The sequence below is a fragment of the Dermochelys coriacea genome, chromosome 25 (assembly GCF_009764565.3).
Source record: "Dermochelys coriacea isolate rDerCor1 chromosome 25, rDerCor1.pri.v4, whole genome shotgun sequence".
In the NCBI taxonomy this organism is placed as follows: domain Eukaryota; kingdom Metazoa; phylum Chordata; order Testudines; family Dermochelyidae; genus Dermochelys; species Dermochelys coriacea.
This window is the reverse complement of record NC_050092.1, coordinates 9,944,973-10,014,351: the sequence shown is the minus strand read 5'-3', so window position 1 is coordinate 10,014,351 and position 69,379 is coordinate 9,944,973. Positions and strand designations below refer to the sequence as shown.

General features: G+C 47.8%; 2 protein-coding genes across 3 annotated transcripts; both read left to right on the top strand.

The window, feature by feature from the left end:
• The first annotated feature begins 29,354 nt into the window (after positions 1-29,354).
• On the top strand, positions 29,355-50,159 carry GNA11 (G protein subunit alpha 11). The gene is made up of 7 exons (XM_038383843.2): positions 29,355-29,561; positions 37,063-37,247; positions 39,180-39,334; positions 40,705-40,833; positions 42,508-42,637; positions 43,475-43,628; positions 45,960-50,159. The coding sequence occupies exons 1-7, from the start codon at positions 29,426-29,428 to the stop codon at positions 46,148-46,150; spliced, it is 1,080 nt and encodes a 359-aa protein (XP_038239771.1). The 5' UTR covers positions 29,355-29,425; the 3' UTR covers positions 46,151-50,159.
• A 6,642-nt stretch (positions 50,160-56,801) lies between these two features.
• On the top strand, positions 56,802-64,309 carry GNA15 (G protein subunit alpha 15). Of its 2 annotated transcripts, none has more exons than XM_043502494.1 (8): positions 56,802-57,107; positions 57,711-57,873; positions 59,298-59,482; positions 60,369-60,523; positions 61,437-61,565; positions 62,048-62,177; positions 62,456-62,609; positions 63,290-64,309. In XM_043502494.1, the coding sequence occupies exons 2-8, from the start codon at positions 57,726-57,728 to the stop codon at positions 63,529-63,531; spliced, it is 1,143 nt and encodes a 380-aa protein (XP_043358429.1). In that variant the 5' UTR covers positions 56,802-57,107; positions 57,711-57,725; the 3' UTR covers positions 63,532-64,309. The 2 variants fall into 2 exon arrangements, with proteins under 2 accessions (XP_043358429.1, XP_043358428.1); XM_043502493.1 differs by having other exon boundaries at positions 56,804-57,395; positions 57,630-57,873.
• The last annotated feature ends 5,070 nt before the right edge of the window (positions 64,310-69,379 follow it).

Below are 69,379 nucleotides of genomic sequence, written 5' to 3'. Positions count from 1 at the left end.
AGGTCCATCCAGCCCAGTATCCTGTCTGCTGACAGTGGCTAGTGCCAGGTTTCCCAGAGGGAGTGAATCTAACAGGTAATGATCAAGTGAGCTCTCTCCTGCCAGCCATCTCCACCCTCTGGCAAACAGAGGCTAGGGACACCATTCCTTACCCTGGCTAATAGCCATTAATGGACTTAACCTCCATGAAACTGTCCAGTTCTCTTTTAATAGTCCTAGCCTTCACAACCTCCTCAAGCTCGGTACAGGAGTAACTGGATGAAATTCTAAGGCCTGAGTTATACAGGTCAGACTAGATGATCTAATGGTTCCATCTGGCCTTAAAATCCATATGTTGCCCAAAATGAATCAGGAGCAGAGCTAGGCCTTGAATGCAGGAGACCTACCTTTCAGTCTTTACCACTTAACCAACAGACCACAGGGAGCTGGTGTGGAGTTATGTACAAGTAGCAAGGGACAGTTTAGCGGGGACTTCTTGCTCTGTATTGGATTGAGGAGGTGAACCTCTTTGGGGCACAGTCTGTCATTTATGATATGTGCGTATGGGCACCTAGTGCAATGGGGGACCCAACCTGCTTGGCCTCTAGGTACTACAATATCAATTTTAAATCATAATTAAGAAGGCTGCAAGTCCCATGCCTTTCCGGGACCTCCAGGACTTCTGCAGCCGCTGGTGACACTGGCCTGGGGGCTGCCCAAGCAGCTCACGCAGCCCCCAGGCCCGCCACACTGGCTGCTGCTGTGGCAGTCTTGGGCCACTGCGCCCCCACCCACCCAAACACTTCCCCCAGCAACAGCAGCAGTCTCGGGCTGCACACCGGCCTCTCCCTGCCTAGTACCAGCAGCAGTCCCGGGCTGCTCCCTGCCCCAGTGGTGCCCCCGAAGCCCCCCTGCAGAGCACCCAAGATTTAGTCAGGGGTATATAGTACATGGACAAGTCATGAGCCGTGAATTTTTGTTTACTGCCCGTGACCTGTCCATAACTTTTACTAAAAATACCCATGACTAAATCTGAGCCTTAATTATCCATACTTACTAATAAGTCAGGACGTGAATTTTTTAAATAAAGTGAACCTGAATTTTTATTTAATTTTTTCCTGTGGATTTAGGGTGGTAAAAAGCACCAGGCTGACAGCTCTTGACCTTAATGTCCCCTTTGCTTTGCATTTTTTTGTTTTGTTTTTTTAATTATCATCATCTGTAGCCCAGGTAGAGCATGAACAGCAGCACAAGCCCTAACAGTGATTCTCGTCCAGGGGCAGCAAAGCCTCTATGTGGATTTAATTCAGGGTAAGCCTCTCCTTTTTTCACTTTCACATCCCCTTTCGGTCAGACATGGAGCTGCAGGCACGCCCTGCCTCAGTTTCCTTCTCTGAGGCGGGTCCCCTCCCTTCCCCACACAGGTCGGTGAGGTGACTCAGCCAAAGTCATTAAACAAATTTAACCCCTTCTTCCAGGGTAATGAGTCCAAACGAAAGCTTCTTCCACCCCTCTTGGGCTACTCTTTCGCCCACTGTCTGGGCTCAGCTCTCAGCACTGTACGGGGCACCTTTAAGTCTTGCCCTGCTTTGTTCCAGAGCATCGACTCCAAGACTGCTTTTCCTGGCGTCCCCCTTGTAGTCTACCACTCCCTGGAGGTCCTGCTTCCTTCAGGAGCAACTTCAGAGCCTTCCATAGCAGCTCAGCTGAGCCCAGCCTGCTCCCTGTAGCTAAATTCCAGTCTCCCCGTTCGCTCAGTCCTTTTTATGAGGCCAGGTGATCATCAGGCTACCACCTGACCTGATTAGTCCCAGCCCCCTCAGGCTGGGAGGCAGCTAATTATGGCACAGGAAGGTCTGGCCCCATTTCCCCTCAAAGGGGCTGGTCACCCTGTGACAAGCTCACATGTTAGAATCACAATTCTTCTTTTTTTTTAATTGTGTGACTGTTGACACGCATAGGGCGGTGGGGAAGAAGGGGGCACACATTGCTGCAAGTTTAGAATAAAAAAAAAGATTCTTCTCTCATTATTTATCTTACAGTAGTGCTCAGGGGAACCTAACCAAGATCAGGGTTACAACTGATCTGTACAAGCCGCTGTCCACATGCATAGTAAGAGATAGGCCCTGCCACACAATCTAAATAGGCAAGACTGACAAAGAAAGGATTATTATCCCCATTGTAGATGGGGGAACTGAGACAAAGAGAGGCTAAGTGACTTGCTCAAGGCCACACAAGTACAGCTTGGAACAGGCTCTGCCCGCATTTTTTCATACCAGTGATTGGCTTATCCCCATCATCACTGGTGGGGATCACACATTGGTCAATACTCCGGATATTTTACTATTTGCATCTGGGCCATCTACTGTTATTCACAGAGAAAAGCCATCCGACTGCACCAAGCTGGGGCCCCATTTTGTTCCTCCTTCCATAGGGGAGCTCCTTCCATCACTGCTTACTGGCATCATTATTTTGGGAGTGGGAGAGGTACTAGGTGTGTGTGCAGGGAGGCTGCTGTCTAGATTTTTCTTTCCATGTGGGACATTGTGTGTGTGTGGAGAAATGTCTTTGAAATGAGACCTTAAGAACTATGGTGGTTTTATGCAGAAGCTCTTCCATCACTTTCTAAAACAGCTGTGTGTAGCCCTCTGTATCCCTGGTTATGTTTTTTATTGGTTGAACTCTCTACCCCGGGGTGGCTGCATTTTAGTGAACCTATGTGAGTATTAGCTGTGAAATGCTTTGGTATCCTCTGAGATGAATATCTATCTAATCAAGCTGTCTAGCACCCTTTATTCTTTTGATTTTCTTTATTTCATCCCTTTTCCCGTGTATTCTTGTTCACTTGTAAGTGGCTTTTTTGTGTCTGTTTTAATTGTTTAACTATTAATGGTGTCTTGTCTGCACGAGATAGGGTGCTTAGGCAGGACAATAATTGTTGCTAAGTAAAAACCTAAAAAAAGCAGATAAATGTGGTTAACATCTGGGCTGATATCCTGGCTTCATTGAAATTAATGGGAGTTTTGCCATCAGCTTCAACATGACCGAGATTTCACTTTTGGTTTACTTACTACATTAAAAATAACAGTACAAAGATGAAATCACAAAAAAAGATAATGCTAAGGAACTATTCCAACCCCTCCCGAAGTCACTGGAAAGATTCCCATGGACTTCAGTGCAACTACGCCACTTTGTACCAGCTGTGGTGGATCTGACCTAGAACATGCAGAGAGTAAAGGTGAAAACTGCCCTCTGTGATTCCCAGACTGCCAAGCCTGACTCTTCAATAGCTTATGAGATGCAGCCCCTACAGGCAAGCATGGGTTAAGGAGAGAGTTGTAACCTTGACTGGATTTCCTGGCTGTTGCGGGTTTAAGTCGGCTCTTTAACCTTGACTGATCAAAGTAATGTTGTGTCTTTGACTCCAGTATAACCTGAGCCCACTGGTTTCATTCACTCACTCTATGTTTCAAGCTATTTATTTGCAGCAGCTTTCTGTGGCTCGGTTCAAATGGGAAATGAAACATTATTTGGCTGGCTTTTAGGTTTGTTACAAAATATTATCTATAGGGTGGGGGCTTTTCTTGCTTTCGCCAGTAAATGCAATACTTTATGGTATAATCTTGGCAAGGCTAAATTCAGGAGGACACAACTGCCTTGAGCTGTATGACGCTTTAATTAGTTGGGTTACAAGCAGGCCAAGGTGCATGTATTTAAGGAAGGGTGAATTATAATATTGGCTTTAAAGGCTGGGCGAGCAGTTCTGGAGAGGGAAATTCTCTGTTTACCAGCGCCATTGGCAATGCCAGCCTGCATTTCTTGCACATCTGCCAGCTAACAAGCCTTGATCCTCACATGCAGTGGACCATTTGCAGGAAAGCAGGTCTCCATGGCTTATTCAGTTTCTCATTCAGGAACAGGCAGGGGGCTTTAAGCATATGCTTAAGGGCTTTCCTGCCATAATCCTTGGCCTCTCCTCTGGGAGAACCAACAAGGGATTTATTAATTTATTGTTATTATATTTTACGATAGTGCTGAGAAGCCCCAATAGAGGAATAGGGTCCCATTATGCTAGGCACTATACATACACAATTACTGCCAATGCCAAACACAATTAGCGCCACACATGGTGGTTTTGGGATCTGGAATCCTATCCATTAGGGACTAGACTGAGAATGACCAAACTTGCTGATTGGAAGGCCAGAAAGGAGTATTATGACCATCTACTTCGGCCTCCTACCTAGCACAGGCCAGCGAGCGTCGCACAAATGATCCCTGCATCTTGGGGTCAGAACCACAGCAGATCTTTTAGGGAGTGTTTACACTGCAATTGCAAGGTGCCACTGCAGAATGTGTAGACAGACTCGAGCTAGCTTTAGTCTAGATTAAAGCTAGTTTGGGTGTATTTACACGAGCGGCCATCACAACCTGCGAGTGCAGTGTAGACATACCCTTTGGAATGTTCATTTGGCACAAGCCATCAAAGTGTGTTGTCCAAGTGGCCCTGCGTTGTATTTATCCCAGTGACCTCCCAGTGCCGTGTCCCATTCCCAGTCCAGCCCCAGATGAAAAGACATGGCAGTGAGGCCAACCCTTCTCCCTCTTTGCTCCTAAAAGGAACATTCTAACAAAGCTGCCAAAAATAAATCTGTTTAATGAAGAGCCTTTGTAAATTATTCAGATATTATATCCCACTCGGGTGCTGGCTCGCAGAGACAGGCTATAACGAGCCGTTCTTCTCGGAAGCGCCAGTTGCAAAGTGAATGTCACACAGTCTCTGCAAGATCTTTGTTAGCTTGGAAATCCTCAAGAACGTGAGCGCCCTCTTCGTTACCTTGAACTGAAATGAAAAGGCAGGGAAAGGGGTTAGGTAGAGAAATGCTGGCTCTCTGCACACACACTGCCTTCCGATGTGTCTCACCTCTGAGCGGAAGAGAGCTCTGCTAGGGGTGACCAGGGCCAGCGCTTAATTTGTAATGAAAGAGGTGCCAGGGCTCAAGCAATTTTTTACTTTCATAACTGACGTGGCAAGCCCAGAGGTGCCGGGGCTCTGAACTGCCAGGCCAGGGTGCCGGGGCTCTGAACTGCCAAGCCTAGAGGTGCCGGGGCTCAGCCTTGGCAAGCCGTGGCACATATTAAGCACTGACCAAGGCCAGTCTCTGTAGCCCATTCAGTCCTGGGCCTCTCTGCTGGCGGTTTGTGTGGTGTGGGCTCTTGCCCATTGGGAACCATGCTGAGGCCCTTCAAATTCATTTTGGGTCGGCCACCAAGCAACCATCAGCTGGGACTGACTGCTAGTCCCTGCCCTGGATTCAAAGCACTGATCTGGCTTTGAAAGGGTCCCTAATCCATTGCTACCCCCAACCAGCTCTGCCTTCTCTTTACTGACTTACCTCACCAGCTGGTTGTAAATCCCCATTGTGGGCCCAGCAGCGCTCCCTGTACCACACCGACTCCAGTGGATATTTCACAGGCCAGCACCCGTCTCCTCTCCCACCCACTCAGCTTTCCCAACGCATCTTCAACCAGCTGCGAGAGCCTGGAGGGAAGCTTACATCTCCCCCAAAGCTCTGCAGCTGGACTCCAGTCCAGGCACCAAGCTCCACAGAGCTGCTGCTGCTGGGGGCTTCCAGACACCAGCCGCTTTGGCTGGTACACCCTGACCTTGGTCTTCCTCACACAGCAGAAAACAGCTTGTGCAAAGTTTCCTGTGGGCTTTAATGGGGCACCGCATGGTTCAAAATGCTTTGAAGCTGCAAGGGTTATATTCCGGTGGCCTGCTTCAATCTCCCAGGAACATCTTTCTTTCTTTCTTTCTTCTTTCTTTTCTTTTCTTTCTTTCTTTCTTTTTCTTTCTTTCCCTGCTGATCTAATCGTTGGCTCCTGGAGGTCAGTCATTTCTATCACTGGCAGCAGACTTCGCCCCGGGGGGTCGGGGCAACACTTGGTGCAAAGGGATCGATTTAGCAGGATGGGGCTGGGATGAGTTTGATTCGTTTATACTCACAGCCCGGATGGGGGTGACACATTTACAGCCTGGATTCAGAGGGCGGCATTTGCCCTGTCCCTTCCTCCCCGGGTTCTGGAAAGCAGGGAGGTCCCTCCCCCCATCCCTTCTCCAGTGCTAGGGTTCAGCAAACAGACTCATTCATAATTCCCCTCCTTCTGGGCCTCAAACATGTGCTCAGTCTCAGGGCAGGCTCCCGGCTACCTGAGGTTACGTCCATACTGCAGGTGCGGCGTGGCTGGACATACCGGAGCTAGCTTTAATCGAGCCAAGTCGGGTATCGAAGCAAGGAGGCCGCAGCTCTGCGAACTGTACAAGCCCGGCTGGTGTGGCTGCAGCGTCACTGCTCTGGTACGTCTCCAGGAGCGCAATGACACCGCACGCTGACAGTATATTTGACGTACCCTCAGAATGCCCCTCCCCGTCCAACCTTGCCAGAGTCACATGCCCCCTACCTGGCTGCCCCCACCCACCCAGGAGGGTATTTTGGAACTGACACACGTTTGCCATCGGCCACCCACAATCATCCCTGACCGAAGTTTCTATCTCAGAGGTTTCCTAATTCACAACAGCGGCATGCCCCAGCGGGTCAGGGCAGGAGGGCTGTGACTCAGAACTGCTCAATTCTAACCCCAGCTCTGACTCCCTGTCCTGGAGCTGGGTGTTTGCCCTCTCAGTTTCCACATCCCATAAGTTACCATAATGCAGCACCGCTCATCCCCGACTGGGCTTCGCTCATTACATACACGCAAGCACCACCGTAACGCAGCTGCTTCTGGGGAGGTGCTCTACAGGCAGCACATGACGCAAAGGGGGCCACGGGGGCAGGGAGCAGATTTGGGGCTAAGTCACCAGGGCAGATCTGCATGCACTAAAAGTGCCAATGGAAGTCCAAGCTGTGTGTAGGGTTTGAAGGTCTTCTTGGAAAAAGCAGCGCAGAGCAAATGCATGGAGCTGGCTTTATTTCCCTGGGCCAGGGCTGAAACAGCACCAGCGGGATTTAAGCCCACGGCTGGAGGGATTCTAGAGCCGATGCACAAATGGATGAGCCAGTCAAGGCAAGCGCAGCGGGGAATGAATGCAATATGGAGACAGCCCCCTAATAGCATCACCAGAGCAGCATTTTCACCTGCCTGGGGCTGCCTGACTGTGCCCTGGTGGGGGGGTAGCTGCAGCAACTCTCAAAACGCAGGAGCTGGTTTGCGTTTCTTCCTCAGTATTTGCATTTGGCAGGGCTCTGCTAGGCGATTTCTAGTCACTCCCAGAGGAGCCAGAGACAAGTCCAGCCCTGTCTTACCAGCTCTTTTGGTGTCGCCAAAAGCCCCAGAGCCTGGAATCGCATGACTAGGTGAGAATCTCAGCTTTAAAAAAAAAACAAAAAAAAAACATTCCTAGCCCTGGTGATAGGGGAGAAAAGCTTGGAAATGTGCCCCGAATGCCCTGCAAGGACAACGACCAAGAACCCCATATTGATTCTATTTTTAAAAAATCTCATGCTTTGTAAGTCAATCTTATGATTTTGGGGGGCCTGAGTTACACCTGGTCATGGCAACACTGCACACCAGTCCTCCAGTTAACTCCCTCATGCCTGTGCAGCTGGTGGCACTGCACTGGTTCCCAATCCCATCCCTGTTCTCCTCCTTTGGGCGAGAGAGGTGTCAGCCCCTGTCCCCCAGTGCCCCCAATGGGGATAAATAACCCTTTTGATCTGTTTAGACTGTTAGCACTTCAGGGCAATGTCTCTCATTGTTTAGATGTACAGCACCTAGCACGGTGGGGCCCCAACTCCACTCAGGGTCTCCAGGTGCTGTCATATGACTATTAACAACAAGATGAAGCTATTTACTTCTACTGTAGAAGAGGCCAGGTCACAGGAGTTCTAGGCCTAATGGTGCCACTGATTCATTGGGAGCCTTTGGTCAAGTCACTTAGGCCCAGATCCTCAAAGGCACCGAGACGCCTGGATCCGTCTGAAATCAACACCTTCGAGGATCTGGGTTTTAACCTCTTTGTGCCTCACTCCAGCCGCCGTAAAACAGGTCCCGGGGCTGTTGTGAGGTCCAATCTGCTCACGTGTGCAAGGCAGTGTGAGAGCCTTGGGCAGATGGGGGTGGGGAAGGGACGGGTGTCTATTGCGCTGTGGTGTCGTCCCATTAGGATTCCATCTCAGCTGGCCCCTTCCAGTGAAATCACCTGCTCCCTCCCTTACAGAGAGGCCAAGAAGGCTGGCTCGCTTTGAGTGAGAGGCAACTCTGCCACCTTCTCCTTCTCCCTCATCACTGGGATTATTGGCTTTTTATATTAAGCCTTCTCCAGATGGGATAACGGAATCCGCAATAAGGGTAGCAGAGGCTTGTCAGGCCAGTACTGATTTATAAGCAGCCTGTCTATTGTCTCTCTCTCACTTGCACACGCAGGCTGATTTCTTCCCCTCCCCCCAGCCACAATTTTTATTAAAAACAAAACCTTTCCCCAGTATTGCACCCCCGCAAATTAACGCCTGACAGGATGCAAATCTACTCAAAGAGAGAAGTAGAGATGGGCTTCCCACAAAATTCCCTCTGCAGGTACGATGTTCGTTGTCGTTTCCTGGCCTAAACTGCTTCACAGTGTTGCTGTGAGCAGTTGCGCAGCCGCTGCGTTTCACCCCAGCAGTGGCTGCGTGTTAGTGACGAGGGCAGGGCTTCATGTGTATGCAAAGTTGGTAAAATACTTTGCGGTAAAAGGTGCTTTAGAAATGTAAGTTTATTTGTATTGATTGTTGAATGGACTGTTACAAACTGCAAAGGCTGAAAGCCTTTTGTATGGCACCTTTTACCAATAGGGGACAGCCTGTTTTATATCTATCTATCTCTGTCTGTCTAGCTAGCTACCAGTCTCTCCAATCTCTTTTGCTGAACCCATCCCCCTGGTATCTGGGCACCATGTTCACAATATCAAAAGCATCAATACGCGAAGAAGTTCACAAGAGCATCCTACCTGATTTGATGCCGTGGTTACAACAACAATGAAATAATAAAGTAGAGCCTACGATCTCCAAGGGTTTTGAGCACCTTACTTCCTTTGATTTCAATGAGAGTTAAGCGCCTAAATACCTTTGAGGAGGTGGGCCTACATAGCTCACAACGGCATCAAGGCTCCCATTATACTAGTGGGAGTATGAATAAACAACACAAGACCGCTGCCTGCCCCAGAGTGCTCACAATCTGGGATTTAGACACTAGACAGCAGGTGAACGGAGCAGGAGCAGAGAGAGGACAAGGTACCAATATACAGACAGGTGCGTAGACATAGATTGTCTCCACAGCTGCAGCTGCCTGCCAGCCCAGACAGTGCCAGATGGAAGTGATTTGGATGCACTCCACTTAGGAAAGGCAGCGTGGTCTAGTGCATAGAGGACTGCCCCAGGAGATCTGGATTCTACCCGGCATCCTGCTGCTGGCTGCAGGTGTGACACTTTCCTCTCTTTGTAGTTCTGTATCCCCTTTGTCTTATCTAGTTAGATTGGAAGCTCCTTGGGGCAGGGACTCTCTCTCTCTCTCTCAGTTTGTACAGTGCTTAGAGCAATCTCAGCTGGAGCTGCCAGGCACTAGTGTAACCCAGATAATAATCACAGCATAGGGGCGCGTTTTAAGGAGGTGTTGGTATTTATGAGGCCCATTAACTCTCCCAAGTGCTTTGTAAACATTAGCTAATCAATCCTCCCCCTCAGAACCTCCCTAGGAGGCAGGTAAGTGTTATCAGCCCCTTTAGGGGATAGGAAACTGAGACACAAAGCAACTTGGTGCAGGTAACACAGTGAGTTGGCGGAAAAGCCAGGAATGGAACCCAGGAGTCCTGATTCCCTCACCTCTGCGCTGCCCACTAGACCCCAATCCTCTCCCAGAGCTGGGAATAAAACCTAGGTATGCTGTTGCCACTGCCCTGCTCATAACCAATAGCCCACACTTCCCTCCCAGAACTGGCAACGATATTCAGGAGTCCTGACTCCTCAGCTCTGCTCAAACCAGCATTTTAAATGAGAGCTGCACCCTGTTTGCTCAGCATGGCAGTGAGGCCACTCCCCCACTCGGTACAGAGTGCAGTTCACTTCTGGCTTAAAGTGACACTTGTTTCCTTTCCTGCCCACCCCGGCCGGGTCCACCTGGCTGAATGGGGCCATCTGGGACTGAAGCCGAGCTGCAAACCAGCCCCTGGGTCTCGCAGCCCCTGCCCGTTTGTTCACCCAGAGTCAGCAGGGGGGCGAAGAGGGACAGCGCAGCCTGCAGGAGCCTGCTCCACATGAGCAGATGCGTCTGTCATCCTTGCCACACCAGCAGGCTAGTCCTGTTACTGCATCCCGCCTTTCAGGAGCTGGGGCTGTAATGCTGGTCAGGGTGCAGGCCTTGCAGCCATGTGGGTTTTCTAATCGAGGCAGGGTATTTGGCACTGGCATGCGCCCCCACGGGGGAGGTGTCGGCCTTGGCAGCCTTTCTCCATCCAGAGTACAGGAGTGCCTGGAAGGGCCAGCAGGGTCCCGCTGGGCTGGACGCTGACCAGACACACAGGGCGAGAGGATCCTTATCCCAGAGAGCTCACAAGAGGCAGGGAAGGGATCAGAGGCACCGAGAAAGAAAGACAAGAGCAGAACCCCGCCGGGCTCCTGCTGTGCAGCCCAAGGCCCCATGGGCGATGGGTGAATGAGCTGCTGGGGGAGGCCAGCCCCCAGCCCCTCTCCCTCTGCCTGAGGCCCCACTCGTCCCCTTCCACACACACACACACACACCCTCACCGGAGCCCAGAGCACACACACCTCTCGGCCGTGGAAGAGCGCTGGGAAGGGGCCTGGAAGCAGGCATGGGGGGGGGCACGCCAGGCTGTTTGGGGAGGCACAGCCTTCCCTGGCCTATGCTACCTGCTACCCGGGCAGGGCACTATCTGCTAGGCCAGTAGTTCCCAAACCTTCTGCTAAGGGGACCAACCAACTGCAGTTGGTTTTTGTTTTACAGCCCACCCATGGTCCAAATTCGGGGTGTGTGTGTGGGGGAATTGTAGACCAGCGCCCTCCGCTGCCACCACCTCCTCCCTGCTGTGCCCGGGGGGGCACCAAACATGTGGAGCAGCACCCTCCGCCCTGGCACTGCAATGCTCATCCCGGCCTGGCGTGGAGGGGAGGACCCAGAGAGGGCAACCCCACCCTGCACTCAACTCCCAAGGGCAACTCCTGTCTCTCGGGACGGAGTCAGTCTGGGCCTTGTGACCAAGCACATGGGTCCATAGCACCACTCAGGTTTGGCCTGGCCACCCCTGTGCACCAGATCACAACATCCAGAGCAGGGAGCCTGGCCCAGCCCCACCCAAGACAGGAGCTGCTGCTGTGGGGGCGAGTGTGGGGTAGGCTTACTCTCCAACCCTTCCTCTCAACTCTCCTGAGGCCGAGACCCATCCAGAACCTTCCCTTGACCCATTTGGGAAACCCTGTGCTAGGCCATAAGACACGGCCATTCATTGCTCCCCTCTGCCTACGCACATAGCGGGAAATCCTGCTCACATGGGATCCTTGTTGGCAGGCTCTGGTGTGCGCTGCATGGATTACGATGGGTTACTTCTGGAGCGTATTTGTGGGCGTCTCTACATGTTGTATAACGCATATGTGTTTATGTTACTTCTGTCTCTCTGCCTGGGTGTACTGCCATGGGCATGGTTACACTGTGCGACCCGTGTGCGTGCACATATACAGTACGGGAGTAGAGATGCATGCACACGCTCTTTTACATACGTGTAGCTATTGTGCATTTGTTCTCTGTCTGTGTGCACATGTATCTTTCCGTGTGCGCGTTTGTAAACAGCAGACAGGTCGGTGTATGTTTCCAGTGTGTGCGTGGTGGGGTGTATATTGGATAGACATACACACCCAGGGCCAAATGCTCCACTGCCCTACATCTTGGGTATTTATGCCCAAGCCAACTGTGTAAAAGAGATGGCAAAATTAGAATGGCAACTCTTTGCCCCTGGCATAAAGACTGCACATAAGCTGGCGGGTGGGGAGAATCTGTGGATGTGCATGCCGAAGTGCACCTGTCTGTTTGTGTACGTGCAAGAGTGTGCACAGTACACACTCGCAGGGCCCAGATTTTCCTTTTGCTCAAGCATCCAGCCAGCCCTCTTCTGCACATGCCTCCCAGCCACTGTATTACTGGGATTCAGTGGGGATGTCTATGGTAATAATTAGAGTGGGGAGGTTCAGAACCTACAGCTGCTGGGACACAATGCAGCAGAATAGGCTGGTTTCATCCCTTGTTAAGGGGCCACAGGGAAGTGTCCTTGACAGCAAGGGATGGATCTGGAGAGCGTTTTAAGTGCTTCACTTTTGCTGGAGGAGGAGGGGAGAGGATTGTCACAAAAGGCGAATTCTCTGCAGTAGCAGCAGCCCAGGAGAGGGCTGAGGAGAAGAAGAGAGACAAGGGGCCCTGTGTTAGGCTGTCCTGGAGCATGAGCTGTGATGGGACCATCTCGCTGCAGCTTATGAGACAGAGGGGTTCCTCCTTTGGCACTGTAATTGGGTTACAGCCTCTGAGTTTGTTTTCCAATCAAGCCAGGAAAATATCATTCCAAAATGGAGGTTTTTTGACAAATGACGCTGGAAAGCAGAATCCTAGGTGTCATTCGACTGCTGTGGAACACTTCTGTTAGTGATCTAACACACGTGTGTGCACATACATACACGCATGAACTCACAATGCCACACTTGGTGATTATGAACTTGTGTACACTCTGTGAGCAATCATATACACACAGCCACGCTCTGTTAGCAGTCACACACACATGCACGTATACCCACACTCTCTGCTAGCTATCTTCCATGCACAAACCCACCTAACGGCCAGGGGTTCTGAAGAAACTTAACCTATAAATAGCTTAGTCCAATATTGTCTAATATCTAGATTCTTACACCTTTCTCTAAAGCATCTGAACCTGGCTGCTGTCAGAGACTAAGATGAATTGTTGATTTGATGCAGTGGGTGGCAGTTCCTGTGCTCCTTCTCTCTCTCTCTCTCTCTCACACACACACACACACACACAACCCCCTAAGGCACTAAGACTCCACCAAAGGGAACTGATTACAATAACAGAGAGCATAAAAAAATGCCTTGAGAAGCAATCTGGACACATTCCAGGCCAGAGAGTAAATGCAAAGCCATTCTCTCTCTCTCTCTCTCTCTATTTTTTGGCACTCGTCTAGCTCATGCACAAGCAACAGGATTAGGAGGCTGCATTCAAACACAAGTTGAAACGTCACATGTTCCACCAGCACGCAGCTGGGCCATTTCAAACTGTAGTTTCTGCTGCGTCCATTGGGAGGCAGTGTCTTCTCAGATCAGAACAGAGCAAGCCAGAAAGCAGCTGCTGTTTGCACTACTGTGCGTACAGTTCACAATACATACCCTGGTTGGTTTGCTTTGCCCCTTACCTACAGTTCACCTGCTGGATTTATGTACCATCCTAACCCTAAAAATCCCAGCAGTTAGCTACAAGGGGCCAGATTCTTACGTGTTGTAAATCAGTGTAGCTTCATTGACTTCAAGCTGAGGATCTGCCCAGTATGGAGCAATGGAAGGATGTATGTCTAATGGTTAGTGCAGGGATGTAGCAGTCAGGAGTGGCCAGGGGTGTGCAGCAGGTCTCTGTGGTTTTGCTTCACTGTTCTCCATGTGAGCATTTCCTTGGGGTCAATGGGGGAGAGAGGACTGTGCCCCTTGATGGCACTTTGTGACAATGCTGAGCAAAGTCACTAATTGTGCATGATATTGATACAAAATTGGGCCCAGGTTTGCACAAGACCAGGCCAGGATCACTCCAAAGGTTCAGAATTTTTTCCTGGGGCTTGAGTTCCTTACAAAATCCAGAGCAAAGTGTGATCTGGGAGAGAGTGCAAGACTATGGGGTTCTGTTGCCCGGCTCTACAGCTGACTCACTGCATGCCCAGCAGGAAGTCACTCTGGCCCAAATTTTGAAGAGTGGCTAATAATTTGGAGCGACTCAGATATAGGGTGCCCAACCTGTGATTCCTTGGGCCTACATTTTGGACAGGCTGAGCACCTGCACGGCCCTCTGTGCCCTGATTTCAGGTGGAGTGACCCTGCCAATCAATCAGCATCTCAGATGGGGCACGCAAAGGCTAAGGCATCCCCAAATGGTAACATTTTGAAAATTTGGACCTGGGGAAGTGCTGAGTCCTGGCAATTCCCCCAGAAACCAACAGGAGTTGCAGGAGCTCCACACATCTTCAGAGCAGGTGCTCACTGCCTCAGTTTCCCCACTGGAAAAGTGGGATGGATAATCCTGTAACAAACCCATGGCTACTCAGGACTCTGCATGTGTCCATCCATCCATCTTAGGTATCCATATGCCCAATTCCATAGTAACTGAGCCCCTCAAACATTTAACCTACTGTCACTGTTTTGTATTCCATAGCCGAGGGCAGCAGTGCCACATGCACACTAGCCAGTTCATCACAGTGCTTTCCTATTGTACAGACCTGTGGCAAAGCTTAATTAATGACTCATTAGTAAAATGCTCTCAGATCTGCAGGAAGAGGAGGAGGAAGCTGCTAGGGGCACTGGGCATTATTAGCATTTTGTTATAAACAAAACACCTTGTTGGTTGCAATAGAAACAAACAACCTGATTCCCCCCCCCCGCCTTCTGTCCTCTCACAAAGGAAATTAGAAATTGCACAGCACGCGGGGGATGTGCAGCCTTCACCTGGGAACACAAGGTATAAAATCAGCAGGAAAGAGCCTTCACCAGAGAGCTGTTCACAGCTGGCACAGGCCCTCTCTGCAGATCAGCCCCTCCTCTCCCCTCTTTCCTTTCCTGCTTTCCCTTTATCACTGACTTGGAATAATTGGGACCCATTAGTCTTTGTGTCAGCATTTCCCTTCCCACTCTGCTTTGCACTGTACAGTGTTTGCTCTGCAGACTGATTAGAGGGTAATTATCACCTTGTTACCGGCTAAGGTGCAAGGAACATTTCTCACTCCTAGCAGAAAGCCCAGAGAGATTTTACAGCCCAGACACCCTGATGAACTGGACAAAAAAAAGGCAGAGGTTTCCCTGTGGCTGCCCATGCCTCGCCCAGCCAGTGGGCCCCAAACAAAGCCCCTTCCCTAGACATCAGTAGCATCTTTGAGGTGCTTCCCAGGAAATAGAGGATCAAGAGATAAGACCGGTGGGAAGGCTCAATCAGTTGGAACCTTTGACCGCATATATGCTGCCTGCCATGATTAATTCCCAGAAGCAGCCACTTAAACCGCTCTGCACATTAAACAGAGACAATCCAGACAGGCCTGATCTTGGAATCAACTCGGGGTGGGGGGAGGCATGTGCTCTCATAATGAGTGAAGGAGGAGGCAGGACTCCTGGGCTCCATTCCCAGCTCTGCTGCTCATTTAGGATTTGTAGGGTGGCGCCTGGCAGACCGAGGCAGGGATCAGTGCGTGGCCCTGTACAAACACTGAACAAAAATATGGGCCTTGCCCCAAACAGCTTACAGCCTCAGCATAAGAGGAGAGACAGCAGGTGGATACAGACAGATGGAGGAGCACAAAGGAAATCAGAAGACATGCCAGTAGCCTCCCCATTGTTACAGCTTTAGTAACCCCCATGGTAAAGGAGAGCTTTAAGGAGGGATTTGCAAGAGGATAAGGGGTTAGTCTGGCATGTGTTTACAGGAGCTCCCCTGCTGATCACAGTGTGGGAGAACACTGGAGGGCGACTGACAATGTCATAAGGAGGGGGGAATGGAGGCTGACATCCCAGGCTGAGCAGAGGCAGGAGTTGGCCTTGCTGAATGAGCAATAACTGGTAGGGTGGGGATTGGCCAAAAAGAGCCTTGACAGTGATGACACAAGCTTATTTCTCACATGATAGAGAATAGGGAGGCATCGGAGGGAGGAATGACCTTGGGCAAGTCATTTCCCCTGCCTGTGCTTCCATTACTCCATCTGTAAAATGGGAGTTATGACTCACAGGTTGTCAGCAGGACCATTATGAGCAGCCAGCCTGAATTCCTCTATTACACAGGCCAGAGATTTCACCCAGTAACTCCTGCATGGAGCTTATGGGTGGATCTAGAGAACTAATGAGACCTACCACGCAGGATGACTATGAGGCTAATGTTTACAAAGTTCTCTGAGATCCATAGGTGAAAAGCAAAGCATTAAGTCCACAATCCTCTCACAGCACCTGGTTAGTTTAGCAGCACTATTCATCAAGGAGGAATGAACATTTCTTCCTGACCTCAGCTAATGCTTTTCTTAAGCCTTGAAGCATGAGGATGGATTGATTATGCCTTGAGATTTTTATTTCCAATCCTAGTGAAAATTCCTTTATTTTGAAATCTACATGCAATGTGAGTGCAGTCTAATTATGTGCTTTGGGATCCTTTGGGATGAAAGGAACGACATAAATGTAAGACTGTTATTATTTATAATACTCCAAAAACAGACACAAAGCGTAGGGTTTAAAATTTTAATCCAACAATTGATGTCGCGTTCTATCTGTCTCAGTGTATTTGATCTGCATACTTGCCTCTATTTTCAGAGAGCTGGAGCTTTCTTGTTACATTTTGCTACGGTGCAGTAACTGAGAAACCTTTAAAAAAATGATTCCAAAACATTTATTGTCGTTTGACACCTACGGTAACGCTGCATCGTAACAAATAGATACTTTGTGCCTCCAGAGCTGAGATTTCAAGCTCTTTGCAAATATTAATTAAGCCCCATGATGCTGCTGGGTGGCGTTTATTTTACAGATTGGGAAACTGAGGCACAGAGCAGGGAGGTGGCCTGCCCACCATTACATAGTCAGTCAGGCCTGGTCTACACACAGTTTTTGTGCTGGTAGAACTATATCAGTTATAAAGGTGTCCTAGACCAATATAGCTGATGCCCTTTCCCATAAAGGAATAGCTATACTAGCATATGGCACCTTTATGCTGGTATGACTGCGGCCCACGCGAGGAGGGTTGCATCACTTTAACTATCCCGGTATAGATTTAAGGCCAGAAGGGACCATTACATCATCTCGTGTGACTTCCTGGATGACACAAGTTATGGAATTTCTCTCAGTACTGAGCCCAATTTCTGGCCATTGGTTCTTCTGCTTTTCTCTGATAGATTAATAAATCCTTTAGTCCCTGAATTTTCGCCCCTTGAAGGTATTTATGCACCACAATCCTGTCCCATTCGGTACAACTTGTACGTGTGGCCAAGCGCTCAGTGGCGGAGTTGGGAATAGAACCCAGGAGTCTGGATCCTCGGGCCCCTACCCTCCCTGCCATCTGGTAGCAAACCCTGCAAGGTGGCACCAGGCTTTAATTTATATGGCTGCGGCAGTTACTGCTGCCTGTGTGTCAATGCTCGCATGGCCGCGAGGGACCGAAAAAATGCTTGCCTGCCTGTGTGCGCTAAATATTGCTGCAAATTGATTGGTGCATGCATTTGAAATTGACGGCTCTTTAGTCTGCTGCTATAAATGGCTGCTCAGGAAGGGCTGAGGGTTGAACTTGAGCGCAACACATGCCCTTTAAAAGCTGTAATTGTCGCCTATATATAGTCCCCCTTGGTATAGAACACCGTGTCGGGGATGGTGCCTCCTGAGCCCACAGAAATGCACAGAATGCTGGCCAAGGACAGGAGAAAAAAACAGCTCAGAGGGGAGGCAGAATGGAAGGGAAAAGGGCAGGACAGTGGAGGCGACAGAGGAGAGAAGTGAACGGCTGGCAGGGAAGGTCAATCCAGATCAAAGCGGCCACAGTGCAGCTCTGGAATGCACCAGGCACTGAGCCATCAAATTATCCCCCATGCAGGGCATCGGGATCCCTGGATTCTGCTCCCAGATCTGCCACTGACTCGCTGTGTTGCGTTGGGCAAATCATTTCACCTCTCGGTGCGGCTTCGCACTCGGAGTAGAAGGTGGGGACCTGGTTGCTCAGGCTCAGGCAGGCTCCTGAGAAAGCTCTGGCCCCTGCTCAGATGAGCTTTACCCTTATTCCAGAAAGTCCCATGATGCCTGAGTAGAGCTGTCAACCAAGATCTTCAGCCCAGAACTCTAAGGCTCCTTTAGATACCCTGAGTCCAGGCCACTGAAGATAAGGACCGAGACTTCGAACTTAACTCCTCTACTTGACCTCGAGCGGCCTCTGCTGTAACCGCTAGCGAGAGAACACATCTTCCCTCGACGGCTGGCTGAAATTTTCTGAATGAGGTGATTTGGGTAAAAATGAATTAATAAATCAACTTTTCTCAAGAATGAAAGTTTCCCACAAAAAACATCACTGATGTTGGTGGAAGTTTTCCTTTTTTTTTTTCTCAAAAAAGCTCCCAAAAAACAACCACCACCCCACCCCTTCCAAAAGCAACACCAACCCGACAAAAACTTTTGAAGCAGTTGTCCATCTTTTCCATAAACAAATATGAGTTTTTTAAAAGATGTCTCCTTTCAAACACATTCCCACAAATACAAGATTTCATTTTTCCATTGCTTTTTCAGCCCCCTGGTTTCCCCTCTCCATCATGCAATTCGGGTTAGTACCTTCTGCTAAAGAGACCTGAGAGAGTGTCTTTGGCTTAAACAGAAATATTCCATGTCTGTAGCTGGGTTGAGGGAGCTCAGCTCGGGATGGGGCAGGAGCAGCTTTCAGGCTGTCAACATCCACTTTGCATTAATGTCCCTCCATGGGCCTTGCGTTTCTGCTGTGCTACGGGTGGGATGAACGGACGTCCCTGAGGCTGCTGAAATGTCTCAGCGTGGCTCTACGCCGGAGGCTGCTTCCATTGATCCCAAGCCCTGTCTCCTCCTGCTCTCTGGTTAAGGCCTGATCACAGCCCACAGTAGCGTTTATAACGATTCCCCTGGAAGACTTGGCGTGACGGAGATGCTCAGACCCAGGAGCTGCAAAAAAGCTGGGGCTGAAGCATCAGAAACACTCGGGAGGGGCTTTTCAAAATGTGTTATTTTAAATGGAAATGGGTGAGCAGCGTGGTGCCTGGATCAAGGAGAAGAGAGATTTGCCCCTAGAATGACACTCTTGCATCCTGGCACAAAGCGCAGCAGACAGCTCAGCTGCTGTGCGGAATTCAAAAGGTATCTTACCTCCGAGAGCCGCCGTGTGCTTTTGATGCGCTGTCCCGGCTCCCTGCTACCAGGTGAGTCAGTCACAGCCTAATCAGTGATTAGGCTGATGACAGCGGCAGGGGCCTGGGGGCACAGCCCTTGGTACGTGTTCTGTGCAGCCCCGTAACAGGGGCCCAACGGCATGTTACCCCAGGGATTTTGCTGGCAAAGGCTGACAGCCTTTGGTCTCAGAGTTCGAAGTCATGTCACCAGCACGTGTTCCCTGTCATTGCATGTTGCAAAGGGTGCAGGCCAATGCAGTTCCCTGGGCCCAAGCGTAACACTGGGATTATCCTGATGTTACTCTCTGCCCTCCAGAGACATTCACCTCCAGTCAGGTCTCTCTCCTGCTGGCAATAGCTCACCTTAACTGATCACTGTCGTTACAGTGTGCATGATAACACCCATCGTTTCATGTTCTCTGTGTATATAAAATCGTCCTACTGTATTTTCCATTGCATGCATCCGATGAAGTGGGCTGTAGCCCACGAAAGCTTATGCTCAAATAAATTTATTAGTCTCTAAGGTGACACAAGGACTCCTGTTCTTTTTGCGGATACAGAGTAACATGACTGCTACTCTGAATCCAGTCATGATGTGAGGAGACATCCCCCAAGAATGGCCCGCGAACTACAGGAACTTAGGCCTAGATCCTTAAAGGTATTTAGGCGACTCTCACTGAAATCAAAACACCTTTGAGGATCTGGCCCTTAGGAACGGCCAGACTGGATCAGACCCAAGGTCCCTCTCATCCAGTATCTGGTCTCTGGCAGTGGCCAGCACCAGCTGCTTCAGAAGAAGGTGCAAGAACCATGTAGTGGGTAGTTATAGAAAAACCTCAGGATAAAATCTACCATGCAAAGAGGGGCCAATTTCTTGTTAGCTCTGTGACAGCTACATACCCTGAAGGGAGCAGGCCCTGGGGTCCCAGACAGGATGTTCACGTCCCCTCAGAAGGGAGGCAGAGTGCAGAACTGAGGCTAAACCAGGCAGTAGTTCCCTGTTCACTCTCAAACCCTCTGCAGCCTTTGCCATGGGGCCCTGGAGAATAGCCTGGCTCCCCGTATGCCTTACTTCTTTTTTTAAGCCCTGCTCTAAGCCGACTTGTATTTTTAGGAGCAACACAGTGCTGGAATCAAGCTGCCACTTTTGCACCTGAGGCTCCCATGAGCCATGTCTGGCTAATAGTCGCATCAGCTAACCATTCCCACCTCCCCCCGCTGATAGCCCCAGCAGGACAAGGCACAAGATGCAGAGAGCATTGCCTAGTGATCAGAGCACTCAGGACTCCTGGGTTCTCTTCCCAGCTAGCTCCCAGCCCTGCCACTGACTTCCATCTCTCGGTGCCTCAGTTTATCCTCTGGATGCAGGGCTAAGGATACTGATCTGCCTGGGAGGCTTGGTGGGTGTGCGCCAGCTGGAAGGACAGCAGGTCAGCAGCCTTGTGCGATGAGAGGCTGGGGCAGCAGAAAGGCCATTTTATTTCCCTTCCTAGAACGAGTTTCTCCCTGTGATGGACCCAAGGAGCCGGTGCTCGGTGTCAGCCAGACGCACTACAACACTGCCCTCTGCTGAAAACCAGCCAGCACAGCAACTTTAGAGGTGCAGCAGGGAGCTGAGGGAAACAGAAGAATTCTCTATGGGGAGCCCCAAGCCCTGGGCCTGTCTTTCCTCTCCCTCTCCTTCAGCTCCATCAAGCCCTTAGCAGCCTTCAGTACAGGATCCAGAACATGACCCCACTTTACTTTCCTAGCCCCCCCCCCCCGTTTATTATCCACCCCCTACCAGCCCACCCCCAAGAGCACTGCTTCACCCAAATGGTCCCCCTTCCTTCAGCCTGCATTCAAAGACTGGCTGAGTGGCACCTAAAGTGCCCTCCCGCGTCCCTACAATGCTCCACCTGATCATGGTTTGCAGCAGTGTTACCTGGATGCTTTGGAGACCTGGGGCCAGCCAGAGGCAGGAGGGTGCTGGACTGAGAGTCAGGAGACCTTGTTCAAGTCCCAACTCTGCCGCTGACCGGCTGACGGACTTCAAGCAAGTCCCTTCCCCTGTCTGGGTACATCTACATGGCAGCAAGTCTCATCCTCACCACCCTGCTCCCCAAGTTTCAGAGCCCAAGCTCCCAGCCCGAACGGGAACAGCCACATGACTATTTTTAGCCCTGCAAGCCCAAGTCTGCAGACCCAGGCTCTGAGACTCCCTGTGGCAGGGTTGTTTTGGGGCTTTTTTTCCCCTGTAAATATACAGTCTGTGCCTCTTCCCCACCCTTTGTCTACTTAGACTGTAAGCGCTTCAGGGCAGAGACAGTCTCTTATTCCGTGTTTGTACAGAGCGATCCCGGTCTTGAACAGGACCTTCAGGCATTGCTGTAAAACAGTGAGCACAGAGTTCTTTTCTAGGCTGTCTGGAAGAAGGGATTTCACTTAAACGAAGACACTTAAAACAGGCATTCAAGTTAGCTGCTGTAGTTCTGCCAGAAGGCTGAATTTTCCCCTGATAGGTTGCTCCTGGCAAAAGCTTTGTGATCATAACATACCAGCTGTCTCTATTTTCTATTCCCCCTCCCTCTCTCACTTTGCAGGCCAACTCTCCTTTTATTCCTTATTCCCTCCTCCCTCCCTCTCCTTTCCTGCTCGTTCTGGCCTTTCTGAGTGTTCCTTGTGGTCTCCTTTCCAACTTTCAGTCGGTTTCCCTGTCACATCTAGCCAAAAGGGTGCTTCTGCTTATCAGACAAGACGTTAAATGAAGGTCCGGGCTACTTGTGGCTTTTAATGATCCCGTGGTGCTTTTTGGTAAGAGTTAACTCTGGTATCCTGGCCGCATCCGAACTCGGATAATTATACTCTACCTCAGTTCCAGTTCCCAGTTAGACACACTGAGGAGTGAAAACACAAACTGTAGTTCAAAATAGCTAGACGGGATTATAATTTCAACTTGCTCTTCCATTTTACTGAACAGATGTGTGGTTTAAAAGATAGTTTTAAAAAAGATATCGAGCATTCCTCAGTTATAGAGCATTTTTCATCCGTAGATCTCAAAGCAAGTTACGCATAAGGCATAGCTTTAATGTGCTCATTTTACAACGGCTCAGGGAAGTATTTGTCCAAGCTACAAGTCAGTGATCAAGCTATGGATAGAACCCAAGAGTCCTGACTCCCAGCCCTGCCCGGATTCAACAGACCACTTAAGCAGCTGCTTAACTTTAAGAACATGCTTAAATTCCACGGATTTAAGCCGTGATTAAGTGGTTTGCGGAATTAGGATTTCTGTGCCCGAACCACTAGATCACATTCACTCTCTGTTTAAGGAGAAAAATGTTTCCAGTCCAGTTGAAAGCAGCTGTAATGCATTGAGAGTCTGACTTTGGCTTTAAACGGTGAGACGTTCTCCATGCCAGTCTCAGGCAGACAGCTGCAACAAGATATAAACAGCAAATTTCTAAAATATGGTGTTATTTATTGTTTTCTGAGAGGCCAAAAATGAGCTCGGCTCCTCCCCCGAAGGAGCAGGAGACCCAGTAGCTCTTCAGAGCCGGGACTACAAATCTCAACTGCTCGGACACACGAAGCAAGGCTCAAAAATGGAGGAGGGTTGAGAAAGGTGACAGTAGCCAGACTGCCCAGTTAGCCAGAAAGGCATGTCAATATCTTGATGGTCCCAGTGAAAGTGTGAGCGAGGCTCTCTTACAAGGGCTTGGCAACTGCAAATCACTGGCTGTCTTTCAGTCCGGGGCATGGACATTCACTTTCTGCGAGGGAAGACAGATGCTGTGCTGGGCCTCCATGCTAATTAGCTACTAAGGATATGGGCTGTGATGACAACTGCTATTGCTCTGAATTTGCCCGCACATTCGAGATCATGTTTATATGCAGCACATTTGCAGGGGGCGCCTTTCACACAGCACACTTGAGAAAGAGTCACCCCACAAACAAAACGCTGGGAAATCATACTTGGGGCAAGCAGAACAGCTTTGAGGGGCCCCACTGCATGAGCTAACAGAAGGTGGTATTTTTAGAGAGCATCCAGCAGGAGGCAGAAAGGCTGAAGTGAAGGAGGTGCATGGTGGGTAGCTCTTGCTGATAGTGGCCGTTAGGGCCAACAGGGGCAAGACAGGACCTTGAGATGGGAGAGAGAGAAAAAGTCAGATAAATTAAAGAGACCGGGAAGACGATTAGAAAAGGAGCCAGAAGGAAGATAAATTCTAGAGTGAAGAGAGGAAAGTGAAGCAGGAAGGGCTAGAAAGTAGTTGTAGAGGATGAGGTGAGGGGGACATAGAAAACAGAGAAGACAAATAAATTAAAAGACAGCAGCACTATTGTTATTTGTATTATATTGCTTAGATGCCCCAGATTGGGGTGCCATAGTGCTTGGTGTTGTATCATACCCCAAAACAGCTTACGATCAAACCAGACTAGACAGACCAAGGGTGGGAGGGGAAACTGAGGCAAGGAGGGGGACACTGACTTGCTCAAGGTCAGCCAGCAGATCAGGGAACAAAATCCAGGTCTTCAGGCTCCTTGTTCAGTGCCTTATTGACAAGACCATGCTGCATTAGGACAGCGATAGCAAAAGAGAAAGTGGGAGGAATGTAATTGCTTGAAGAATGTGTGCTTCTATTGTTCTAACAGTTTATAGTAGAGCAGGAACCATTAAAGCAGATGCCTATCAGTGAGAGACAAGCAAAGGGCCCCAAGAGGACATAGGACAAGAGTAAATTTGATTCCCCCCATCTTTTCTTGGGGGGAATGGGTTGGGGTGGTGGAAGTTCCTTTTGTGTTCGCTATCTCCTGAACTTCGGATTTCGGACCTGTGCATAGGAGATAATAATTTTAATCAGTCTTAGAACTTACATTGCACTTTGCAACTTCAAAGCAAAGAAACATTAACTACATAGCCAAGTCTCCCAACACCCCTGGGAGAAAAAAATATTTCCCCGTCCCCAATTTTACAGCGGGGGGGGGGAATGTAATGAGATTAAGTGACTTGCCCAAGGTCACAGAGGGAGGCAGGAGTAGAACTTGGACCTTCCTGCCTCCTTGTTACACCTTCAGCCCACGCTAAGTTCACACAGTGAACTCTGCATTGACTCCCAAAAGCCAGCTCCAGAACCTTTTAGCCACCCCCTGCCTGTGACCAGGGAGTCCCAGGGCATTTCTGCCCCGTGGAAGTACTCCTGGCGGCAAAACCAGAACTATGCACCAGACACTGCTTTCACCTTAACTCAGCCCACAGCACACAACAGAGACTCTAGCATTGTAGCTACGGCGGCAGAACTGCATTGCATAGACGCAGCCGTTCTTCCATTTTCCAAAATGGCAGTTTTCCCTTTCTGTAGGAACAGCACCTCTCCTAACGACGGTTGCTATAGCGACGGAAGCATTCTTCCACTGACATAGCTGCGTCTACACTGGGGGGGGGGAGGTAGGGTGGCGCAGCCATGTCAGTCAAGGGGAGAGGGGTGGATTTTTCACACCCATGATCAACATAGCTACGTCAACCTAATTTTTAAGCGTAGACCAAGGCGTATTCTTCGCCTCTCTGGCCCGAGGAGGTTTGTGATGATCTCCCTGTGAGCGGGAAAGAGGGAACGTCGGGGACTGAGGGAATGTCTACACTGCAGATAGGAGTGAGCCTCATGCTGGCTAGCATGCTAAAAACAACAGCGTGGACATTGTGGCCTTGGGTAAGCCACCCAGGTCCAAGCCTGCCCGACACGCTGGGTCTACCAGAGCAACCGCTAATGGCGCAACATCCACATGGCTAGTTTTACCGTGGTAGCTTGAGTGGCGCTAGCATGAGTCTGTCTGCTGGGCTGAATGGTTCAGTCCCAGCTGCAATGTGGATGTACCAAGAAAAGCCGTGGCTGCCAGGACCAACGAGGGACCGTTGGAAACTGGGAGTTATGGGGATGGCCGCTGGAAGCTGAGTCATGGTAATCAGAATGGGACAGATATTGGAGGGACGGTTGGAATGAGATGCATGGGTATGACGGTTTGAACCAGGGACTAACAACAGTTGGAACTGGGCATTTATAGAAGTGACAGCTAGGACTGGAGAGTAACAATCGATCACTAGGGGGTAACAACTGGAGCCAGGCAGTCTGGGGCTTGGCCGTGGGAACTGGGCAGATTTCAGAGCTAGGAAGATGTTAGAGGCTAGGCCTTCGGGTAGTAATGGCTAGAACCAGGCAGTTAAGGGAATGATAATCAGCAGTGGGAAGATACCAGAATTGGACCCTTTGTGGGAGCAACAGTTGGAAAAGGGTATTTATTGTGCCTGGTTACACCAGAGAGCGACAGGAGCAGGATTTTACCCTGGGAACCGCACTCTGAATGTAAGCAAGTAGGGGAAGGACAATTAGATAATCAGTATCTAGGGGGGAAAAAAACAAAAAACCAGCAGAACCCACCTTGGAGGAAAGAAGCAAAGAACAGGCAGGAAAGAAAAATGAATAGGAAGCTGGATAAAGTTCAGGAGAAGAGAATGAAAGTAAGGCAAAGAAATGACTATGGAAGGAGCAACAGAAACAACCAAAAGATACCTGGAGGAATGAAAGCAGAGGAAGAAAAACAGAGCAAGGAACCCCCACCCCCAAAAAGATGAGCGGGCATCTATTTCTGCCTCACCACATGGGATGCGTGACAGGCTTGAATTGTCTAATTCATTAGTTATGGGGAGAGGAAAATAGGATTAAGCAGGAATAGTCCTCTTATTAAAGTATTTATACAAATCAATGGGGCTTGTGGGTTCCAGATGAAGTGGAATAAATGCCAAATCCTAGTTACAACAGGAGAGTGTAGCTTTTAACAGTGTGTATGGATCTTGTCAGGTCCTGGTCTCTCTCGTTCCTAATTAATATGTGTGGTAGGTGGGAGCTAGTGCCCAGAGAGTATCACAGCATCTATCACACTGGGGCGCATTGTATGAGTGAAAGAGAAAAGGAAGATTTCAAGGTGAGGTGGAAAAGAAAGGAAGTGGCTTGGAAGGAAAGGGGAGCAGGTTCAAGAATGATGGAGCAGTACTAAAAGCGTGACTCGTGTGAAGAGTCCCCTGCCAGGAAGAGACAAAGAGGAGGTCAAGAATAGAGAAGAGATCAGACTAGACAGGAAGGGTCTTGAGAAAACCACAATGGGAAAATAGGGAGACTTAGAAGGGAAGGCGATTAGAGCCCAAGATCTAGGAGAGCTCCAAGATTTCTAGCCCTGGGGGGGAAGTCAAGGTTCAGGAGAGCAACAGCAAAATGAGAGATGTGGAATCAAGATGACTTTTAACCAGAACATGCACTACCGTTTCAGATGCATTTATCAGTAACATGACCTAATCATAAGGTGACAATCAAGACTGGCAGAGAGGGATCAGAGACTGATAAAGAGGAGTAGAGTTGAGGGTCACCAGCACAGTAGTGATGTTCAAGGTTGAAAGCTACCTATGAGATGTCTCTGTGGGACTGAGATGTCTCTGTGGGACAGAGAAAAGTACCAAGGACAAAGCTGTAAGGGCTCTTTAACAGGAAGAAGAGGGCATGGGGGGAAGATATCGACCCCTGAAGGAAGCATGCTGGAGGCACTGCTTCCTTGGCTGGGGCACTCCAAAAGTGCAGTGACTGTCTGAATTGGATGCTGCCCTGAGATCAAGTGGGAATAGCAGAGAGAAGGATCTGTAAACACAAGCAGGATATAGCTCAAATCTCTCCCTTAACCTCTGTCTACCACTTGTGTAAGTTTGTGCAATGAGACAAACTCATGCATCTCTCACCCTCATAAAGTTTGTGGCATGCTGGCACATCTCGATGCAATGACAATGCCCTGAAACACTATCAGATCATGATCCAACTTTGTAACATCAGTCCCAGGAGTTACAGAGGGTACATCTGTATTGTAAAATAATTAAAGTAATAATGACAACCAAAAAACCTTTCAGCAGAGAGTCTCTGAGCCCAGCTCTACAGACTTGGGCTTTCAGGGCTTCTGCTAAGGCACTAAAAAAAGCCATGTAGATGTTCCCACACTGGCTCTGAGGCCCATCATCCCACCGGGTTTCGGAGCCCAAGTGGGAACATCTATACAGCTATTTTTAGTGCCATAGCACGAGCCAGAGTCTGTAGACCAGGACTCTGAGACTCGCTGCCAGGGGCTTATTTTTTTTCAGTGTAGACGTACCCTTAGAGACTTATTAACATCTTCCAAACAAGACTTGCAGGACAAGGCATCATCCATTAAAATTGGGACAATCTTGCAGGGAGGGAAGGAAAATGGAATGGGTAATAGTGACCCTCTCTCCTGACGGATGACAGTCTCTACATTCAAGGAGATAGTTTGGGGAACGGTATTCCCCAAGTCTCATGCTTGCTTATGGTAATGCCACCGCAGTCTTTTTTCATATGCCCCAAATATGTAAGTGACCTCCACCCCACCCACTTGAGTTGAATAATTTATGGAGGAGGAATGAACTACATTCCTGTAGGAGGACCTATATAGCTAGGTATATCTATTGTAGGAGGATCTATATATCTAGGTTTTTATGCACTTGTATGTAATTACATTGTAAATCACTTAGCTTTGTGTGAAGCAGCAGGTAAACCTCTGGTGCTACCAGGACACATTTTATCTCTGGTGGGGACGGTTAGCCAGGGAGTGGGTGGATCACTCTATCAGAGCCAAGGAAGTCTCCACAACCCTCCCTGCCCTTAGGCACACATTTGCCACCCAACTCCCATCCCTCCATGACAAGCCATATTTCTTAGGTCGATCAGCCTGGGACTATCGACCGGGATGGACTGAAGCAGGTCTCTGAAACACACCCAACAAATGCCTCTCTCGCAGGAAGGGCAGGCTCTGAAGTCAACCTACAAACGCATCCGCCACACGGAAGTCTAAAGGCGTGAGGCCTGGCCGTCCAGCTAACTGCTGCTATTGCTTCCCTCCCGTGGGGAAAGCCATGCAGCCTTTCCATAGGAGTTCAAAATAAAGGAGCGCTCCCCTTCCTCTGCCTGGCTGCGGTCAGCTCCCACACAGCTTCCCCATTTTCCTTGGCTACCGCAAGAAGCGCTTCCCCCTATGTGTTTGTCTACATTAACTCTTTCCTTCCCACAAGTGTCTGATGGTATGTCTGGGCTAGGCGCTTAGCCATCCCTCCTGCTTTCCCCCGCCCCATGCCCCAGCTGGTGGAAGCAAGTCCCAGCTCCCCCCACCCCTATAAACCAGCTGGTGGAAGCAAGTCCCAGCTCCCCCCTCCATGTGCCCCATCTGGTGGAAGCAAGTCCTAGCTCTCCGCCCCCCCCCCCCGCATGCCCCAGCTGGTGGAAGCAAGTCCCAGCTCCCCCCCACCCCTATAAACCAGCTGGTGGAAGCAAGTCCCAGCTCCCCCCTCCATGTGCCCCATCTGGTGGAAGCAAGTCCTAGCTCTCCGCCCCCCCCCCCGCATGCCCCAGCTGGTGGAAGCAAGTCCCAGCTCCCCCCACCCCTATAATCCAGCTAGTGGAAGCAAGTCCTAGCTCCGCCCCCCATGCCTATAATCCCCTATAATCCAGCTGGTGGAAGCAAGTCCCAGATCTCCCCCCCCCCGCATGCCCCAGCTGGTGGAAGCAAGTCCTAGCTCCCCCCCACCCATGCCCCAGCTGGTGGAATCAAGTCCTAGCTCCCCCCCATGCCTATAATCCATCTGGTGGAAGCAAGTCCCAACTCCCCCCACCCCTATAATCTAGCTGGTGGAAGCAAGTCCTAGCTCCCCCCCCCATGCCTATAATCCAGCTGGTGGAAACCCCCACCTTCCCTGCTCCCTCTTTGTCCTCCTCCACCCCACAGCCCAGTTTGGCCAGCACCCCCCAGCGGCTCAGCCTCCTCCCACTCATTCCCTCACCTAGCCTCCCCCTTCCCCACAGTCCTCCACCATCCCACAATGCCCAGCGACCCCACGCCCCGGCTCCCGAACGCGCGTCCAGGTCCCCCTCCCGCTCCCTTCCTGCTCGGCCAACCAAACTTGCACGCTGCTCCCTCTGCGGGCCCCGCCCCCGGGCCGTTACTAGCCCCGCCCCTCCCGGCTAAGAAGCGCTTCCCATTGGTGGCGGCCGCAGTCAGTCAGGCCTTGTTTTCAGAGGCAGCGGGGTAGGCTGTGCGCGCTTGTCGCTCGCTCGGCGGGGCTGAGGGGGAAGGAGGGAGCGGGCGGGCGGCGCAGCGGAGCGCGCCGAGGGGTGGGAGCGGTGCTAGGCCGGGCCGGGGGGGGGGTCCTGGGCTGAGGAGGCCGGGCCGGGCCGGGCCGGGGGGGTCCCGGCGGCGGAGCCATGACTCTGGAGTCCATGATGGCCTGTTGCCTGAGCGACGAGGTGAAGGAGTCGAAGCGCATCAACGCCGAGATCGAGAAGCAGCTGCGGAGGGACAAGCGCGACGCGCGCCGGGAGCTCAAGCTGCTGCTGCTGGGTGAGGAGCCCCCCGCCCTGCGCCGGGCCCCCCCGCCCCGCCCTGGATCCTTTCCGTGCCCCCTTCCCCGCCCAGGATCCCCCCCACCGCCTTGAATCCTTTCCGTACTTCCCCTCTCCCCCCTCTGCCCTGGATCCCTGCCGTGCCCCTCTCCGCCCTGGATCCTTTCCGTACTCCCCCCCCCACCCCCATCCCTCTGCCCTGGATCCTTTCCGTGCTCTTCCCTCCCCTGCCCTGGATCCCCTCCGTGCCCCCCCCCCCGATCCCTCCCTCCCCTGCCCTGGATCCTTTCTGTGCCCCCCCCCGCCCTGGATCTCTTCCCCATCCTGCGGTCCCCCCCTTCACCCACCCAGCCCTGGATCCTTTCCGTGCCCCCCCCTGCCCTGGATCCTTTCCGTGCCCCCCCCCTGCCCTGGATCCTTCCCCCCCCCCCTGCCCTGGATCCTTCCCCCCCCCCTGCCCTGGATCCTTTTCCCCCCCCTGCCCTGGATCCTTTTCGTGCCCCCCCCTGCCCTGGATCCTTTTCGTGCCCCCCCCTGCCCTGGATCCTTTTCGTGCCCCCCCCTGCCCTGGATCCTTTTCGTGCCCCCCCCCTGCCCTGGATCCTTTTCGTGCCCCCCCCTGCCCTGGATCCTTTTCGTGCCCCCCCCCTGCCCTGGATTCTTTCCGTGCCCCCCCCCTGCCCTGGATTCTTTCCGTGCCCCCCCCCTGCCCTGGATTCTTTCCGTGCCCCCCCCCCTGCCCTGGATTCTTTCCGTGCCCCCCCCCTGCCCTGGATCCTTTCCGTGCCCCCCCCCGCCCTGGATCTCTCTCCCCTCTGCCCTGGATCCCCTCCGTGCCCCCCCCCGATCCCTCCCTCCCCTGCCCTGGATCCTTTCTGTGCCCCCCCCCGCCCTGGATCTCTTTCCCCATCCTGCGGTCCCCCCCTTCACCCACCCAGCCCTGGATCCTTTCTCCCTTTGCCCCCTGCCTTGGATTCTTCCCCCTCCCCGCCCTGGATCCTTTCCGTGCCCCCCCCCCCACCCTGGATCTCTCTCCCCTCTGCCCTGGATCCTTTCCGTGCCCCCCTCGCCCTGGATTCCTCCTCTTTCACCCACCCTGCTTGGATCCTTTCTGTGCCCCTCTCTGCTCTGGATCCCCCCTCGCCCACCCTGCCCTGGATCTCTTCATTTTCTGGGTGCCCTTCCCCCCCCGCACTCTCCCTGGTCCCCAGAGCACCTGCCCTGCTCTGGATCCCCTTTTGTTCTCCCCCAGAGCACCTGCCCTGCTCTGGATCCCCTTTTGTTCTCCCCCAGAGCACCTGCCCTGCTCTGGATCCCCTCCTCTTCTTCCCCTGCCCTCTGACCCCAGCACCCGCCCTGCTCTGGATCCCATCCTTTTCTCTCCCCCGCCCCCCTCCGGTCCCCTGGATCTCCTCCCCCTTCGTCCCATCATTCCCACCCTGAATCTGGCTTTCACTCCCCTGTATCAGTTGCCTTCTTCCCCAGTGATTATTGCTGTCAGTGCATCCCTTGTGGCTATATGGGCCCTCCTCTGCATATGGTAAAATAGGGACTCTTCACGCCAATCACATGGTTAAAAACTATGTCCCTTTTAAGCTCTACATGTATTTGTTGTTGACAATAATCGTGTTTATTACAGTAGTGCCTGTGGCCCAACAAAGAATGGGGTCCTATTGTGCTAGGCACGATACTAACTTCTCGGCGGTAGCCATCCTTCCTTCCCACATCTTAGAACCCACATGTTAACCTTTAGTGTCTCTCTGGAGGCACATCTATGCTGGTCAGACCCCCAACTCCGCACATCTTTTTGTACTTATCAGAGCTGACAACTGTCAGGCACTTTGCTGTTGTCCAGGAAATAACTTGTGAGGAAAAACAATATGGGAAATTTTAAAAAGAAGGGCATGATAACTTCTAAACAATCTTCCTTATTCATTCCAGATTTGGAGTAATTTTAATATTGAAGCTGGGGGCTGACTGGTTTATTTGTTTTCTTTCATAGTGGATTTTGTGTTAAAATTGCTTTTGACATAAGCAGAAACTTCAAAATTGAAATTACTCTTAGTCTTAAAAAAAATCCTTTTGGAGAACTCTTTTATAGGGGAGCTGGACCTACTGCCTTACTTGTGTTTGAGAATTTTCATTACTAAAACTGATGTAATTATATATGGTTGGCAGACTTCTGGGTCTTTCATTAACATCTCTTCATGAAGGAATCCTCTCCACCTAGTCTGGTGGTGTGTCTGGTCTTCTCCCTCCTTTGTTAAATGCGGGGAACTTATCCAGCTATAGCCCCCAAGGTCCCTGGGTACCATTCTTTCCCTCCCATTCTCTCTAGCAGGGCACAGAGATCTCTAAACCAACCTGGAGGGAGGGCTAGGAGAAATAAAGATAAGGCACAGTAAATCTGAAGTCAAGTGGAGTAATGAGAATGGAGCAGGATTAGCACAGGAAAGGAAAATAGTCAGGAGTTGCTCTAGGGGTGGGGCTCCACTGCACTAGTATAAGGACATACCTGTTCAGATACCACACTGGTGGGGTGAGTGTGTCGTCTAAGTATGTAAACAACATGTTGTCTGTGTTCATATCTCCATCAGCATACTAAGGTGTATCATAGTACTTGTGAGGTTCCTCGTGGATAAGGAATCAGTTCTACGTGGTTTTCGGAGAGTTGCCATCATAAGTTTTCAAAAAGTAATAGATTACAGACTTTAATGTTAGCAGGAAATGTGATGCTAGGATGCAGGTAGCCCATAAGCTACTCTTAACCCATGTAAACACTAAGTTATTGCTGCTCTTTTATACATTCTGTCATGGGCCTTGTTCATCTATTGTATCTGTGATTTCAAATCAAAATGGGAAGCAGGTCTGATTAAATAAGACTGTTAATTTGATATGTGTACTGAACTGGCATGCCAGTCAGGGATGTTTGAAGATGTAAGGTGGTCCAGTTCCAAATCCACATGGGGGTATGTCTGCATCAGCTTTCACAAGCTAAGCGAGGCTGGGTCTGGCCAAGAATGACTGAATAGGCATATCTAGGTTGATGCATAGTGGTGTTACTGATTGAGTAAATGATGCACCTTCTTCCTAGCCATTAATAGCACAGTATCCTAGCAGCATGTTAAAAGCATGTTGGAGGTGCTGCTGTCCAAGTGAAATGTAAAACCAGGTTTCTGATCACTTGTCAATTTTCTTAAGGCTGAGTCTATATTAGGGAACTTTCCTTCCCCCAAATCTAATTGGCTTTAAAAACCGTTAATGTGAACCAGTTTTAAAACTGGTTGTACCATGGTTAGAGTAAGCTCCAGGAGGTCTGAACCATTCCTTGACTCAACTAGTTTGAAAACTGATTCATTAAAAATTTAAAACAAAAAACAAAAAAAAACAACCTCGAGCTGCCTGGACCCTGGTCTACAACTGCCTCCAACCTGTTTTTAAAATCAGTTCAGCTAAACTTTTAAAAAAAAACTAGTTAGGATTTGTGGGGAGACATCCATAGTTAGCCCTAATAACTGCATTCTGCCTCCTTATATTCCATGTTCACTTTCAATAGGATATGGTACTCTTCACTGCCTCTCCTAAACTGTTACATAATATTGTGCACTTTTAAGCAGCAGTCACGTTAGCCCAGTAAAGGGGGTAGTTCTAGCGGTGAGTGAAGTTAATTTCCTGTATGTGGTTCATAGTCCTGTGTGTGGTTCAGAATCCTTTGGTGTGTATGCAAAAAGAAAAGGAGTACTTGTGGCACCGTAGAGACTAACAAATTTATTTGAGCATAAGCTTTTGTGAGCTACAGCTCACTTCATCAGATGGTGTGTATGGTATAGCATAAATGCAGATCATATTAGTTAGAGAGAGGCATTTTCTTGGTTAAGAATTTTGGGGAGGGCAGGATATATTTTAAGAGAAATCATATAAACAGTAGAGTATCAATAAGAATGTAGGGTAAGCAGAGGTAATTTCTTCCACACTGCTTTGCTGTCCAGTGTGGTGACAGTTGGTTTATATTGAAGTTTGAACCAGAAATGCTGAGTGAAAAATAGAAGTGCTGTTGTGAGTTGGGCTGCTAATAAATAGTGCTATTTCAGTGCTTCAGTTACTGCCCACTGATACTGGGATACATTAATCTTTTTAATGAAGAAAATTAGATTATTTTTCTTGTGTAAAGTTACTTGGGTCCCAAAATTATATGAAAGTAAGCAATGGGTGCCATTGACCCAACACGAGTTCGTTTTCAAATGCATTTGTCATCAGCAACACTTATTATAAACTATGTGGCTTTTGTCGGTTGACTGAAGGAATGGTGAGCTCAGATTATTCCCTTATCTCAACATTGTCGTATAAAGAAGGTTATTGTGTCCTTATGAAGACAGGAGACTATCGTCCTCACTGGTCATTTCAGGATCCCATCACAGTGATGGTGTGTATATTGTTGCGGGACCAAAGCCAAGCAGGAGGCACGTATTTAAAAATGGAAGGTCAGGGGTTGTGCATTTGATCTCTTGTGTGCTAGAATAAGTGAACCTAAATTAGTGATCTGGTGCTGAAGTTTGTATTACAGTTGCATCATCAAAGTGCTTTGAGGCTCCTCAACTCTTTGTTGGTTACTGTGGTAAAAGCACGAGGAAGTGTTCTCACCACAGTGTACTCAACCGCAAAAGGTTTCACTTTCTGATTTTTTTCTTTTTGTGGTATAACTTTTTAGAGGAGACCAAGACAGCTAGTTAGTGGCAGTAACAGCATTTATTTTATTTATTTATTGATGCATCTGAAGTGGGTTTTTTACCCACAAAAGCTTATGTCCAAATAAATCTGTTGGTCTTTAAGGTGCTACTGGACTCCTTAACGTTTATTTTAATGTTCAGTAAACTGAGACATTAAAAATTCTGCTAGGCTCTTCAGTCTTTTCTTACTCTTTCTGGTTTGGTGTTTGGTTTTGGGTTTTTTTCTGCTTGGGTATTTGTTTGTTGTCCTGCAGTATAGACTTAGGAACTTCAGAATCTACTCATAAGGAGAAAAGGAGTACTTGTGGCACCTTAGAGACTAACAAATTTATTAGAGCATAAATGCCTCCGATGAAGTGAGCTATAGCTCACGAAAGCTTATGCTCTAATAAATTTGTTAGTCTCTAAGGTGCCACAAGTACTCCTTTTCTTTTTGCGAATACAGACTAACACGGCTGCTACTCTGAAAACTACTCATAAGGAGTAATTATGTGCATTTGTGATAAATGAGCCTCTGTCTTAATACATAGAACCCCCATGATTTCTAGTTGGAGATCTGATTGTTCACGTTGCTGAAGCCAGGCATTTTCCATAGATTGTGTCCCTGAATCTGGAGAATTGAAGGATTTGTCACCTTCCTAATATTTCTCCAAGATGAGCATGCGCCTGGGTTCATTACCCTGGTAGTCTGTAATACGTGGGCCAATATAATCAGCGAAGCTCCATATTGAAGTAGCTTTTAGTTGAATGCACATCAACTGCAAATCTGGGGAAACTTCCACAAGAGCTTTCTGTAGAATGAGTGTACATATTTCTGGAGAATGGACAGTGTACAGTTGAGCTATTGCTCTGTGAAGGAATTAGCTGCAGACTGTGCAAGGTGGGGACGGTCTGTGGAAGGCTTATATGGTCGATCCTTATAGCTGATCAATAGCCATATAAATGAATACATACAGAAGAGGGCACTGGAGAAAACCCATTATCCCCCAACGCTAGTTGGGTCTTGATTGTGGCAGGGCTGTGTGAAGCCTTTCTTTGCCCACCCTTTCTCCCTCACACTTACCCTGCAAGATAAGAAAGTTTTCATGTTGTTCCTTTCCTGCTTTTTATTTTCATCATTGGACTGTCACCTGATGTAGCTTACATCTTCCTAAGCCCCTAATGGCAGGAATGTTGATCTGCCCACCTGACTGCATGTACAGAATGCAGGCTTGGTAAGAGTTGGAGATGTACGAAACATCCGACCAGTGCAAATCTACCTTGCCTTCACAAACGGGTATTAAATCAGTGTAGTGAGGGAGGCTTGTACCATGTGATGAGTGGTGTGTTGTCTGCATTGTACTTTTGCTCAAGCAGCATTTGCAGCACAGCCTGTTTTGATTCAGAGCACGTTCTTCCCATCCCTTTTCTTTTCTTGGAGGTGTTAGCGGTTAGTGCTTGGCAGTGTTGAAGCAATACTCACTTGACATCTAGTTGATTTTAAAGTCTGTAGTTTAAGGTATTGCACCTACCACAGAGTCTTCACTGTTGTTGTACAAGAGGCTCGCACAAACGGGGGAGACTGACTAGGCAAAGTACTGTTGAATGCCACAGTGTAACAAACAGAAGAAACAAGGAAGACTCTCAAATCTGTGGGTTAAAGTAATCTTCAATGTTACTTGGAACAATAGTCGGTAAAAGATTTTAGGCAAAAGAGTAACTTTTTTCCTAAAACTTTAGGAGTCCTCTTGCCAAAATTAACATAAGCCACCTATCTGCTTGATACCAGTTGTGTCCCTCTTACTTAGCCCCTAACTGATAAAGGATGACTTTGTCCATTTCAGCAGGGACAGAGATTGTTAGTTCTGATCTTGCTGCATCTCAAGGGGATCTGGACTCTTTACTTACCAATTCCTGCTGTTTGGCCTGCTGGGGTGGGTGGGTGGGGGTGTGTGTGTGTGTTTTAACTCTGCTCAGCAGTAGAGATTTGAGATTTCCTTTCCTTGTCCCCTTCACAAGTTGTTTCTCATCCAAACTTCTTAAAATAATCCAAAAAGGATCACCGCTTCACGTGGTGGTGGTGGTGGTTGTGTGGCTTTGTTTTGTGTTTTGTTTTGTTTTTTTGTTTTTTAAGTATTTCACTATCAGACAGTGGTTTCAGGTCACTGAGAAGAAAAATGTATGGTGGAAGTAGTTTTTTGATCCCTTCTTCCTTTCAGAGCTGCTCTTTCTAATATATTGAGTTCATATCTAGTAAGGAGGTATCTAGATTGGGTTGGGAAAGAGTGATTGTACTAAAATAATGAGAATTCTACTGGAGCTTTCATGATCTAACAACCTTCCCCCGCACCTGTTGGCATCCCAGTTTGTATAATGTATTGATTTAGGAATATATAAGGGAGTTTAGCTGGAGCTGTGATTATAGCCTCAAGCTGGATTGTATGGGAATAGATCAGGTGTGCCGGACGGACAGGGCTTTTTGAGGCAGGATGTGTGGGAGTGTCTGTAATGTAAGATTTGGAGTGTGTATCAGAATTGCTTTTAGCTTGTCAAAAAGAACAAGTGCTCTTTCTATCATGCTCAGTTAGGCTTATGGTTGACATCGGATGGGCCCACCAGGACCACTATATAGACTTCCAAAAAGGAACTGGAGAAGTAATAATCAATGTAGTAGATCCACTTGAGTACATTAATAGGTGCAGTGGAGTAGGATGCAATAATAGCTTCACTCCCTCTGTACTGCACCTCATTTGTGATCTCTGTTGACTTTCCCTTTGGTTTCTTCACTTGCAGGCACTGGGGAAAGTGGAAAGAGCACATTTATCAAACAGATGAGGATAATTCATGGCTCAGGCTACTCTGAAGAGGACAAAAGGGGCTTCACCAAGCTGGTGTACCAAAACATCTTCACTGCCATGCAGTCCATGATCAGGGCCATGGAGACCCTGAAGATCTTATACAAGTATGAACAGAATAAGGTGAGCCAAAGTACAGAGCTCCATCGAGCCATTGTTTCGTCACTTGGTGGATTTGCTTCACCAGTTCATGTTTGTCTGAAGGTTTTCTTTAGGGCACAGCTGTAGGTTCGTGCCCTGTATTTGTGCTGCCTTTTGTACTATATCCGCTACCTGTTCAAACTTCCTGGTAGTTGGCCCCATATGGCAGTTGTATCCCTCACTGCTTCTGTGGTACTATGCTGCTCTGTGGCTTTATTAATAGGGTGTCAACAGGGAGTATAACAGTTTTAATTTGGCTAGACATGTGTGTTCTACTTCTGTGAATTGTCCCACATAAAAATTTCGAGGGGTGGGAACTGATCTGCACCCACCTCACAAAGACCAAAGCATTTTGAGTGTGCCGGGCCTTCCTCTGCACGACCAGTGTCATTACAGAGCGCCAGAAGGTGCATAAGGGAGCTGTTGAGCGCCCAAAAGATTGCATGAGTAGAGTGACACCTACTAACAGTGGCAGATGGAGATCTGTCAATTTTCCTTCCTTTAAGGATTTGTAACTCAACACACAAATTTATTCTGGGATGAAGCTTGATTTACAAGATTTTGTAAACTTTTGGGCCAAATATGGTTTAAATTAGTTCAGCTGGCTTTAAGGTGTATGAGTCCAGATGACTTTAAGTGTGTGAGTGTCAAGAACTTAGATGTTCACATGCTCTGCTGTCACAACACGTAGTGGATTTATTTTTCAAAATGAAATTGTGCAAAGGTTATACCAGGCTTATTGTATGTTGCTGTATTTACCTTTTTTAATAGCCACATAGGGACTGGGAGGTCCTAGGAGATTAGTAATAGGATGCAGCACCTTTCTTCTCTAGATCATTGGTCCAAATTGAGGCCCAAGTCAGTATAGACTTGAAGGTATCACTATTGAGAAGTAAATGGAAAAAGTCAAAGGGCTCAGATGAGTTCTTAATGACCAGGTATCCACATCACAGCTGCCTCTACCTGGCCCTCTTGTTAGCATTCTGAACTCCCCTTTTGCCTTTAGAGAGAGAGTCTGTCTGTCTGTCTGGGTCCATGCTGAGGCATGGGCATGGTATGAGGATGCTTGCATTACCTGTGTTTTCTCTGGGGTGTGGTTAAAGGACTCTGGGGCTATAATCTGTCACCTTCCACTACTGCTTAATGTACACAGAAGAGCAAACTAGATTAAATTCTCTTTGAAGAAACGTATAGTGTGGATGAACAGACATTGCTTCTCATTGTATCTAGAAAACCCTTAGGAATTGCAGTATTGGTGTGTGTAGTAGTTATATTAATATAACATGCTGCAGTGATGATTTCAGTCCTGCTGCACTTTGTGGTGTCAGTTTTGTTCCGATTATCTTTTTCCTCCTCCATGAAAGAAGAGGCTTTGATTATAGCGGACTGCAGTAAGGTCTCCCACACTCTTAAAAATATAGGCTAAAATCAATTAAAGCCTTAAAATGAAACACCAGACAGCTATGTTCTGGTAATAAAACTGACTGCACTCCCCAGTCAGGCAGTCTGGGACTCCACACTCTGAGATCTTTTGGTATTTGGTATTTTCTAAACAGTAGGTGACTTATGCTCTAGCACAACTTGGTAAGTTAAGTTCAGAGAATCTGTTGCCATTTCTGTTTAAATAATTTCTGTTAAGGATCACATGATGCTTCCAGGAGCTTTTACCGATGTGGCTGCTATTGAGAATATAAAATAGTTGTTTTTCCTTTTTCAGTTTGTACTTGGATCTTCTGTTGGATATCTAAGTACAAATTGAACGGATAATTTTTAGGTGTCTAGTCTGCCCATTACTGTCCTGTTGCAGCTGATGTAAGGAGCTTGACCAGCATCCAAGATGTAGCATTCCTGGAGTCCTTGCAAGAGGATCTAGGTTTATTGTATGCTCACTTGTCTTTCATCTTCTATCCTCAGACCAATGCACTGCTCATTCGGGAAGTAGACGTAGAAAAAGTCTCAACCTTTGAGCAGCCATATGTAAGTGCAATTAAGACCTTGTGGACTGACCCTGGAATCCAAGAGTGTTATGACAGGAGGCGAGAATATCAGCTCTCCGACTCAGCTAAGTAGTAAGTACATAAGCACTCTGGCGTGCTGCTGGATATCAGGGCCATGTTGGCTAAACAAAAGCTTCCTAAAACTTAACCATATTCAGGCATCTGTAGACATCAGCTATCGTGCTGCAAACTGGCCCTGCTGTCTTTTAGTTTTTGTAGGCTATCCTCTTTCTTCCTATTACTTCACCCCATGATATAGGTATATCTATCTGCTAATGATTTAGTCTGGTGGGGTAGTCTAGGAAATGTGGGTGTATGCTTCTGAGTTTGAACTGTAAGCACATGCCTCCCTGCCTTTTCAGTAACTCTGGTTCCAAATGACTGTTGTCACCTTGCTTTTTTGATTCTGGTTTTTGTGGCTTCAGTTGTTCCACACAAAGAGCTCTGGCGGGAGATGGGAGCAGGGGATGGGCTGGGATAAGTGTGTTTGTGTGGTGGTTTTTTGTTTTGTTTTTGTTTAGTACTGGAATGTCTGGAAGAGCCATACACTCTTGTAACACCACCAGCCACTTCCCACAAGTTCTGTTGGGTGATAAATGGAACTGTTCACACCTCTGTCCCAGGATGCGCAGATGGCTATGCAGTGCCCACCCAGACCATCTCTGTACCCTGTTCCTGGTTCCTACACAGCAGAAATGCCACTTTCCCCTGTTGACTTAGCCTTATGGAGCCATGGGTTGAGGGGGGGATCAGGATTTGACATTTGGAGCTGTTGCAGAATGTCTGAGTGCATAGAGACTCTGGAAGATGGCATTGCGTTGGGTCATACAGATTTTTTTTTATAACCAGAAGGGCTAGGCAGTTCATTTTTAAACTAAACTAAACTGAAATCTGAAGTAAATGCTGGAAATGTCCTTGCCATAGGATGGATTTTGGCTTTCTCCAGCACCGATTTCCGGAGACCTAGGAGATGGTAACCGTCTCCTAAAACTGTCTCCTAAATCTCATTTGAAGCAACAAGCGTGAGAAGAGCTGCTTGTATCTGCTGCTTTGCCCATGGCCTCTTCTCTTCCCTTGTGATAGAAATTGAATGTTTGGCTGTAACTTTGTGAGTTGTGACATATGGCAGTTACTACATCAGAAGGGATTCTCGGGAATTGCTGTCAATTGATAGGAGACAGTCATGAAATTTACATGTGGAGAAACTTCTTAGGTCCCCTTGGGATTCAGTGAAAGGTTGTTCCCTGAATTATGTCTTTCAGTACTTGGTCCTGTCCCATTTTAAATGATCCTAGTGATGCTGCTAGCAGTCAGATTTCTTCTGGTCTCCTTAACATGTGTGGGGGAGAGAGGAACATATGGCTATAATGTGTTGAAACCCCTAGGAGAGTGAGCTACAGTCTAAGGTGCCTTTTTTCCCCCCCTTCATATGCCTCTCACAGCTACCTTAGTGACGTGGATCGAATCGCAACCCCAGGATATCTACCAACCCAGCAGGATGTGCTACGGGTTAGAGTGCCTACAACCGGAATAATAGAATACCCCTTCGACCTAGAGAATATTATCTTCAGGTACTGATGCTGTAGCCCATGCTATATCTGTTCTCTCAAGTGGGACTGAACTGGGGGAGGACTACTCTTGGCTTTTTAAATGACTGATCAAGAGTATCCATGTTCTTAGGTAGGGAGGACTTTAGAGTGCGTTTGGGACTGGGGGGGGATTTATTCTGTGTGGTCCCTAAACCACATTTAAGTTGATTAAGGGCATCTGAGTGAGAGGCGTTGAAACCAATAGCTTCTGGGAATTGAGGAGGGTGTTGGTTAAATGGCATAGTTTGGAACTATACTTGCTGATTCTATCTAGAGAGCCTGAGGTAGATGTACAGCTGAAATTGTTAACACATCACAGGAGGAGCAACATGCTGGCATCTGAGTACATAACAGCTCACTAGCCCATTGGACAAACTGTTGGTAACTTAATCCACCGAAAGAAAAACTAAGCCCTCTTCTGGCAACACTGGTTTGAAACATAACTCCTGGCAAGAAGTTCTTCTGTCTTCATGCAGTGTTTAGGTTCTTTGATCCATGTGTCTTTAACTCTAATGAGAGATCCTTCTTTCTCTGTACTGATTCCTTTGTGTATTCTCCAATGTGTCTTCCGAAGGTGCTCTCCTATGAATAGCTTGTGCCATCAGGATTTGATTCACTTCTGCATCATATGTGTATCTATATAGGTTTAACTGTGCCTTTATACGATCTCCAAATAAACAGTACATAGGAGAGGCATGATAACATATTTGCTACTTTGAAACAGGCATTCTCCTTTATTCTATCTAAATACTTATCTGGTCCATGCTGCAATAACATCTAATGTTCTAGGAGGGGGAAGAGTGAACATGTGGTAGAAAAAGAGATTAGAAACCTGGACTTGGGGTTCAGTTCTTAGCTTTGCTGCACCGCAAGTCACCACCTCTGATTTGTATTCCCCGTCTGTGAAATGGGAATAACGCTCCATTGAGATATAGGCTCTGGACTGGACTTAGGTGGCTTTGTTTTATAATTTTTTTGGAGATCCATTTATAAAAGATTCAATAGAAGTGAGATGCAGGTGAAATATAGTGGTTCAAATTACGGACCCAGTATCCTGATGGTTTTTCTTAGGCATATGATGTGAATGTGTGGTTGACTGGGTTTCACGCTTTGTCTGTGTATTAGCATAACTCCATTCAGCATAATGTCCTGCGGAAAGCCCAATAGCCAAAGGAAGTCCTTAACCTCAAACTTTCTCTCACAATCGGAAGTTTTAATATAAAGCCTTAATATCAAAATGTAAATAGCTTTGGCATTTGGTAGAACAGGATTCGAATGGATTTGCCATAGTTTCTTTTCAGTCTCCATAGTTCAGGGTGATGGATGAGCCTGGTTCCAGAAGCTCTGCTCAGTGAACGAGGCCAGGATGCAAACAGGAATGAGGATGCTTGTATTTGCTGTCAGTCTCCCAAGAAAAAGAAATGGATTAAACATGGAGGTGGCCATGGAATTAGCGTTCAGAGAACTTGTTATGCTATGTGAGCACAACTGCTCGTAGAGGACACATGTTACTGTTTCATGATGCCTGCTTCACTTTGGGGGGAGAAAGTTGTTTCTCTCGTTCATATCCTAGTGCTTTGGGTGCAGGCGAAGAAGCTCTTATTGATCCTTGACAGGCTATTGCTTTGATAGATTGTATGTCTTCTTCTTCCTTAGAATGGTGGATGTTGGAGGTCAGAGGTCAGAACGAAGGAAGTGGATCCATTGCTTTGAAAATGTGACCTCCATCATGTTTTTAGTAGCCCTTAGTGAATATGACCAAGTTCTAGTGGAGTCTGATAATGAGGTAAGCCTGAGCAGGAGTAGGCCCCAATGATGAGGGGAAAGTGGGGAGGGTCGTTCTGATTTTCTTGGAGGTTGGTACTGAACTGCTTGGTGCCAAGAGAACTGAAACTTGAATTAGTAGTAACTGTTGTTTTTGGTCTTCAGCTCTTCCCGCTACAAAGAGAGAACCTGGGGCTAAATGGGTCATGACAGTTCTGGAAACGGGGTACAAGATAGTTTGAAATGCACAGTGCGCTCAAATTATACAGAAACATTCTGATGTCAGTGGGTGTCCCACATCTTAGGTTCTCTGCGTCCCTGATGAAAAGCCCTCAAGCTTTTGCCCATGTTCCTTTTGTCTCTCCCTTGTTAAATTTCCCACCCTAGATACCTTGTATCATTGCAACCATCTTGCCAAATAATGGCTAGTCTCTTTGCCTACATCATTATAGTGCCTTGAACACCTGGGAGAGCGTCTGTTAAGCAGCCGCAGGCACTCCTTCTCATGAACCAACACCTGCCTTTGTTGGGAACAAATCTTCATGACCAGAAGTTGATCCCAGATCTATCACATGGTAATGAAAAGCATAAAATGACTTGGGCAAATAAGATAGCACATTGACTGACTGGCAAGTAATTAAAACCAGCCAAATTAAATTCAAGTCAGTCACAGATGTTGCACTTGTTTCCTACGTACATACTCCACTGGACCAAAACTGAAATGGGACAAAGGTGTTCAACACAGGACATCTGAGATCTGGGGTGATGTGGATGAGTTCATGTATCTAGGATTAGAGATGGCCAGGTTTTCACAAATGAGGGTTTTTGGTGTGTTGATGTGGTTTATTTCTTGCATCAGAACCGGATGGAAGAGAGTAAAGCCCTTTTTCGGACCATTATCACCTACCCATGGTTTCAGAATTCTTCTGTCATCCTCTTCCTCAACAAGAAAGATTTGTTGGAAGACAAGATCCTGTACTCCCACCTTGTTGACTATTTCCCCGAGTTTGATGGTAAGTGACTTTTAAAGAGGCTCTTTCAAACTAGAATGAACCTTCTAAATAAGGGGAGAGGGAAGAAACCAACAACAAAAATACTTCACCTGTGAGATTTTTAATTAGTTATTTAATTCATATGTGAGTGGGCTTCTGTTTGCTGTTTTCTTTTGTTTGATTTACAGTGAAATCATGATGCTATAAAAATGAGTTACAGATTCAGCGCTAAATTTGTTGTAGGATCGAGTGGCGTTGGGAGGAGACAAACCTTTCATTGGGTAGAAATACCTTTTTTCATAAAGAGCAAAAGTGGCAAGTAAATTTGAATATCTTGATCTTCATGTAACTTGTGGATTCTGATTGAAAAAACAGCTGCAAACTTTTCATAGATCAACAATTAAAGCTGCCACCAAGTGTCACCAGAAACACTGCTTCCCGTAGATCTGTGCATGGATCTCAGTTGAGCTACAATTATTTTGATTTTAGAGTATGTATTTCCATACCTGAAATATACATACAGGTGTACAACTTACTTCTAGACATGCAAGTAGTGGTAGGAGAGATGGAAAACACCAATTAGATTATCAAACCCCTCCTTCTGCCAGAACGGGGTACAGCCCCTTCACATAGGCTAATTTATGGATGGTCAAATCATCCAAGTCTTTTTTGATGTTGGTGTTTGAAAAGCTTCAGGCAGGGTAAAATCCCTGTCAATCTGCTATTCCCAATTTTGGATGATGCAAAGAAGCTCTAATTTGGGGTTAAGCTCTTCAGCATAAACAGTGTTTTCTGTAACCTCTGATCTGCAGATCAGTCTCCCGCTAAATTGGATGATACCAAATCTGTATGGGATTGAAGGTATATGGGAGACAGGAGAATAAGGTCAGACAAACTTTTTTTTCCTAAGCCCTCTCCTCCCAACTCTTAGCCCTTTGAGGCAGCTGAAAACTGCTGTCAGGATAAAGGGAGAGCCACCTTTTTTGTTTTTGGCCATAGTTCACTGGCGGCAGTTGGAGAATCCCCTTTCCCCCAAAGAAATTTCTATCTGTTCCGTCTTCCAAGCAAGCTGCTTGCCTCATTATGGGATTGTAACAAAACGGGTCCTAATTAGTCTTCTTTCCAGCTCTGGAGTCTCCTGCCCCCTGGTGTCAAAGTACAGACATCTCTGAAGTCTTTACTTGTGGTAAATGTAGAGCAGGGGTTCTCAAACTGGGTGTTGGGACCCCTCGGGAGAGTCACGAAGTTATTACATGGGGGAGGGGTTCGTGAGCTGTCAGCCTCCACCCTAAAGCCCACTTCGCCTCTAGCATTTATAATGGTGTTAAATATATAAAAGTGTTTTTTTAATTTATAAGTGGGGGTCACACTCAGAGGCTTGCTACGTGAAAGGGGTCACCAGTACAAAAGTTTGAGAGCCTCTGTTTTCGAGGTTCTCACACTAGTCTGGAGATCGTTGGTGGTCCATGGTGAATTCATTGGTCACATGGTGCTGGTTTATCTTCAGTTGCTAAATCACAGTAGAAGGTAGCAGAAAAATACGTTAAGTGCTTCCCTAATATTACTTTTCCATATAAGCAATTGCTGCAGCTGCCAAAGGATGCTGTGTGATTGCGAATGGGAGGTGGCCGATGATACTCTCTCTCAAGGTGTGATCCATGCTATGGAAACAATATGTGAATACCAAGCACTTCAAATAGACTGTAGAGTGTCACCAGGTGTCTGTCTAAGGAGCTGCTAGTGGCATAAAGCGAACACTGACTGCAGCTGCAGTTCGTAGCTCTATAAACTGGCTGGTCAGATTGGAAACGCTACAGTTGGTTGTCTTAGGGGTGTTTCTTCATTCAAATCTGATTTTGTTAGGCATGTAGAAATAATGGGAACTAGATCTTGTGCTTCAGGGCACGAGGTGATTACTACGGGATCAGGAAGAAATCTACATTCCAAGATCTGCATTATTTTACAGTTGACTAGGTATGTTACAGGAAGGTGAGATTCATTTACATGCCATTTCAGGATGCTGGTCCAGATGGACTGTTCTTCTAGTAGGCTATGTCAAATTCTATGTTTCATAGAGCACAGAATCTAAAGCAGCCTCTTGGAGCTTGCCGGAGCTTGGTATTCTGAAGCTTAAAAAGCACCTACTAGGTTTTGACCAATTTAGTATTAGGCATAAGATGTTCTGGATTCCATGACCGAGGGGGCTAAATTTCTTCTTCTCCCCTTTGGTCACACAACCTCCTATCCGTCGGGTGAGGGGGAGAGAGAGAAAGCAAACTAGCAATTCTGGGGTTTCAAACCAGATAATGGACTGTACGCAGTGCTGTTTACCGTTGCCTTTGTTTGCTGCAGGCCCGCAGAGGGATGCTCAGGCAGCCCGGGAGTTCATCCTCAAGATGTTTGTAGATTTAAATCCAGACAGCGACAAAATCATCTACTCTCACTTCACATGTGCCACAGACACGGAAAACATCCGTTTTGTCTTTGCTGCCGTCAAGGACACCATCCTACAGCTCAACCTGAAGGAGTACAACCTGGTCTGACCTGCTCTGCCCCTTACCCCCGTGGAGGCCTCCTTGTGAAGAAAAGACAAAAAAAGAAAAATTTAAAAATTACAGGAAAAAAATCTTAATTTTTAATGATGTAATGATTGCAAATTGTCTGATCTGTGGAGTGGCGAATTTGCTCAGTGTTATCCTGGAGTCTCATGTCTCTGTCCACAGAGTAGTTGATTTCATATTTTTAACAAATTGCTTTTATTTCACAGTTAACAGGGGGGATACACCTCACTCTTCGGCACCTTGTTCACCTCTTAATTTTTGCCTACAGGCCATGCAGCCTCCTCTTGGGCTTTACTTTGTCTCTTAGCCGCTTTTATTTTCCTCTTCATTCCCGTGGTATATATATAGAGATCTATAACTTTTCCGGCCAAGATTGTAAATTCACTGGACTGTGGGAGTGTGGAATGCTACTGGTCCCTTTGCCTTGTGCCATAGGGTGCCTCTGGTGTAATTGTTAATCTTGCTTGCTTTTTGTTCCCACTCTGCCCTCCCAAAGGACACGCCCCATGGTTCACTGTGATGAAATGTTGGGGAGGAACAATTGCTCTCCATCTATAGCAAAAAAAACCCCACAACAACAAAAAAGCCATCACTTTTCCATTCTTTGTACGGTTTAGTTTGGGTTACTTTTTTTTCGTATCCATTATAAAAGGTATGGAGACTGTGATTTTTTTTTTTTTTTTTAAATTATTGATGTTCTATACATGGTTTGCTACATATTGCTGTATTTTGTTCATGGACTTTAAATGATGGGAGCTCTTGGAGCAATAGCTGCTGAGCCTGGGGAGAAGTGCCTGACTGTATTATTATTAATTTTAAAAGTAGGCTCAATTTATGGAAAGAAACTTTCACTCTGAGTGGAGTGTAAGGCATCAAGAGAGCGACTTCTCTATGCCACGAAGATCAGAAGCTCACTGAGTAATTTTATGGCATTAACACCAAATTTTGCTGGATTGAAGACCTGAGGTGTCACATGGCACGCCTCTAGTTCTCTTGCATGCTGTGAACAGCAAGGAAATCCTCATCACATCTTGTGCCAGCTGTGCGCATTTGTAAGAGTGCTTCATTCCTGCCTGGCTCGCAGATTGCCTAGAAAGGACCAGAGTTGGGTGACATGGACTCTGGGGTGTGAGGTGGATTCTTACTGCTTGAAAAGATTGTGAAATGTTTTAGGAGGGGTTGGGGAGTTCTATTACTATTTTTTCTGTCCGTGCTCTCCCTGAGACAGATGCTACTGTGGTTTTTCTTTAGAGGAGCATGGATTCTCTTTGGAGCACTTGCACAGATATTTGCTCCAGAGGTGCAGGGTGCCTGATAATTGAGAGTACAGCAGTCACTTTTAGAGTGTGTTGCTGAAGTGAGACTCCTGCAGTGGGATGGACAGCAGGCTAGCACAGGGGAAGGCAGCTGGGTTTGTTGATACAGGTGTTACTCCGAATGGATTCTAGGTGCCATATTGAATTCCACTCAGCTGAGGGCTTCAGGCCCTTCTATCTCATTTTATAGGCTTCCAGAACCTCAGGTTAGTGAGCAAACATACCAAAACTCTGCCGCCGCCTGTATCTGTCTAGAGGAAGACTGCAATGGCAAAGCAAGCGGTGAGTAAGAAACAGTGGCATCTGTCCCACCTCTGGACATATGTGAAATACGGGCAACACTAATGGTTCTATTACAATTCCAACGAGTAGCATTGGGTCCAAATTCTCTGGATAAGCCAGACATGGCTTCAGTTGTGTGTAGACTGCTGTTGGTTGCTTAAGGCTACAAAGGCCCTAATCTCCCAACTGCACGGTTCTCGTATGTAGACTGAGCACTACATTGGTGTTTTGCACAAAATGTTATGAGACTGAACTTCCCAAGATGCCTTTGACATGTAACACTAAATCTGGAGTTCACACCATTTTGCAGTCCTGTTTTAGGGCTCCCTCGTGTTTTCCAGAATAGGAGAGGGAAGACTGCTGTATTTCACAGAGCACTACAGAAGAAAGAAAGCTCTTGGAGGAGATGCCTGGCCATATCGGAGAGCTGGTGTTGGAATAATAGCCTTGGGACCAACAAGCAGAGAACCCGGGTCTGGCTGAGAGTAGGGCAGCAGGTGCTCGTAGAATCGCTACATTCCTGATCCTGCCTAATGTTTAGGAGAAACAAGGGAGGGATTCTCTTGTATGCCAGACAGCTTTGCACCAATTTTACTGTGGTTTTTGTCTGTCTTTATGCCAAAATGATCTTTTTTTGTCAAAAGTGTTCTATGAAGAGGATTTTATAATTGTCTTGAGTCTATTCTAAATGCCATTTTTCTGGAACATACAGTGTGCCAGTCCTCCTGCTTCCCTGATCTTGTGAGTGGTTTGCACTGCATCCAATTGCTGTCAGTGGACTTGGCGCTAAGAGATTCAGATTCTTGGAACAAATGTCCCAGAGGTTCCTTTTCAAGGTTAATGATGGTGGCACTTCCCACTTGAATCTGTGTGGGTATCGTCCCTCTACCTGCCAAGCGAAGAGATGTTGACCTGGCACAGAAGGAAGGATCTTGTGTCATTCGTTGTGTGGAAGAGAGTGAATTTGTCTAGTTGTGATTTCTGGAAGGATTTTGGGCTTTACTAAAGATTGGAACACATGCTGTTTACCCTCCTGGTCCGTTGCTTGGCATAGCTATTGGCCTGGTCACCAGTTGGGCTTGAGGGTAATTGGGTGGGGATATCACATGTCAGGGCTGTCCCAAAACATGTTTCTGAAATCTCGTCTGACCTAGAGAAGGAACAGGTCAGAGTTGTGCACAAAATCCAGAGGTGTCCGTGGGTTGTAGCATAGAAGAGAAGGCAGTGGGATTAGCCGGCCCTGCGTGGTGACAGATGTCCTGTCTGCCTTCATCTTAGATCGTGAATCATTCTTGTAGAACCAGCCTCTGCTCTGCATCTCTGGGGGCAGACCCACAACAGATGCCTGCTGTAGTAAAAGTGCCAAATCAAAAACCAAACTTGCCTATCTCATCCCCTGTGGTGAATGGGCTGGTAATGATCAAGGGATTGAAGCTCAGGACAGAAGTCTGTTGAGATTCATGTGTAAGAATCCTGAATCTTAGGCTGAGGAAACAGCCTCTTGGCCAAGCTCAATTCATAGTGCACTTCCTTTTGTCCTGAAGAAACGGGCCTACTCCAAGTCATCCTAAACTTTACAGTGGAGAGACCTCTGGAGGAAGGAGGTGGGGAGAAGATCGTCCTGATTTTCCTTCCATTGGCGTCCCATTTCCTTGCATCATTCCATAAGGATCAATCATATGGTGAGCAACTGCCCCTCCCTGTTCCAGCCCTACTGCCTGTTTCCCTTTCTCCTGGAATCAGATTCTTTGGTCTGCTGTTGTTGCTTCCTAGTGATGTTGGCATTTCCTTCAGCTATGGGTTTTTTTTCCCCCCGCGTGTTTTATTACTTGGTAATTTTTTTAAAATGTGCTTTCGGAGTGTGCTGACCATCGTATTGTACTATACAAACCCAGGTTGTTAGAGTCCAGCAGAGGTAAAGTCTGTAATGCAGCACCCAGTTTTAAAAGTATGGTTTGTGCCAATGCCCCTTCTTTAGTAGTGCCAGAGACTCTTTACAAGTGCCAATGTGGTGGAAATTATTTGGTTATACTTGTATATTATAGGATCCTGATTTAAACGATTTAAACACATCCTATTTAAAAAGATACTGTATAAAATGCTGTTTTTAAACCTTGTCATTTGAAATGCATGTATTGTTGTGCGTGTTGAGGTGGGGGGGAGGGAAGGGGGGAGGGGAAAGGAGTTTCTGAATAAGCTGCCCAGTGCCAGGGTCCATTCAGGCTCCAGACTCTTTTCCAGTCTAGGAGTGTGACCATTTCTTGGAATAGTCCTACTCTGGCTCCTGGGCACTGACCCTTATTACAGAAAATACCTGATGGAAATTTGATTTTCAGATCTTTCTCCTGAAATAAATTCTCTGTTTGAAATTGGAATAAATTTTGTTCCTAAAACCGGTTCTGGTGATGTGGTGTTTGTTTGCTACTCTCCCTCACCTCCCACCCCCAGCTGGCTAAGTAACTTCTCCAGCAGGTGGGAGCTGCCTCATATGGGTGAAGGAGCCTCTTGAATGTTCTGACCTTCTGCAGTACCTTTTATCTGCGGGAGATGCAACAGAAGCATTTGGAAATGAGAATAGAACCCCAGTGTCCTTACTCTCCTCTGCCTGAACTATGAAACCCTCCCTCCTCTACCTGTATTTCTGGATTTTAGTAATCTCGAGTAAGGGCTGGTCTCCGCTGAAACCTTACATGGGTTTAGCTACATCTATCAGGGGTGTGAAAAATCCACCCCCCTGAGAGATGTCATGCCAACCTAATCCCTGGTGTAGACCGCGTTCATTGACAGAAGAATTGTACAGGTGAAGTTCTCAGACTACAAGGCCTGGCATGCACTGCTCCATCGTGAACTGGTCACTCATGTAAACGTGGAGTGTTGTGTGCTAAAATCTGTAATTTCATGGATGCTTATTAACTGAGGAAGAGTGGTCATGGGCTAAACATTATACAACAATTGTCTTGCCACCTTTATGTTCTTGTCTGATGTATTTAGCGCTAAATGTTCCATGCATGTTGAGTGAAATGCATATCCCAGAGTTCCCTGTCTGGATCATGCTCTGCCTTTTTGCAGCTGGATGACAATCCACTAAATATAAACCAAACATGGTGGATTGATTTCTTGCTACTTGCTCTTGGGAGATGTATTGGCCAAGGCTATTGAGTGCATTTCCTAGCTGCCCGCCAGATGTCGCTAGTAGTACTCGGGTAGCTGCAGCATCACACTGAATTCCTGATATCAGGAATGATGCATCAAGATCATGAGCACTTGGAACGGTAGGCTTTTGAAGACACATACTGATCTTTTGCACTTAAGGCAATTGGTCACAGGCAGACACAGGCCTTTAAAACATGGTTATGGAACACTTCTTCCAATGAACAGTTAGACAAAAGTGCTCTTTGGGGCAGCAACTGTTCTCTTTGTACAGTGCCTAGTGCGATGGGATCCTGGTCGTTGAGTGGAACTCCTGGGTGCCATGATGACATTACCACTGGTGCTGTTGATTCAATCGCAGTAAACTCATGCAATTAACTAAAGAAATTAATTGTGATTAATCGCAGTTTTAATGACACTGTTAAATTTCAGTTGGTATTCTGTTATTTATTAAATATTTTGGATGTTTTTCTACATTTTTAAATAGATTGATTTCAATTTCAACACAGAATACAAAGCATACAATGCTTACTTTATATTTTCACTACAAATATTTGCACTGTAAAAATGATAAGAAATAGTATTTTTCAGTTCACCTCGTACAAGTACCATAGTCCAGTCTCTTTATTGTGAAAGTGCAACTTTACAAATTTAGATTTTTTTTGTTACATAACTGCACTCGAAAACAAAACAATGTAAAACTTTAGAGCCTACATATCCACTCAGTCCTACTTCTTGTTCAGCCAATTGCTAAGAGAAACAAGTTTGTTTACATTTACGGGAGATAATGCTTCCGGCTTCTTATCTATAATGTTACCTGAAAGTGAGAACAGGCATTCACATGGCACTTCTGTAGCTGGCATTGCAAGGTATTTACATGCCAGATATACTAAACATTCGTATGCCCCTTCATGCTTCCATGCTAATGATGCTCATTAAAAAAAATAATTCATTAAATTTTGACTGAACTCCTTGGGGGAGAATTGTGTGTCCCCTGCTCTGTTTTACCTGCATTCTGCCATATATTTCATATTACAGCAGTCTCAGATGATGACCAGCCCATGTTCGTTTTAAGAACACTTTCACTGCAGATTTGACAAAATACAAAGAAGGTACCAATGTGAGATTTCTAAAGATAGCTACAGCACTCAACCCAAAGTTTAAGAATCTGAAGTGCCTTCCAAAATCTGATCGAGATGGGGTGTGGAGCATGCTTTCAGAAGTCGTAAAAGAGCAACACTCTGATGTGGAAACTACAGAACTCAAACCATCAAAAAAGAAAATCAACCTTCTGCTGGTGGCATCTGACTCAGATAATGAAAATTAACATGTCAGTTCGCTATGCTTTGGATTGTTATTGAGCAGAACTCCTCATCAGCATAGCCCCATGTCCTTTGGAATGATGGTTGAAGCATGAAGGGACATATGAATCTTCAGTGCATCTGGTATGTAAATATCTTGCAACGCCGGCTAAAACAGTGCCATGCGAATGCCTGTTCTCACTTTCAGATGGAATTGTAAATGAGAAGTGGGCAGCATTATCTCCTGCAAATGTAAACTGACTTGTTTGTCTGAGCGATTGGTTGAACAAGAAGTAGGACTGAGTGGACTTGTAGGCTCTAAGGTTTTATATTTTATTTTTAATGCAGTTTTTTGTACATAATTCTACATTTGTAAGTTCAACTTTCATCTTAGAGACTGCACTACAGTACTTGTATGCGGTGAATTGAAAAATACTGTTTCTTTTGTTTTTACAGCACAAATATTTATAATAAATATAGTGAGCACTGTACACTGTTCTTTGTTGTAATTTAAATCAATATATTTGAAAATGTAGAAAACATCCAAGTGGCATTCTATTATTATTTTACTATAGAAAACTCTTTCCTGGGTATCTGGCTGGTGAATCTTGCCCATGTGCTCAGGGTTTGGCTGATTGCCATGTTTGGGGTCGGGAGGGAGTTTTCCTCCAGGGCAGATTGGAGAGGCCCTGGAGGTTTTTTTGCCTTCCTCTGTAGCATGGGGCATGGTTGACTGGAGGGAGGCTTCTCTGCTCCTTGAAGTTTTGAACCATGATTTGAGGACTTCAATAGCTCAGACATGGGTGAGGTTTTTCATAGGAGTGGGTGGGTGACATTCTGTGGCCTGCGCTGTGCAGGAGGTCGGACTAGATGATCAGAGTGGTCCCTTCTGACCTTAGTATCTATGAATCTATGAAACAGTACAATTAATCATAATCAATTTTTTTAATCACTTGGCAGCCCTAATTACTACTATTAATAGAAGCAAAGGTGTAAAACTATGAAGTCCAGTGTTCCAACCCTCCCTCCCTTCTGTGTGTTGTTTTTGGAAGGGCCATTTCACTATATTTTAGGAAAGCCTGGGGAACCCTTCTTACAGAACTGCAAAGTGAAAATGGAGAGGGTCTGTGGTGCGGAGAACTTCTGTGCTCAATATCCCACTAACCATAACATTTTAAAAATTGTTTAACTTTGCTTCTATGAAAATCGCTTTGGCACTACTTCACTTAAGTTGTCTACCACAGTTAGCAAGAAGTCACATTCCTTGCCCTGAAGAGTTTACACCTGCAAATAGCTGCTGTCTCAGGGAGACTTGTACTGTCCCTCATGCATTTGCTACCTTCAAACAGTTCATGCTACATCCACCATCTTCAGCACCAAGTGAATTTCCAAGGAAGAAAATAACACAAGGCTGTGACCTAATCCTGGAAACCTCTCTCTGTGTAAACGGTCCTGTTTAACCTCAGTGAGGCTACTCATGTGAGGTAAGAGCTACAGGAGGAGACGGAAGTTTTCAGCAGAACAAGTTGCAACTTACAAACAGCCTGGCTAGAAATTATTTGTATTGTGGTAACAGTTTAGGAGCCTCCATTATAGACTAAGACCTAATTGTACTAGGTGCCATGTAAACAGAAAACAAAAAGGCGGTTGTTACCCAAGAGTTTCCAATCTATCTGAGCCGGCTTACTGGTCCTTTTCTGAATAATACCTCTTAACAGCCTGTTTAGAAATCTGGGTTTAACTCAGTTTTTTGCTTTGCTCTGTTAAGAACTGAGATTAAAGGTTTTAAAGAAACCTTAACAAATAAGAGTGCCTGTCTCAACTGAGCAGCTCCCTTACTCTGCCTAGTAAGTAATTCAGTCTTCCATTAGGAAAGCGCTTCAGACACATGTATATTTATTGAAGTGTCCGTTTTAGAAAGACTGTTTGGAAGAACAGAAGCTGCTACTGGCCAAAAGAGGGCAGCAGGTGCTCACAAACTCTCCAGGCCAATCCTGCTCCTATTGAAACCAATGTCAAAAAAAAAAAAATGTCCTAGTTGAAGTCAGTGAAAGCAGGACTGGGCCCAGCACTGTCCACGACACAAACCGCTAATCGCTTTTGATTACAGCCTATTTTCCGCCCATCAGGCTGGCTCGCAAGGCTCTCTAAGGAGTTTGAAACGTGAAAAACTTGAAATTACTTTAGATGGTAAATGTCTTGAGGCAGGGATTACATTTCCGTTGGGCATGCATACAGTACCTCGCACCGTGGGGTCCTGGTATCTGGTTGGGGCTCCTAATCGCAACTACGACACACAGGCTGTTCTTGCGTGATGGGGAGATGAACAGTAGACAAAAGTAAAATTTCAGATTGGATTCATTATCACTACCTTGTAATTTGAAAAAGTCAATTGACAAATACTCTTTGAAACTTTAACTCTGAAGACAAAGGAGAATGGGCGTTTTTTTTTTTTCCCCCTGTAATCTGGCACCTTTCAGATCAAATGAATGTTCCACACCCAAAATAACAGAGAGGCATTAAAATGAGGCTTTAGAAGGGAAGCGGGTTGCAGCTGTGGGTCCGATTTACAAAGGTATTTAGACACCCAACTTTTGATCTTTTTCTCCATCTTTGTAAATCTGGCCCCTTTTCTGTAACTGTCCTTCAATAATTCTAGTGTTTTTCATAACAATCTACTTGTGCTGGATTTTCCCTGTTGTAAACTTGACGGTCTCCTCTCTCTACATGCTGACGGGACACTAGTGTGGTAAAATTCAAGAATTAACAAGCTACGAAACCAAATGGATAAGAGTGGGACAGTTCTTATGGTCATCCTTTTGTTTCTATAGAGACCCCTCTTACTCTGCCCTATACCTACAATTCAGGTTGACCTAGCTACTTCACAACCTAGCTGTGAAAATGTTTTGCCCCCTATGCAATGTACTTAGATCAACCTAACACCCCCCCGGCCGTGTCCCCTCCCCAGCCACAGCTACTTTAACAGACAAATTTTTCCACTGACCCAGCTACCACCTCTTACATTGACGGAAGGGTTTGCACCCTGCAGGAAGCCTCCACCTGGCAGTGTAGCACCGTCTTGTAGCCATACCCTTGTTTTCTCACCTGCCTGACTGCCTCCTCTTCCACTGGCCCATCCTCGTTGCTTGGGCATGAATCCTGCTTGATGCATCAGCAGTCCAGACATCCTGTCAGATTTCTGGCATCCCTGAAGGCCGAAACTTTAATCCTTTCCTTCTCGGCAGTTGTTTTTTCTCACAGATCACTGCAACTGTCAGTTATAGGCTGATGCGGTGCAAAGTAAAGAGGAGTTTTAATTGTGATAGGGGCTGAATAAGAGAAACACTCCTTCGGTGTATGCTTGTTTGAATCTTTGCCAAAATTTTGGCCTGGAGATCCCATGACGACAAGTCCTTCAATGGAGGGTCCCAATATGGGTCTGATTTCTTCCTTTTTTAAAAAAAAAAATTATTTCCACTGGTATTGGAAATAGGACAGGCTTTTGTAATTAAGCTTCTTTCCGGTTTTCAGCAAATCCAGGATGCTTAGACGTGCACCTGGAAAAATAAAACCCAAATTGAGCTTGTTGATTCCAAGCAGGCAGGTGTCCCCAATTACAAACCTCCTGCAAACTATCAGCACTGAATGTTCACTCTTGTGCTGGAGCAGCTGTTGGCTAATTAGTTCATGCAGACTTAATCCCCTTCTCACTTCTCTGGTTCAGTGTTGAAGAACCTCACTGGTGTGCAAGGGGGGATTGAAAGCTCTCCCTCTGACTGCCAGTGCTTGTCTTGGGGTTATGTAGAAGGCAGACCAGTCAAACCAGCCCTGTTTACAGGCAGGAAGTTCTCACACTTATTATCTGAACTTGTAACTTCAAGACTCTTGCATTTTGTATTTTTTCGTTTCAAGTTTTCGACAGTTTCTTGACTCGCTTCTCATTTAATTCCCCACTGAGTGTGTTTCACTTCCAGTGTGAACAAACAGAACCCAAACTAGCCTGGCCCTCCACAGGCATGCATGAATCATCACCAGTGATTTCATGGATTCTTGCAGCTAGTAGAAGCCAAGGCATGGCTGTTTTATGGTCTGCTGTTACCATTCTTACTCAAATTAAGTGGTACCTTACTCTGTCCCTAGTCCCGTTGATTCTGTTAGGGATACTTGCAGAGTCCGATAGTTCTCAGCATGTGTAAGGGTAACACAATTAGCCCTAAGTGCCTAGAGTGAGGGACAGTGACTGGATTCCTAGTTCTGTTGCTGGTTCTGCCATGGACTTCCTGTGAGATTTATGGGCAAGTCACTTAACCTCAACCACTTCAAACAGGGCAGTTGAGAGGCTTAATTTGTTGATGTTTCAGCAGCACTCTGAGAGCCTTAGGTGCAAGTTGCTGTGCAATGCAAAGAATGATCTTTCTGCAAAATGTTTGCTCTATCCGCCAATGAGTGGGGATGGAACATGTGGTAGAAATTGAAAGGCGGTTGTCACAATGCAGAAGAGACTGCTCACCACATGGGGGGGTGGCCTGTCATTTGAAGAACTCAACGCTTTAGATGTCTGAGATTCTGTTCCGCTCTCCTCCTTGGGCAGGAGGATCTGTGATGTACAATGGGGAAGGAGAGAGCTGTTTGTGCATGGGGGATTTCCCCCCCCCCCCCAGCTGTCTTATGTGAGCAGGGCGTGGGCGTTTTCAGTACTTCTCTGGGTTGGTCCAGACCTGTTGCTTAGGCCTGAGAAGGAGGGTGGGGTAGGTGGTGAATTTCTCAGAATGGGAGGGTTTCTTATTCATCACTGTTCCTGACACAGAGAGCTCCCTTATGGTTTAAGCAAGAGGCAATCTAAATATCTCTTTCTTGGAAACCGGATTTGTCTAAGGAAGGACGAGCCAAGGCATGTTTCAGAGAAGCTGAATTTCGGTTTGAGAAGGATATTTTAATCATCATCCTGGGGGAATTTTAAATCAAGATCATTTGAACACTTTTTGGAACAGAGATTACCCCCCCCCCCCCCTCGTCCTTTCTGGTTGGATTTGTTTTCCTTATGAAATTTGAAACACCTACCACGACGAGACGTTCAGCTTTCCCTTTGTCACCAGAAACCGGCCACTCTGCAGCTAACTTTTGCAGAGCTGTAGAACATTATGGTTTTCTTTGAGGGGGAAAGAGATGTAGAGATGTACCTTTGCCAGAAATGGCAGGAAAAGAGGTGTGCATGAATTGAATTAATGTCCGGTCTTGGGAGATAAGTAATCCCCCCACCAGAAACCTTTGCTACCGCAGTTCTCAGAGAAGCTGAATGCAGAGGCCACACCCACAGAGGTTGGAGCATGTGTGATTAAGGGCTCACCAAGCATTCCCGAGCCCAGTTTAAAAGGGCACTGTGGTGGGTACGTTCTGCCTTGCTCCCACTGGGATTCCCGTATATTGGGAGGCAGCATTACTTCTCTGTGCTATAAAGTGTGGCATTTCCCTCTGCTTTCCTCATCGGGATCGGATCTTTCCCGCACCATGGCTTGGTGTTTCTGCTGTTGTCAGAAGTGCCATTATTTCCTGTCGGAAGAAGATAAAGCTGCTGTTGTGTTAGATGAAGAAATCAACAAAATACTGAGAGAGCAGAAAAAGCGAGACAGGATGGAGCTGAAGCTACTTCTACTAGGTGAGTTACTCTGTGGCCCACACAGCTTTGTTTACATAGGATGACAGTTTGGGGAAGGGGAGCCATAATGAGGGGTTTATGCATTGTAGCCAAAGGGGAGAGAGGACGGCGGGTCTCCCCCAAATCTCTGTTGTCCAAAGATTTCCTTCACTCCTACTCTCCAACCCTCATCTGGCCTGCATTACGGAAACTGCTTTTGCCGTCTTATGGGAGAGTTGTTGCAGATGAATACTAGCATTGCTCCAAGAGGAGCGTACGGCTTCCTCCAGTCCCTGCTGCTCAGGAAAGAGGAGTTCAAACTGGAACAGGTTCAGAGAAGGGCTACCAGGATGGTCAGGGGACTGGATACCCTGTCTTATGAGAGGAGATGAGAGCTTGGCTCGTTTAACCAGCAAAACAAAGGCTGAGTGGGGATCTGATTGCTCTCCCTAAATACATCGTGGGTGGGTGTGTGAAATCCAGGGAGATATTTCGGCTAAAGGAGAATATTAGCAAAAGGACAAATGAGGTAAACTGGCCATGAATCAACTTAGGCTGGCGATGAGAAGAAGGTTTCTAACCATCGGGGGAGGAAGGTTCTGGAACAACCTTCCAAGGGGAGTAGTGGGGGCAAACAACTAGCTTCAAGACGGAGCTTGATGGGTCTCTGAATGAGATTCTATGACTGGGTGACCTGGGATTAGCAGGGGACTGGACTGGTGGCCAGGAGGCCCCTTCCAGCCTATGGAACCAAGGGCTGGATGAACAAGCCTTGGTCTCAGATCCCTTGTTAATGGGACACAGTCAGCTGGCATTCCCAGGTGGTGTGCTCTTTAGTGCCAGCGAAACGAAGAATTGGCCTGACAGTCCCAGAATCTGAAGTCTCCAGGCATCTCCAGGGCTGTCAGGAGAGCTCAGGCTTCAACCCGTGTCCTCTCTGCTGTGGCTTTTCGAATTGAGAGGCTCACCAGACAGGAAATGCACTTCTCCTGCAGCCTCATGGAGAGACAGCAATAGGATATTTAAAATTGGGGAGGACGTGTGATCTCCCTCTACCCCTCCTTGATGGAGGCATATCCCAGGGGGAGGGATAGCTCAGTGGTTTGAGCATTGGCCTGCTAAACCCAGGGTTGTGAGTTCAATCCTTGAAGGGGCCATTTTGGGATCTGGGGCAAAAATTGGGGATTGGTCCTGCTTTGAGCAGGGGGTTGGACTAGATGACCTCCTGAGGTCCCTTCCAACCTTGATATTCTATGTTAGACCATTTCCTGTTGCAACCTCCCGGACTTGGCATTGTCATACAGTCTGTCTGTGGGGCCAGGGAGTGGCTATGAAGTACTTGCCCCTTGACTCTCGATTGTGGGTGACCCTCAGGTTCCCCACCAGGTTCATGACCCCATCTCCCTGAGGAAGTCTAAGGTCTCTCTCCTTTCTGAGGCCAACAGGCGCTGGGGAAAGCGGGAAGAGCACATTCATCAAACAGTTGCGGATAATCCATGGGGCGGGCTATTCAGAAGAGGATCGCAAAGACTTTGCCAAACTGGTGTTTCAGAACGTCTTTGCCTCCATGCAGGCCATGATCGGAGCCATGGAGACTCTGCAGATCCCTTATGCCCGGCCAGAGAACGTGGTAAGTACGGAGGTTGGCCCAGACAGGGAGACCCCTGCCGGTCAACTGCTGGATGGGGATTGGAGGCAGCGGGATGCCCCGAACCAGACGCGCTCCCTGGGTGGAAATCGACATAGCGCCATTGTAGATAATGAAGTGGTGCTGATTGACACCAGCTAAGGATCTGAGCCCCACTTACCTGGAAGGCTGGAGCCTAGTAGAACGCAGCAACACCCCCCTGTTTCTGTCCAAGGAGGAGCCCGCCAGTCCGTACAGGAGAGCCAAGGGCAGTTGGTGCAAAGCAAAGGGAGGTGTCACAACAGGCTGGCGGTTCTGTCAAGAACTGGAGGTTGAGCGAGCAGCCCCTCTTCGCTCCATGGCAAGAGCAATGGCTCCTTGTGTAGGGAAGAGAGACGCATGCTCCCCCAAGGCTGAGGAGACTAGAAAGGAATTTTTCTGCTTACTGACTTCCTGTGCAACCCAGAGCAGGTCACGTGGCTGCCCTGTGCCTCAGTTTCTCCCTGTGAGATGGGAATACTAGCACTGCCTTCCCTCCCCAGGGGACCGGTGAGGATAAATGCATTAAGGACCGGGAGATGCTCAGATCCTACAGTAATGCGGGCTGTGTGTGTGGATGGAAAACTGAGCCCTAGGTTACGTGGCTAGGGCTAGACAGCGAATGAGAGGCAGGGCCCTGACTAGAACCCAAGAGTCCTGGCCCCTTGTCTCCTGGTCAGTGCACTGGGCTGTGCTCCCTCTGTTTAATATAACCCCCAGGCCTGCGCTGTTCTGATTTGTCCTTGCAGAGAGGGGAGAGAAGGTTTTTTGGGGAGTTTCCAAGAAGGCAGCTGCTCCCCGTTTATGTAACTTTTCCCCCTCCCCACCCTCCCATTTCTCCTGCTTCTAGGAAAACGCCAAGCTGGTCATGGGGGTGAATGCTTCAAAGGTGGCGGCCTTGAACAGGCCATACGCAAATGCCATTGAAAGCCTATGGAGGGACGCGGGGATCCGGACCTGCTACGAGAGACGGCGGGAGTATCACTTATTGGACTCGGCCCTGTAGTGAGTCATCCCTGCAGGCTGTAACGAGCACGTGAGACCACTGCTGCCCCCTCTGGGTGACGCATCAAACAGCTTTCCCAGGGTTTCAATTTGCCTTGCGGTTGAGGTTTCTGGGACGTAAAGGGGTTTTGTGGGAGAGGCAGTGTGACCTGCTGCGTAGGGCACTGGGCTGGGAGTCAGGAGACCTGGGTTATTCTCAGCCTGACCTGCTCTATGACCTTGAGCAAGTTACTGCTCCTCTCTGTGTCTGTCTCCTCTTCCACCTATCCTGTCTATTTTAGCCTGTAAGATATTCAGGGCAGAGGCTGCCTCTTACGATGTGTATGTACGGCACCTTGCGTAGCAGGATCTTCATGTCTGCTGGGCACTCTGGATGCTGTGGTAATACACACAATAAACCCTATTATATGTTAATGTATTTTACATTTTTCTTTAGATATTTAAACACGCTCATTTTTGGTTTTGTGCTTGGTCCATGGCCTGAAGTAGCAACAAATTATAAGTCTCCTGAGTCCAACCGGATGCCAGATCCTCCCAGGTGTCTTCCAGCCTAACTCCTTGACCAAAGCACCTGAAATTTTAGGGTGCTTCTCTGAACTGACGTTCTCTGGGTTTTGCCCATCAGTGATAAATGGCTCCAGGCTGCCACAAGCTCTGCCCAGCCTATTATGCCTTAATAGGAAGGGGTAATGGTCGTGTGGTTAGAGCACAGGGCTGGGAGTCAGGACTCGGGCATTCTCTTCCCTGCACTACCTCTCTTCAAGTCTGTCTTTGCTTCCCCTCCCATCTGCGGAAATGGGGACACTATCGCTGCCTTACTGTAGGGCTGAGTGTTCTGTAAAGTGCTTTGAGGTCCTCTCGGATGAGATGCCCAAGGGACTGACTTCCTCCTCGTTTCCTGGCGGTTTTGCAGTTTTCTGTCCAGCCTGGAGCGTATTGCAGATGACTGTTACGTCCCCACAGCTCAGGACGTCCTGAGGAGCCGCATGCCGACGACCGGTATCCGTGAATACTGCTTCTCGATGCAGAAGATGATCTTAAGGTGAAGCTGTTGCAAAGCAGTCAGACCTGCATGGGGTTCCCTGCCCTGTCTTTGCTGCTGTTCCAGCACAGATCCAATCCAGGCCACGTCCTCTATGTGTGAGTGAGGTGTCATGTAAGCCGCTAGGTTAGGAGCTCCTGGTTCCAATCGGACTGGGTGGTAACAGAACCTGATAGCCCAGGACAAAGAGCCCGGGATGTATCTCTAGTCTGCCTTCCTCACAGTCATGCCTCCTACCCGCTCCAGCTTCAGGCAGGTGAATCCCACCCCTGGTGTTGCTGTGTGCTGTGGAGTTGCTATCCTCCACCCCAGAGCTGGCTGCTTGCCGCTCTTGCTACACCCAGCTTTGACACGCCTTCTGGGGCAAAGAGAGTCCTGTAAATGCTGCATACATACTCGGAGTAAGTCCCTCTCTGAGGTTGTTCCACCCCAGCAGTGTGACAGTTGCCAGCTAACGCCCCTGTCCTCCTGGCTCCCTGTAGGATTGTGGATGTGGGTGGGCAGAAGTCGGAGCGCAAGAAGTGGATACACTGTTTCGAAAACGTTATTGCCCTGATTTACCTGGCTTCCCTCAGCGAGTACGACCAGTGCCTGGAGGAGAATAGCGAGGAGGTAAGGAGTCCTAAGGAGATGTGCCGGCATGTGGGGCGATTAAACCAGTAACCTTCCCTGCCACAAGACCTGAGCGTATATATCTCACTAGCAAGCATGTCTGGAGGGGCTCCGTCCTCTACTCAGATGTCTGGCTCAAGGGATTGCCTCCTTCCCTGCATCTGGGCTACTGTATTCCTTGTCTGAGTCCTCTTTGACTACACAGAGCATTCTGGGAGCAAAGGGGGCTGAGGAGAGGGCTGACAGGTGTCGTCTGTGTCTCCCACCCCTGGGTGCAGAATCGGATGAGGGAGAGCCTGGCCCTGTTCAGAACCATCCTGGAGCTGCCCTGGTTCCAGAGCGCCTCCGTGATCCTCTTCCTAAACAAAACTGACCTCCTGGAGGACAAGATCACCCACTCGGACCTGGCTGCTTACTTTCCCAGCTTCCCAGGTAACTCCCGCCTCGAGGTGCCATGTCAGACCCTGCCGTGTGAAGACCGACACTTGGGGACTCTCCAGAAGCAGAGCACGTGCTCGTAGAGAGCAGCTCTGGAGCAGATAGCCCTCGCTGTCTGTTACAGAAAGAGCCACAAGCGAACTTCTCCCCAGTGGTCCTCCTGCACTCAAGCCATCGCAGAGACCATAATTCCATCCATCGCTGCTTTGTTACTGGGTTACTTGCTTTATTGGCACGCAGAGAAATGGGTCGGGGTGGGGGGGAGGAATGACCCTGCGTGTATCTTCTGCCCTTACTCTGGTCCAAAATAGCCCAGGCTCCAGCTGATAACACGTAAACCTCTCTCACTAACTCTGCATGTGTGGGGAGGGTTCCCAATCAGGGACAGCTCTGTAAGCTCTCTGGGGCACAGGCTGTTATCTTTGCTATTTATTGGCACAGCAACTAGCACAGTGGGTTGCTGCTCTTTGACTGGGGTTGCCTGGCACTGGCTTAAAATGAATAATCAAGATTTTGTTGCCACAGACCAAATGGGGAATGCCCCGTCCACAGTCACTCATACAGAGAATGCCGTGATCACCACTACCGTGACTTCCCGTTCTGCCCTGTGTGACGGAGCCAGCCAGGCTTTCAGTGGCAAAGCCCTGCTGAGGTCTGTTCTTGTTCTATGTCAGGACCCAAGCGGGATGCAGAGGCGGCGAAGAAGTTCATTCTGGAGATGTACGTGGACATGTACAAGCGATGCTCAGCTGTCCACCGTGATGCAGGGCAGAGACCTTCCAAGCTGGCCTCCAAATCCAGATGCCTCTACCGCCACTACACCTGCGCCACGGATACGCAGAACATCCGCAAGGTCTTCAAGGACGTCAGGGATGTGATCTTGGTTGCCTATTTGGACGACATCAACCTGCTGTGATGGGAAGGGCTCAAGCCAGGTTCATGCCCGGCATCGACATCACAGTGCTTGGTGTTGCCAGGTCACAAGGGGACGAATCAGCTGGGGGTCGGGACAACAGACGTTGGCTGCTGCTGCTCGTAAAACACGCTTGGAATGTTCCCCTGATGCTGTGTTTGGACGGGCGCCGGCCTGGGGCTGGGAGCACATGTGGGGAACGGTCTCCCTTGGCTCAAAGGTCTGTGGAGCCGCCTTTCTCACAGCATCCTGCCAGAAGCTCTGCTGAGCTGCTTGCAGAGCATCATCTCAGGCTTTCTCCAGGGGTCAAGTTTTACCCCGTTCTGTGGGAGATGGGCCCGAAGCCCAGCACTGACAGGGGATTGGCTTCTATGATGGCTTGTGTCTTCTTCAAGGGCTATTTTCTCCATCCCTTCCTGCTGGTGGAGGGGCTGCTTCTTGCCGGGACGCTGAGCCCAGCTTTGTTTTTATTGTCAGGGGTTTTTTTATGGGGATTTGGCCCTAGGAATAGGTGCTGGATTGAGAGTCCCAGAGACCAAACTTCCCTGTTTATCCACAGCCCCGGGGTAGCCTTCCCCAGCACTGCCCAGCCAAAGTCCTGCCCCTCTGACCTATGGGGTCACCTGTAAGGATGAGAGGGGAGTTAGACCACCGTGGCTCATTCAGTTGTTGGCTTCCTCTGCTTTCCTGCAGGGGAAATAAGTAGCAACTCCAGCTCAGCGGGAGAAGAGAAGCTACAGCTGCCGGTTGGACTCTGCCAGGGAGCTGCTGTGTGTGTGTGTGTGTGTGTGTGTGTGTGTGTGTGTGTGTGTGTGTGCGCGCAATCTCTCTTGCTCCCAGGAGTCTCTAGCCTACCAAGGCATTGTGGTGAATGGCACCTCGTGTTCTGATGTTCAGAGGAAGGCACGAGCGGTGACATGAGCGAGTCTCTCTTCTGGCGGGAGGACAACCATCTCCCGGAGAAGGAGTGGGAACTTCTCCAGAGGGAGCTGGGGCAGGTGTCCGGTCCCACCGTCCACAAAACCATCTCCCCAGACAGGAGACCCAGCGTGAGCCTCTGAGCCTGGGTATTCAGCCAGAGCGGAGCGGTGAATTGAATAGGGACTATTGTGAAGGCCAATTTATGAAACAATCTTCATGGGGGTGGGGGAAAATTATGTTAACCCCCCATCAATTCTCTTATATTTGTCTGCAGTTCTCTTCCTTCTGGTATCTGCAAACCACACTACAGCACCTCCGTAAAGATCCTTTTAGTTCAGCGGTTCTCAAAGGTTTGTATTGGTGACCCCATTCAGACAGCAAGCCTCTGAGTGTGACCCCCCCCTTTATAAATTAAAACCATTTTTTTTATATTAAACACTATTATAAATGCTGGAGGCAAAGCGGGGTTTGGGGGTGGAGGTGGACAGCTTGTGACCCTGCCACGTAATAACCTCGTGACCCCTGGAGGGGACATGACCCCCAGTTTGAGAACCCCTGTCTAGTTCATACGTCATGTTGTCTGGGCCTCATTTGCAAAACGATGGGGACATATAATGATACTTCCCTCCTGCGGAGGAGCATGTAGTAATTGATGACTGTAGTTAAAAATGTGGTGGCTTACCTCTAATGGTGCAGGCATTTAACCATCAAACCAAACTCCCCAGGACAGTGCTGGATTCTCCATCCCCAGATTTCTACAGATCAAGACTGGATGCCTTCCTGGAAGATATTCTTTAGTCCAACATATGTCTGGCTCAATACAGGGGTAACTGGATGAAACTCTATGGTGGTGAGGGGTATGCAGGAGATCAGACTAAATGATCTTATTATAGTTCGTTCTGGTCTTAAAATCTATGAAGCAGCTAGTTCGTGGATCATGTTGAGACAAATTTATTCTGGTTGTTTCTTAGTGCCCTGACTAAGTGCAGTGAAGTGATCTGTGATTGAAAAGAGGCCATGTGGCCTTGTGGATAAATACTGAACTGGCATTAAAGAAACAAGAGTTCTGTTTCTGGTTTTGCCTCTGGCCTGCTGGGTGAACCTGGGCAAATTATGGCACCTCCCTATGCCTCAGTTTCCCTGTCTGTACAATGCGGATAATGGTGCATCCCTCCTTTGTAAAGTGCTTTCAAATCTTCTGTTGCAAAGTCTAGATAAGAGCTAGGGATTCCCAATCAAAGTTCCCAAGTGCTAAAATAACTTGGGATCGGAGGGTTTGATCCCTGGGCGTATGGCTCCCCATCTAGTTTTGGAACTTAACTATAGCCTTGCACCTCTTACACAGGCAGTCAGGAATTGATTTCATGCCATGTGTTTACTAGATTTTTCCAGCCCCTTTAATGGGGACACCTGGGAGACCGTATACTGGATAACAGGGACAGCTGGAAAATGCCTTTCCATTGCTTTTCCGACTTGGAGTTAAAAGAGCCAGTGCTGGTGATTCACGTGGCTGTCATTTCCAAAAAGAGCCCCACTGACTTTTGGTCCTTGGATTTGGGGAATGGCCATCTGTGGGGACCCCTGGGGCTGAGCAGCTGCTGCTTCCCCGAGAGTTGAGTGACCAGCCTGCTTGAAAACCAGGCCCTATGTGTCTTAACCTGGGCACCCAAAATGAGAAGCCAGTTTGGAAGAACCTTCAGCGAAGGCGCATATGAACCCGGGTGCAGTTTTTTGTGGTGGTGTCTATTTGCTCTTGCTAGTGGGGAAACCCCGGCTTTTTTTATCAGGGATATTTAGTTAACGGGGCGGGGACACTTTGTCAACGAGCTGCCCTTACTCCAAATTCAACTCTGTCAGCCTGGCCTGGTGACGAGCTGGGGCCTGGATCATCATTGTTCAGGTAATAAGTGAGGCATCGAATCACTGATGCAACGAGCAGTGTTTTGAGGACAGAAAAAGCTTATAAGGGCATCCTGACTCCACTGACATCAATAGAGCCCTGAGCGGATACCAAATTTTTATCTGCATCCAATCTGCACAAATGGGCTGCGAATGTCCGCAGATTTGCAGGGCTCCAGATGTCAATAGCAAAACTCCCTTAGAATTCAATAGGGAAAGGGTTTCACCCCAAGTGTATGGTCCCGAACTTTGTCAGAATGGGAGGGGGTGTCTCTCAGACCCAGAAGAAGACTGATCTTACGGGGAAAGCCCTGGACTGGCACTCAAACTGGGTTCAATTTCCAGTTCTGTCACATACTCCCCCGTTCACATTGGACCAGCCCCTCTGTGCCTCCCCCCAACATCTGTAACATTCCTTACGTAAGTTCTTAGGGGAAGACAAAGTCTCTTACCCCTAACGCCTGGCTTCTGCCGGAAGAGGTCAGGTTACTATTTTTTCAGTGTCACCTATGTCCTCGCTGCTGAATGAGACCCGGAGATGAAAACCAAACCCCTGACCTGAGAAGCTTAAGTTCTGCATAGGTTTGGGGAACAGGAGGAGAGAGAGATTGTGGGGGAAGGAGGGAGAGGATTAGGGTTTCCCTGAGCCAGGGCTTGTCTACACTGTACCTGCTTTGCCGGTCTAGCTAAGCTGGCAGAGCCCCCTAATGTAGATGCTGTGTTGTGCTGGCAAAGAGACTTTCTGCCTCCGCCTCTTTGAACCACATTAGCTCTGGCACCAGAAGCATTCGGCTGTTGGCATAGTTACATATACACCGTTGTGCCAGCCTCACTGCCCATTGGCAGTGTCATTCTTTTCATGCTCCTAGCCCATTTACAGATGCTGGCAGTGTAGACTAAGCCCCAAACTTTCTAGCTATAAATGAGACCCCGAGTGATTCACGGTTCTGGAAATAACCCCTCAGGTTTTCTCAGGCTCACAGGCTCAGAGCGATGTCCGGAAAGCCCCAGGCAATAAGACTCGTAGTAGAGAAGGACTCTCTGAAATACAGGGGAGAGTTTATTTTTCATGCTCGTGACAAACCGGCAATGCAGCAACAAGGAAGGAATGAAGCAGCGATCAGAACAGGGCTATGCATGAGTGCCGGCGTTAATCCTGGCTCACTGGGGCGGGACACAAACTCCTTCCAGAATTGGGAACATCAGCCCAAATTCAGAAATGTGCATGACGGCATAAACTCCCTTAAACCCACTGGTCTGGTCCTCGATGCTAATATTCCCCACCCACCACATATACTGCAACTACCAATGCAGCTGTCCCACTGGGAGCACTAGTGTAGACAGGCCAATGCTGTTTGTTTAACCTTTGTCATATAGATCTGCTCAGAGCTGGCTTACGTGGGGGGGGAAGCGGGTGGAGGGAGTACCTATTGTCTCCCATGCCCTGTACCTTGTGGTGTCATTGACACCAGCCCAAAGTTAGAGTAAAGTGATGGCAGGCAGGAGGGCTGGCTCAGTGGCTCAGTCACTGGGCTAGCAACTGAGAGACCTGGATTCAAGTCCTTGCTCCATCTGCGTGACCTTGGGCAAGACTTTTAACCTCTCTGTGCTCAGTTCCCCTTCCATACAATGGGGATAATAGCACTGCCGCCTTCTTCCCAGGGGTTGAGAATAAACACAGAGTGCGAGGCACTCGGATACCATAGTCATGGGAGCCAAAGTACCTTAGCCAGCAGGTTCAGGACAAGGGAGAATCAGGCCCATGGGGTTAAGAATGCTGATGGCCCTGGGCAACCATGTCTACATTAGCAGTCCCAATATTGATGCCGCGGATGGAATCAGCATGAGAATAAAAGAACAGTGCAAGCTTGTAGGGATAAGATCAGAAAGGTTAAAGCTCAGAATGAATTACAGATGGGGCAAGGGTCATAAAAGGCAATCAGAAGAGGTTCTATAAATATATTAGGAGCAAGAGAAAGATGAAAGTAAGTGCAGGCCCACTGTTTAGTAAGGAAGGAGAGCTAAAAACAGACATCATCAAGAAGGTGCAGGGGTATAATGCCTACTTTACTTCAGTCTACATAAAAAAGGTTAATTGTGGCCAGATACTTAACACAATTAATATTAACAAGGGGGGAAAGAACACAAGCCAGAAAAGGGAAAAACCAGGTTAAGAAATATTTAGATAAATTAGATGTATTAAAGTTAGCAGGGCCTGACAAAATTCATGATTGGGTTCTAAAGGAACTAGTTGAAGCAATTATCTTCAAAAATTTATGGTAGGTGGGTGAGGTCCCAGAGGACTGGAGAAGAGCAAACATAGTACCTCTCTTCAAAAAGGGGAACAAAGAGGACCTGGGGAATTATAGACCAGTCAGCCTAACTTTGATACGAGAACAAACTTTTAAACAATTAGTTTGTAAGCATTATAAGTATTAGCCCCCATGAATTTGTAAAGAAGACATCATGTCAAACCAGTCAAATTTCCTTCTTTGATGAAGTTACTGGCCTAGTGGATAGGGGGAAGCAGTAGAGGAGAAATCTTAATTTTAGTTTCAGAGTAGCAGCCGTGATAGTCTGTATTCGCAAAAAGAAAAGGAGTACTTGTGGCACCTTAGAGACTAACCTTAGTCTCTAAGGTGCCACATGTACTCCTTAATTTTAGTAAGGCTTTTGACACAGTCCCATGTGACGTTCTAATAAGCAAACTAGGGAAATGTAGTCTAGATGCAATTACTAAAAGGTGGGTGCACAAGTGGGGGATAGACTGTATTCAGAGAGTAGCGATCAATGGTTTGCAGTCAAACTGAGAGGATGTATCTAGTAGGGTCTGTCACTAGTCAAGCGTTTCACTAATGACTTGGAGTGGAGAGGATGTTTATAAAATTTGCAGATGACATCAAGCTGGGAGGGCTTCCAACACTCTGGAGAACATTAGAATTCAAAATAATCTTGATAAATTGGAGAACTGGTCTGAAGTCAAACACAATTAAATGCAATAAAGACAAAGGACTTCACTTAGGAAGTAGAA

Bases quoted from the DNA above. Each gene is read 5' to 3' on its own strand.
- GNA11 (XM_038383843.2), top strand. From the start codon at position 29,426: ATGACTCTGGAGTCCATGATGGCCTGTTGCCTGAGCGACGAGGTGAAG. The intron at 29,562-37,062 runs GTGAGGAGCCCC...CTTCACTTGCAG, and splicing joins GCTCAAGCTGCTGCTGCTGG to GCACTGGGGAAAGTGGAAAG. The intron at 43,629-45,959 runs GTAAGTGACTTT...TGTTTGCTGCAG, and splicing joins CTATTTCCCCGAGTTTGATG to GCCCGCAGAGGGATGCTCAG.
- GNA15 (XM_043502494.1), top strand. From the start codon at position 57,726: ATGGCTTGGTGTTTCTGCTGTTGTCAGAAGTGCCATTATTTCCTGTCG. The intron at 57,874-59,297 runs GTGAGTTACTCT...TGAGGCCAACAG, and splicing joins GCTGAAGCTACTTCTACTAG to GCGCTGGGGAAAGCGGGAAG. The intron at 62,178-62,455 runs GTAAGGAGTCCT...CCCTGGGTGCAG, and splicing joins TGGAGGAGAATAGCGAGGAG to AATCGGATGAGGGAGAGCCT.